We start from the raw sequence: 72,089 nt of genomic DNA on the forward strand, positions 1-72,089 counted from the left end.
ACGCTTGTCACATGAGTCATTTGTGTAGAATTCCAATGTCGAAAATATTAGATTTTTGTATTTTAACAAACGACTTAGAAAATAAATGTACATATATAATACAGGAGGATACACTTTTGCATTTACCCAGTTAGAACCATTGGAACAACCTTGGCCCCACATATCCATGTTTTACCGGGGTATGATGTGCGTACATACATATATATATACAGCACGTGTATCTCAAAGTAAATAATTTCTGCTTCATCAATTATATACGCTGCCTGTAATGCACAGGGCTGTCTACAAAGGTATCGTCGTCATCCACTATTAAATATTCATCATTCCGCGGCAGTTTGAGCGAAGACAATTCAATTATACACACATACAAGATCCCTCCCGATAGTCTCACCAGACTGTTGGGGCAAGTGCTGTTAGCGAGTACACACGCGGCAACAACAACCGCCCTTCAGCACGAAGCGGAGGCGGTGCCGTGACCAAGGTGCCAGGCCAGGTACACTTTGAAGCCACGTGAAGTGTCGGAAGGCCCGCTGACAGGAGGTCACGGGACAGACCCAGGTGCCATGGGTTGACTGACTGAGATGAGTGGCACATTCATAAACCGTGCTCCCCCACTGTGCTTACTCTCTGTGTTTAAGTCCCCCCCCCCAAAGGCGCTCCGCTCGTTGCTGTGAGGGTCGCTCCTCTGCCCTCCGTTGTTGCTGGAGGGCGACTGCCTCTCACTGCCCAGTAGCGTCCTTCACGAGCCTCCTCCACAGAGGCCGATCTTGACACCGTTGGTACCAGTCATAGGCAAGTCCACTCAACTCCACTCACGCAACCCCACTCAGACACGCACGTATTTGGTGGTGTGAAGATTTTGTTTTTTTATATATAGAACGAGTTTCATTTGTCTAAACCAGGGGTTGGCAACCTTTAAAAGAAGAAGAGCCATTTTTTTTTTGTCTTTGACGGATCACACGCAGAGCGACCTGGACTCGCACACAGACACACAAGGTATGCAGCGGATGACAACACACATTCTCACTTAAATAAACAAGATAGGTTATGGAATCAACAGCGTCTATTCCATCCCACCCCCCTCAGTTATTGTTTAACAATGCAGTTTGACTGTTCATTTCGTTGTCACCAACACGGCAACCTTGCGTCTATGAGAAAAGATGGTTCGATTTACGAAGGGGGCTTCAGCAACGCGTTGTAGCGTCGTAAAAGCGGGGACCGCCTTTTACCATATTTATTTTATGTAAAGAGTCAAATAAGGTCAGGTTGCCCGCAAGGGGCAGCCGAAGAGCCGCATGCGGTTCCAGAGCCGCAGATTGCCAATCCCTGGCCACTCTAAACCTCCACGCGCTCAACTCGGTGACGCACGTCGAATGGAGATGATTTGAGATCGTGCCACCGTGTGTGATCGCCGTCATCGTTTTATGGCGGGCGGTGACGCGGCGTTCACGGCTTGCCCGTTCGTGGATTCGAATCCAGCATGCCACCCTGATTAATACTGCTGGGTGCATGGGCCATGGAAATACGCGGGTCTGTCTGCCTCACCTTGCACGTGAAACAATCCCATAGACGCCATTCGCAAAACAGGTGCGGTTTTTTGTTTTGGTGTGTGCCCGCGTCACGAGATGCTTTTGCCAAATTAGAGAAATGACACCGCAAATGTACTTCATTGGGCTAACGCACGGCTGGAGCAGCCCCCTCGCTGTGAAACTATTGCAGACTGAGTGGTGGCCCTGCGCGTGGACACTGAAAGTACTCTATCGTTATAATCTAGGGTCCCATTATTATTTTGAATAATCCTGTTACGTGCTGTTGAATACCAATCGAGCTTTTGAGTAAAAAAAAAATCTAGTAGTAATGGGGGGAAGCGATGGCAACCTTGCAGTGTCGTTCGTGCACTGGTTGCACTGGACTGGACGAAAGGTGCCATGAACCCTGCGACATGAGTGCCATCGAATATCCAGAACTGGTCCTGGCTCCTAATCAGCGTGGTAAAGTCGAGCTAAAGAGGGCTCCTCGCCCCCCAAGACTGACACAGCATGAAGAGGCCTTCATTCAGCAGTGGATTGACAGAGGATGATAATTATTGTACTCGATCTCCAGTTCGAACTGCCGATTATAATTATTTACGAATGGATGGCACCTGTTTAGACAACCCTGTATATTCTGAAGAAGGCCTGCTGTCATGAATATCAAGTTGCTTGTTGTTGTTGTTGTTATTCCTTTTCCCCATCGCGGCCATAAAAAAAAATCATTGCTGATTTTTTTTTTGGTATTTTATTTTGTATTATAATTTCCTATACAAAAGGCATTCACACGAACAATAAACAACCGGCACGGGGGCCTGCAACGGGACGGTCAATGGCCTACCTGCTCATCGTCTTGGTTCTTTCGGTAAAGTCACGTAGAATGGAAATAATAAAATAATAAAATAAAACATTATAAAATAATTCTCACGACGTTTCGGCCACAACGCAAGCAGCCGTCCTCAGGTGGAGAACAGGTCTGTCGAGAAGACAGAGTCTGTCTTCAGGTGGAGAACAGGTATGTCGAGAAGACAGAGTCTGTCTTCTCGACAGACCTGTTCTCCACCTGAGTACGGCTGCTTGCGTTGTGGCCGAAACGTCGTGAGAACGTCGTGAGAATTATTTTATCATGTTTTATTTGTATTATTTTATTATTTCCATTCTACGTGATGACTTTACCGAAAGAACCAAGAAGATGAATCCCTGCAGTCACGAAAGTTTTAAATCGAGACCTACCTGCTCTGGGGTAGGTCATTAATCCCAGGTGCGTGTGAGCGTCCCAGCGATGGGAATGGTTTTTTTCTTTTCTTCAGACGATGAACACTGCAGCTCTGCGTCGTGACGAGGAGTCGGTGGGGGGAACGCAGCGGTGCTCCTTGTAAGGGGAGCCCGATTTGGTAACGGTGTGGGGGGGGGGGGTGTCTCGTGAGAGAGAGTGTAGGCCTCGCCAGCTATCGCGTCTGTCTCTCTCTTTCTCTATAGGGTGCATCATAAAAATGGTTTAAACACTTCTGAGCATTTGCAACGATACCACAAGAAATGTGCCTCCGGGCTCTGGAGACCACCTGGAGAAGATGCCAGGCAATGTGTTGACAATGATGGTGAACAAAGTGGGAGACTCTTTGACTTTTCGCAGCTATTAACATACATTTGTTATCACGTTACAGTGTATTATCCTTTCTTTTCCATGAAAAACGATAGTCCCATATGAGTATTAACATTTTTGAAAGCACTCTGTATGTAGCGGAGTGCTCTGTGATGATGTGCAATCTTCTGTTGTTATTATTATTCATCTCCTAGTGGGGTTTTGTTTTTGAATTCCTGGCTCAGTCAGCGCGCAGGCACGGCCTGTTTGACCACCGTGGATGGATTAAAGTCGTTAATCCAGACAACAACAACAACAAAACCATCGATGGTTCAATTCCACGGCCACTTCAAAAGCACGCGGGGTGGCGTGGAGGGGGAGACAAAAAAGCTCTCACTCTCAGCAGCCCTTGAAAGTTGTCCGCGAATCAGCGTCCTGTCATTCTCTCCACGACGGGCGACTTTACGCAAATCTAAGTGAGCGCGACCTCCCGTCTGACTGTGCTTCGCGGCTCCCTTGCATCGCGCGCGGGCCGCTATTTCAGCTGCGCTGCAGCCAGCTGTGGCTCCTCGACGTGTCCACAGAGACGGCGGCGTCCTCGCGCGAACGCCGCCTCTCGCTCTCCCCGTCGCCGCTTTCGGCGTCCATGAGGGGCAGCCGCGTGTCCCAGAGCGGGGTCGGCCTCGGCGCTCTCAGGCGGTGGTGAACGCTGGGCCACGCCTTCACGTCCATGCGCCTCTCGGCGTGCGTCTTCCTCACCTTCAGAGCGCCGCACGTCAACAGGCCCAGCAGGCACATGGACGCCAGCGCGCCGCCCACGGCGAGGGCGAGCGCTCGGTGCCGCTTGACCGGAGCGGGCGCTTTGGCCGCCGGAACCTCGGCCAGCGCCGTCGTCAGGTTCACGCAGCGACGCAGCGTTTGCCGGTGAGCGCCCAGCGCGGACAGGCACGCCTCGTACGCCGTGGAGGGCCACAGGTGCGTGAGGTTGTACTCGCGAACGCCGACGGGGACCCGCGCGGAGAACGATACGCGGGGTCCTTCCGGCCTCGCGGAGGAACCCGGCTGAGGTGGCGACGGCGGCGGCGGCGCCGACCACCAGCGGAGGTCGCAGGACGACCCCGCGACGCCGTGGCCCGCTCTCCACGTCAGCCGGGCCGAGCGCGACCCCACCGCCGTCACGTCCAGCGTCAAGTCCGCGCCGCCACTTGCCTGGGCGGGGCGCGAGCCGTCCACCTTCACCATGACGGCCTTGGTGTCGAGGCCCTCGGAGTTGCGCGCCACGCACGTGTAGAGCCCGGCCTCCTCGAAGCGCGCGTCCAGGATCTCGAGGGTGCCCTCGTCGGAGAGCCGGTAGCGCCTCCACGCGCCGCCGCCCCCGCCGCCGCCCCCGCCGTCCTCGTCGTCCTCCCTCGCCACTCGCTCGCCGCCCGGCGTCACCCAGTAGACCGACGCCTCGGGCTCCGCGAGCGCGCGGCAGTGGAGCGCCACGGCGGAGCCGGCGCCCACGAGGACGTCGGCGGGGAGGACGCCGCCGGGGATGGCCGGCAGGCAGCTGTCGGCGAACTCGGTGGGGCCCACGTCGCGCACGCGTCGCCCCGCGTGCTCGGCGGGCGAGGCGCAGCGCATCCCCCACGGCTCGACGAAGCGCGCCGGGGGACGCTCGCCGCTCATCCAGCGCGTGATGCAGTCGCAGCGCAGCGGGTTGCCGTGCAGGCCCACCTCGCGCAGGCCACGCAGCCGCTCGAGCGCGCGCCGGTGCAGCGCGCTCAGCCCGTTGTCGTTGAGCATGAGCGTCTCGAGGGCGGGCAGCACGCCGAACGCCTCCGGGTGGACGAACGACAGCCGCGGGTTGTTGGTCACCTCCAGCCGCGCGAGCTCCGGCAGGTTCTCGAAAGCGCCGCCGTCGATGGACACGAGCTCCAGCATGCTGTTGATGCACAGCTCCTTTATGTGAGACATGTCCCTGAAGTCGCCCGCGCGGATCACCTGGATCGGGTTCTTGTTGAGGTCCAGGAATTTGAGGTTGGGCACCTTCTGCAGTGCCCGGCTGGGCACCCAGGCCAGGCTGTTGTTATAAAAGGACAAGCTCTCCAGGTTGTCGAGGCCCATCAGTGCGTTCTCGGGTATCGACCGCAGCCCCATGCCGGCCAGAACGAGGCTCAGCAGCCTCGACAGGGGCATGAAGTTCATGTCGCTGAGGCCGGCGACCGGGTTTTCCCCGATCATCAGTATCTCCAGGTTGGGCGTCGCCTCGAACCACCTGCTGTCGACGCTGCGCAGCTCGTTGGCATTGAGGTGGAGGCGCATAAGGTTGGCGAGGCCGGCGAACGCGCCGGGCGCTACGCTGCCGATGCGGTTGTGGTTGACGTAGAGCTCCTGCAGGCCGGCGAGCTCGCGCAGGCAGCCGTCCGCCAACTCCGTCAGGGCGTTCTCCTCGAGGTGGAGCGACACCAGGTGGCTGTGGTTGGCGAGGCCCGCGTCGTGCACGCTGCCCAGCTCGTTCTGCGAGAGGTCGAGCTCGCTGAGGTCGAGCAGCGGGCGCAGCTCGGCGCCCAGCGACGCGAGCCCGTTGCTCTGCAGCAGCAGGACCTGGGTCGCCGCGGGGAGGCCGCGGGGAGCGCGCAAGAGGCGCGCGTCGTTGCAGTCGACCGTCAGCGCCTCGCGGCACGCAGAGCGCGGCGTGAACCAGGGCCGCGGCTCGCAGGCGCAGGCGCGCGGGCACTCCTCGGCGCGCAGCACCGCCGCCCGCAGCGCCGCCGCCGCCGCCAGCGCCAGCACGACGTGGGCGCGCGAGACCGAGTTCGGTGCCGAAGCCGCCATGGTTTCAATGGGGGGGGTGGATGGGGCGGGGAGAATGCGAGATGGCTGGCCGCGTTGAGCGTTGCGTGTTTAGCGCTCGGCAACGGAACGCTTTTCAACGACTTCTCCGTCTAAATGGACCCGCTGTGGCGGAGGACCGACACGAATTCGTTCTGCTCGGCAGCTCTTTGGCGGCATTCGAGAGGAGAGAAGCGGCAGCGCGTTGAGAACGTCGTGGGGCTTCTCCCCGTGCCTGCGCCGTCCGGCAGCCCGACGTTCTCTGCCGGGAGGGCGGCAGCCCGAACAGCGCCCACGGTGCACGCAGCATGCCCCACGTGAGTGGGGGAGCACCTGCCAACACACACGCACACAGCGTCAGCGTCTCGTCGCTCGGGCCATGCTTCAGGCGTTCAACGCCTGCACCGTCAAACTCCACTCCCGACCGCTGTCATAGGTCAGCCCCGGGTCAACTGTGGCGTCGGGCAGCTGCAGCGACTCCACTCGTCGTGATCCTGTGCAATAAGTGGGAGCTCTTCACATGCAACCTCTCAACACACGTTATCGCAGTCAACATAGAACATTGGGCCAACGTTGGCCCAACGGCCCCAATAACATGGCAACCTTGGCCCAACGTTGCACGTTTGCTCGCCCGGCTATGGGGGAAAACATAATTCGTTTCGCCGGCGAGTTTCTCCGGACTTCAAAATGCACATCTGTCCATCGACGCAGACCGCGCCCATTGATGATCCGATCTGAGAGTCAGCGCTACACTCGCAGTGGTGGAAGAGTTGACAATATAAATTGTGCATTTTCTTTGGGTCTTTCGGGAAAGCCACGTTCAAAGAAAACAACGAAAAAAATGTTTCTTTGAACCTATCTACGTGACTTTACCGAAAGACCCAAAGAATATGAATTCCTGCAGTCACGAAAGCTTTGAGTCAAGATTTAAGTTGTGCATTGCTTTACATTTTTCGGCTGAGAAGTCACCTGCCATGATAATACTTGGTTTGGTCAATTTCATAAATAATAAATGATACAATAAAAATGTGATTTCTAGGCAGCAGCAGGAGGGCAGTTTTGTAACCATAGGATACGAACTCCCATCATGCCCTGCATGTCACGTGACATCGCCGTACTGCGTGTATAATGCACGCAGTCTTGTTTTAGACCACCAACTCAACATCGTAAGTGGCCACATTATTTTGGACGGCAGCAAGATAAGGTGACAACAGTTTGCCGGTTTCGTGCCTGTTAGCAATCATCAGTTACATCTTAGCCATCGCTGCCTGCCGCTGCCTTGCATCGCTTTATGCGAACAAGCCGTGGATGCCCAGTGGCGAGATGTTAACTGCCTCGCCTGGTATACAGGGGGTCGTGGAGTTTGCGTGCCTCTCTCCCCGTGGTCGTGTGGATTTTTTTTCGGGTCCTCCGGTTTTACCCTCCACATCTAGAATCATGCGATCAGAATATTTGGCTCCTTTAAATTTCCACGAGATTAGCCACTTTCTTCTTGGTTCTTTCGGTAAAGTCACGTAGAAGGGAAGTAATAAAATAATAAAAATAAAACATAATAAAATAAAATAATTCTCACGACGTTTCGGCTACAATGCAAGCAGCCGTCTTCAGGTCTTCAGGTGAAGACGGCTGCTTGCGTTGTAGCCGAAACGTCGTGAGAATTATTTTATTTTATTATGTTTTATTTTTATTATTTTATTACTTCCCTTCTACGTGACTTTACCGAAAGAACCAAGAAGATGGATCCCTGCAGTCACGAAAGCTTTAAATCGAAAATTAGTCACTTTGTTGAGCTATCATTTATGGTCAGGTCGCTTGTGAAAAAGAGCAATGTAGCTCAGTGGTCCTCACCTGGTAAAATAAAAAATGTAATTAAAAGCCGATGGGGATGCTTTTTCACCGCCAAGGCAGTGAGAAATGAAGCAATCCGAATACTTCCTGTAAATGGTGAGAAAGTGGTCGGACAGAGAGAAAAAACAACCAAGGTGCGAGCGGGCTGGAAACCAGCGAGAGTTTATCATCATTTGCACAGAGAGAGAGAGAGTTGAACTCATTCTGACTCGGAGAAGGCATTGGCCGCCTTTGGGGGGTCTCCGGCAGCAATTATTTATCGAGGCCGCCCCTCTCGGTTTACAAACTCCCATCGATGTGACGGAGGAGACATACACGGGAGATGCAGAAGTGGGTGAGCGAAATGCGGACGGAAAATAAAGATGCAGTGAGACTGGGGGGAATAGGCCTGCAGACACGATCGAGAGATGCATCGGTTACGTTAATTAACTCATCATGCTTGAGATTTGAATGTGAGCTCTTTGATTCACAATGTTGCCTATCGCCTGATGACGCTGGTTGTAATCACCAGCGAAACGTCGTGCTCGAATTGTAGATGTTGTGGGTTTACTCTGTAATACACCGATGTGCTGAATTAGTCAATAATCGGCACGGTTTTTTTTTACATGACAAACCTTACTAATTGAGTGCTGGTGGGTTTAACGCGATTTAACAAAAAAATACCCTTTATTACGAATGATATTAGTCGCAAAAGCCTACGTGTTATATCGATACATCTCTATAATTTTATTTTCATAAATCAAGTGTCCCCTTGCAACAGCTTGGGGTTCTAACATTTTGCTTTGGCCTGCTTACAGCCTCACGCCCGCCACGGCTCATTCATGCCGCACAGCAAAACCAGAGTTTTTTTTGCGCCTGTCTCGTGAATGGCTGCGATGGGATTTGTTGACGTCCGTTACGTGGACACAGAGAAGCAGATGGGGCCAGCCAAGGGAGGCGGAGGAGGCTCCTGCGAGGATGGCTCGCTTATCGACAGGTCGGGGCTCGCGGAAACGCTTATCGGCAGAACCAGCAGCAGAGGCAGATACTGAGAAATATATATATTTTTTTTTAAATAGAAAAGAATGTAAAGCTGCAGCCGGGAGTCTTAATGGTTGCTATTCTCGATGACCTCAGATGCCACGAAACGGCATTACTCCGTATAATTTTCCAGCAGCTTAATTGCACCGAGGCAATTCATATTGTCATGTTTTTTTTCATTGTTATAATACTAATCTACGTGATGGCAAGCCGTGATCTATCCACTGCTGGATGAAGGTCTCCCCAAGCCGCCGCCGCCACCCCCTGCAGATCCTGAAATGCAATACTATAAAACATTTTCGGGGGCACACGGCCCGAGGGTGGAGATTTTTCAGCGTTCTCCGACGATAAACAGACGCCCTCCGATGTGTTGCGCGCTGAATTGCACCGCGAATTCAAATAAATCTGGGTTTGCCGTCCACGATCGACCTCAGTTATTGAGTGCAGCGAGCTGATGGCCTCCACCCGGACACAAACGACTGCACGCTACATTTTGTCGAATCACTTTTTTATTTATTTACGCACGTGACGCCTTTCTGACATAATTCTGCCACTCAACGCGCCATCGTCATTTTTAAAACTCAAGATGAAAGCATGTGAGCTATAAGCTCAGAGACGAGGAATAAGAATACAGCACGTTCATGGGGTCCATCCCTAAACGTGAGCCCAGAATGGTAATGACCTCGCCAACCACCTCCCCCAATGAAAATCCCTTCCCCGCCCCCGACTGCTCCGATGAGTCCGGCGTGCCAGATGCCGTTGACGCAACTGGTAATGCTTTGTCCAGAATGTCAGGGATGTTGCAATGTATGATGTGAGGGAGGATATGGAATAAAACAATATTTTTTGTTATTTAACAAAAATTCTCAACACGTGATTAGAAAGATTCTAAACAATAAAATAGAAATGAACAAACTGTCTGCAGTTTTAAATGTAAAGAGTATTTCGCGTCGGATAAATGTCCACACGATAGGCCACTTCATTGGGCTATCATTTGTGATAGCCAGATCGCTCAGTGGGCCTTACCTGGTAAAACAAAATAAATAGTTGAAAGTGAAAATTAAAGCAAGCTGTGGCTGTGAGTTAGTGCAAAGAGCTGTGTTGTTATTGTTGAGTTGGGAGTGTAAATGTCGTGATGATAGAGTCGAGTGTGCGGATTGCTTCGGGGAGGTTGTTCCAGAGTTCGCGGGTGCTGTAAATGAGAATTTAACTGTCCAACCCCGTGGTTTTTTGCGTGTTTGGTTGTTGGTGGTTGGAGTGGGTTGGGATGTGGAGCGATGTGATCTGTTGTTTTGCTTGATCTGTATGAGGTTCATGATATATATTAGGTAGCCACTGAAGCTATGCACTTTTAAATCATCTGTATTGAACATTCATTTTTTTAGAACTGCTTTTTGTGTTTAGTTTGTTCTCCTTGTCCCTGCACCCCCGATTAGCACGGTTAGCTGCGTACGGTGCAAAAGAAGTTCAACGTACAACGCTCTGCAACGCTCTGTATGTTATATTTGCAGTTTTCAATGAATTTGAGAACCAAAAATTCCGCATCTGATAATTAACAAAACAAACAAACATCGGTTTAATCCGGTTTAATCGGCAAGTGGCGAACGTTTCTCCACGGGGGTAAGGGGGTGTTGTGGTGGTGGTGGGGGGGGGGCGTTGTGAAGTGAGCGCTCGATCACGCGTGGACATGCAGCGGCTCTCATTGCGCGACGTCTCCTCCCGTGGACCTTCGCAACAACGCACCGGGTGATGCACTGCTCACTGCTCTCGCGAGACGATCGATGCGGACATCACAATTTTTATAGAATTGGAGAAAACTATGAAACTAATCATTATTATGATGATTATCTCAACTTGTAACGCATCGTACGGTATTAGCGCACTCTCAAAGGGAGGAAACGACTCGGAGGCGCACGGAGGAACCACAGACAAGCGGGATTGGCAGCAGCCACGCCTGAGCCGGTGCCAAACGGTTGCCCGATCTCTGCGGCCCTCTACATATGAGGGTGTTATTCGCCATTGAATGCGGGTTTTCACGTAGTAGGAAACTGGAGAAATGCGAGGAAACGCACGCATGCGATGGGGGAAAAACTCTACCCCGTACAGATGGAACAGGTGGAGTCAACATCTTTGCTGCTCCTCGACATCCACGTGATGAGAGTTTCACAATTCTTGTGCGGGCAATCCACCAACCTCCACAGTGCTGGATTGCAGGCCAAAATAAGAGGAAAAATATATAAAACTGGCGTATCGGAGGATGTTGGTGAGGTGGGCGGTGAGTGGGGGGGGTTATTTTCATTGTGTGGGGCCAGGCAAGGCACCCCGAGGAGTTGACATTGTATTGCATTTCTATTAAAGGCATGTGGCTCAAGGTTGAGATGCGTGGGCCGGGAGCAGGCATTATAAAGTAGCCTCGCCACCAAACTCGGTGACCCAGAATAAGTGGTTCGGCACCATCTGCGCCGGAGCAGCGATGATGCATTAATGCTCCCCCACATCACATTCCGGCCGCGCGAAAAAACATCGCGCTGAATATTGCAAGCCGCTCCATGCAGCCACCGGAATATGACATTTGCTGCCAGTTCATTGGGTATTGTTTTTATATCTATATATCTCACGAAACATTCTCAAGGTTCGTGTTCCATCATAATAATCGTCGTCGTCCTCGATCAAATATTAAGAGGGAAAGGTGCAGCTCTGCAATTGTCTGCTGTGATGAGATGTTAACTACCTTGCCCGGGAAGCAAGAGGCCATGGGTTCGTTCCCGACCCTGACACCTGCTGTATATTTAAAGTTTGCAATGGATGCGTGGATTTTTTTCCGGGTCCTTCGGTTTTTCCCTCCACATTTAGAATCAACATCACGCGTTTAGAGTATTTGGCCGCTATAAATGTCCACGTGATAAGCCACTTCGTTGAGATATAATTTGTGGCCAGGTCGCTTCTGAAAAAGAGCTATATACCTCAATAAAAAATTGTTGAATAACAGTTTTGTTGTTGTTGTTGTTGTTTCCCGCTTGTGCTGCTTCTGGTGGAGGGCTCTGACACAGACGGAGCGGCTACTTGGCCCCCACTTCCATTCAGTGGTAAAGGTGCAGCCCTGCAATTGCTTGCTCGTGTCACTGCCGGTTGACGGGCTTCCACGAGAGGGAGGTCTCAAGAGTCTCCTGTGAAGGTGTTTCTGCTGTTGTTGTTGCTTACTCTGGCCATGCCGGCCAGACGTCTACAAAGAGGTGGGAGTATCTACACTTGACCCCATCACGTGTGACTTGCCGATCGACTAACGGTTGTGTTCCCCAATTATAATATTGGGTGGATATTGGAGGGGAGGGTGGCTGGTTTAAGGAACTTGCCCCATTGTTTCGACTTCCGCGCCGGGAAATCGAACCCGGCGGTGACCTCTGGATTACAGGCTGTAAAAAACAACTTTCAAATATTATACCAAGTGCAAAAGGTACAAGGAACGTAAAACATCGTGTGCCTGATGGTGATTAGCTTTGGAAACTTGCAGTCCCTTGGGAGTCTTATACTTTTTTCGTGTCTGTAAAGTTGCCAAAAACGTAAGTGAAGATATACGAGTAGAGGCTGTGTAACAACATAATTTGGTTCTGAAATAACGAGTTGTGGCTTTTTTTTTATATTTTAGAGAATGTATTGGAAAAAATGTGCCATTAAACATTAATAGCCTTTTTCCAGTAATGCATTCGCTCTTAACTCGAATTTTTCTTCGCATTCTCAGCGCGTCTCTTTTTTCTTCTTCTGCTATCCACGTTTCCGAGACAATGAGCGGCAAAGCCAGGCTTAACTACTTTCCAGCGGGTGATATGATGCGATCCACCCTCGACGCCAGTGACGTCAGCTACAGACCGCTGCGCGCCACGGCCCACGGCTCAGAAGAGCCCCGGCGCCGGCCTACGCTGAAAGGGGAATGCATCAGCCCCCCTTCCCCCATTGGCACCCCTCCCCCCGCCCTATTTCATTCCTTGCACCAGGGCAGCCAGCCTCCCACACCCCCCCTCCCACCTAATTGTATTCCTTGCACCAGGGTACACCCCCCCCCCATTTCATTCCTTGCACCAGGGTACACCCCCCCCCCCATTTCATTCCTTGCATCAGGCCCCCTCCACCCCCCACTTCATTCTTTACATCAGTGCCCATGCCAACCACACTATGCCGCTGGTATAAGCGCTGCTGATTTGATGATAACGATATATGTTCGCTAAGAAGCCTTGAGAAATTTGTCAGAACCTAATTATAATAATATTTGTTTTATTTCGATTTAAAGCTTTCGTGACTGCAGGGATTCATCTTATTGTTTCTTTCGGTAAAGTCACGTAGAAGGGAAGTAATAAAATAATAAAAATAAAACATAATAAAACAATTCTCACGACGTTTCGGCTACAACGCAAGCAGCCGTCTTCACCTGAAGACGGCTGCTTGCGTTGTAGCCGAAACGTCGTGAGAATTGTTTTATTATGTTTTATTTTTATTATTTTATTACTTCCCTTCTACGTGACTTTACCGAAAGAAACAATAAGATGAATCCCTGCAGTCACGAAAGCTTTAAATCGAAATAAAACAAATATTATTATAATTAGGTTCTGACAAATTTCTCAAGGCTTCTTAGCGAACATATATCGTTATCATCAAATCAGCAGCGCTTATACCAGCGGCATAGTGTGGTTGGCATGGGCACTGATGTAAAGAATGAAGTGGGGGGTGGAGGGGGCCTGATGCAAGGAATGAAATGGGGGGGGGGTGTACCCTGGTGCAAGGAATGAAATGGGGGGGGGTGTACCCTGGTGCAAGGAATGAAGACGGCTGCTTGCGTTGTAGCCGAAACGTCGTGAGAATTGTTTTATTATGTTTTATTTTTATTATTTTATTACTTCCCTTCTACGTGACTTTACCGAAAGAAACAATAAGAATAATATTTGTTTTACAATGCTTCTTTCATATCGAAATATCTCAAAGCGCTGTACTTTTCAAAAATTCAAAGCTGCACTCAAAAGTATCGATAAAATCGAATAGCGATATAGTAAAATCTGATAACAACTACACTCGCAATATCGATGGGATGTAGACAAACTACCTCGCTGCCATTCCTGGATAATTGATGAGTTGTCGCGATTCACGGTCACTGAAGAATCAATTATTTGTTTATTTAGCATTGCATTGAATTGTAGTGCCTCCTGTGGATGCACGATTAACGTGAACTGAATCCACAATATTCAACAATATATTTTTTCAATAATCTGCAGGCCTCTATCAATGGGAGTTGTTTGACCATACTTCACCACGCTGGTAATTTTGGAGCGGTGAAGGGAAAAGCCCAGGACTGGTTAAGATATCACTGGCCACTGATGTTAGCCGGGAATTTAACTCGGCTCGTTGGGTTCATGCATCATAGCGTGTCTGACGTTCTCCCCGTGGTCACGTGGATTTTTCTCTGGGTCCTCCGGTTTTTACCTCCACATTTAGAATCAACATCACGCGTTTAAAGTATTTGGCTGCTTTAAATTCCCACGTGATAAGCCACTTCGTTGAGCTGTCATTTGTGGCCAGGTCGCTTCTGAAAAAAAGCTTCATAGCTTAGCGGGCCTTACCTGGTCAAATAAAATAAATACAAAATAGTCGAGTTTAGAGTGCCACATTGACGAGCTCCTGCTTCCGGGAGAGAAGCGGTGGATAAGGAGCCTTGGTGCGGCTGACATCATTTGGGGGTGGTGGGGATCATAGCGCAAGATCGTGGCAGAGGTACGCTGATCTAGGCGCCACGTGGACAGCAGGAGCGAGGTCAGTAACCTTCAAGATGCTCTGTGGAAAAAAATAAAAACCCCATCCCGATCGCTACTAAACCACGCAGAGTATCCTCGTGAAGGTAATTGTACATCGGTCTACCAAAACCCAGACTATGTGCGGACTTATGAAGCGAAATGTTTGATACACGCACACGAAACTGAATGCACCACCCATCACCGTCCCAGCGTAGATGAACAATTCCATTTGTCTGACAAATGCGGTGCTCTCTAACACACCGGCGTGCTCTACTAGTAACGAATTGGCATGTTCTGTTTACGTGACAAACTGTACTAATTGGCTGTGTCGGGTGGTGGCGGGTTTGACGACACATTTATATATTTACGCGATCTAACCCAAAAAACACTATTATAGGCTTCGAGATTGCTCTGCTATGCTCCGCCCAAACGTCTCCCGAGATCGTGGACGTGCCTGATACGAACGTCATGAAATCGCGGGACTGCCCTTGTGGTTTATTTCGTAGACACATACGCGTGTGTGTGTGTCTGACCGACGCTACCAGTCAGCTAGAGTCAGTCCCCCACCGACAACAACGGAGGGCAGAGGAGAGCGAAGCTCACAACAACGAGCAGCGCGCTGGCGGATGAAATGCAGAAAGTTGGCACAGTGGGGGAGAACGGTTTGGTGCATCTGCCAGTCATCTCAGTCAGTCAACCAATAGCACCGGGGTCTGTCCCGTGACCTCCTGACAGCGAGCCTTCGACACTTCACGTGGCCTTAAAGTGCACTTGGCATGGCACAGACACCGTGGTCACGTCACCGTCACTAAGAGGCGAATGGTGGGTGTGAGTATTGGTATGCGTGCGTGTTTTCCCATCTCGTTGAGCATATTACTTGTGCTTGATGATGTATCGGGATTAAACAACAGCACTTTAATTGTTTCACCATTGACCCGATTTCCATTGTCTGTTCGTTTATTTATTTACACGTCTCTTGCTCGATCTGCCGCCAGACCCCATGTGCCAGTCCCGGTCGCCAGTAGGGAAATCATTCCCATGTAGATGTTGAATAAATGAACGAACGAGCTTATTTTCAATTTGCAGTGTTCGATGGTAATACATCGTAATGCCACATATGTTGAGCCTCAACAAGACTCTTGTTTTCAGAAGGGGCCTTACACTGCGATCTTTGGCCAATTCCGTTAAGCAATTGTTTGGTTTCATATGGGAGGAAACGAGAGGATCCAGAGAAAGCTCACACATTCAAGGGGGTTTATACTAAAATCTCAACACAGATGTCTCGAATAATCCATTGTTGCACTAAAGTAATCTCCTGCTCACCTCGAAAGCCCAAGAAAGGAAGCCCTTCTATCCACAGGCAGTCTCATAATCACGGATTACTAACAGCAGGCATCGCAACTTTATCATCAGCCATGGTCAATCCACTGCTGCATGAAGGCCTCTCCCATGCTCTCGTCACTCCTCACGATCCTGCAACTTGGCAATGGAAATCTCGTTTCATCTCACGCACGAGCGCCTAACCGTTACCAGTGGCGTCAGGAATTCAGTTTATTCCCAGCAAAGTTGTAACCCCCACCTCCCGATAGCCGCCCATTGTGAAATCTCTCCCACGCGCCACTGTGAGTGGCCTGTGCACGTTACGATTTGTACTCTTTTTAACTTTACACGGAGCGAGTGGCCGGCCCTTAGTGGAAGCGTCCCTCCCCTCTCCGTGCTAACTCCACTCCAACCCCGGCCGCGTGAGCAGCCGAGAGGCTTTCGCGGTGCCGGCGGTGGCAGCATTTGCGAAGGCGACACACACTACTGGACCGGACATCCGCGAAAACTATCGGACAACTGTGGAAATATTTTTTAAAAAGCTTTATGGCTCATCGGATTCCTCCGGTATAAATAAACGATTCTGAAACCGGAGGACGTATTGATCGGATCTCACCGGCCTCTCTCGCTCTCATCTCGCCATTGCGTTAAGTGTGCTTCTGGTTGCCTTATTACCAGCAGCCCTTTGGGAGCGCCGCGTAAAGAAAGTCAATATCCCTCCGCGACGCGCCGAATGAGCCTAATTGTCTCGTCCTGGGGTCCTTAACCGCCTCGTGTCCCTTTATCAATTAGTAGAAGTCCCAACAGCGATGCCCCGACGGTCTCCCTTTGTCGCGTAATAATATCTCATTTTAAATTACACGTGCCATAATGGGCTCGTTTCACGCTTGTTGGCACCACGTATACATTATTTGATTGTTGTTGTGGAAGAGGAGGAAAAATGATGGCGAATGCTGCGCGGGCCTTGTAAAGGCAGCAAGCAAGTTGCCTCTCAGCTCCACAGCATTGCCCTCATATGTGCTCGGTGATGAAACAATATTTGTAATCCCCGCATTGATAAACACGGCACATCCACGCGATGAGTAATCTCTAGGCGGTTTGTGATGAGGGTGGGTGCGGGGAAATCATTGGATTTCACAGTCTCTACGCAATTATAGTTTTTGGCCGAAATATATCCGAATTTTTTGTTTCCGTTTGAAGTGCAGTATTTGGCACGGAGAAAAAACCGCACAGGCACCCCGCTGTGGCGAGATGTTAATTATCTCGCCTGTTATACAGGAAGTCGTAGGTTCGATCTTGACACTTACAGTATATATTTGGAGTTTCCATGTTCGCCCCGTAGTTGTGTGGATTTGAGTTTTCTCTCCACATTTAGAATCAACATGCGTTGAGATGATAATATGTTTTCTCCTTTTTTCTGGCAACAAAACAGGTGTTAAGATTTTTATTTAAAACTTTCGTGACTGCAGAGATTCATATTCTTGGGTCTTTCCGTAAAGTCACGTCGAAGGGAAACAATAAAATATAAAAAATATAAAACAATAAAATGCTCACGACGTTTCGACTGCAACACAAGCAACCATCGTCAGGTGCGAAATCCACAGCAAGAAAATAAAAACGGTGGCGGGTTTTTCTTAACGTCAGCACCACGGACAGCGATTTGGCAGTTGTTCAGATGGACGAGTCCATCTATATTCGTTTTGTTGCCAGAAAAAAGGGGAAAAACCTATTATCATATTTTGGTACTGGCAAAGGAGGTCTCATGATGCGTTGAGATAATTTGGCCGATATAAATTTCCACATGATAAGCCATTTCATTGAGCAATCATTTGTGGGCAGATCGCTTCTGAAAAAAAATCTAAATAGCTCTTGTGGGCCTTGCCAAGTAAAATAAAAAAAGTTAATAGTTTTCGTATTACAGAAGCTGAGCGTAATCCAACCCCAGCATGGAGAAAAATAGTCCGAAACTTTATTTCACCCTGTTTTTAGTTCTAAATTGTATTCAATCACATCGGGACTTGACGAGACCCGGCTGGATTCAGCCGTTAATGATAACGGATTAGTCTGCAATTCAAAGGTTTTCCCGGAAAGCAAGAAAGCGATTGCAATATATTTGGCAATTTCTATATATATGGCAATTATCTATTTCACTTTACCTTCATGTTTGCTTCTCTCAAAGATGCATGTGTTACACGAGCAGAAAAAAATAAACGAATAAAGAACCCTTGGGCAAAAAAATTGACCGTGTTCAGACTTAACTGTTCCACGCAACCGCCTTTTGATGAATTATTCTGTCGGCTCCCCGGCAGCCTCGCCGAAACTTTGTAAGCACTTGAAATTGCAGTTCGAAAATACTTCGCTATTGATGTCATCTTTTTTTCCTCCTCCTCCCAATAATGGTGGTCGTAATGGCTTTCTGTGCTGAAATTTATCACAGCGAGCGTGGCAGACAGTCGCGAAGCATAACGCGCCTTCAGTAGTCCCGTGGCGTCCGTGTACAAGATTTCATAGTCCGAGCTTTTGTCCCAGGATTTGGTTTCTGGATTCGAGCCCCCCCCCCCCCCCACCTTCCCAGCACCCTCTCAACCGGACTTAAATTATTTCCCGACGTCAGGGAATGTGGTCCCCAAGAAAACGTGTGCACCCCTGAAACGTGTGTGACCTCCCCCCCCCTATTTTATTTGTGTGACAAAGTAATCTATGATCAAAGTTAATAATTCTACAACGCTGCATAAAAAAAACGAAATGCTTAATTGTAAAACCGCTTTCCAATCTTACTTGTCAAACAATTGGGTTCACTTTGGTTTCAGAATACTTTCACTTCCCCCTATCTCCTTATTTGGCCCAAATATGTACCCTGAGCAATATAGCTTTTGACCCCCTAACAAAATGTGTTTTGCCCTGGAAGTTCAAATAAATCGCTTGTGCCACGACTGCTCCTCTGGCATTGTCAATGACCGCTTGTTTTAATCGCTTAAAAAAATATTCCGTGAATTTGCGAGATAATGTGGCTTCACGCGAGGGTGTCTGTCTGTTGTTGTTAACATGCAAGTTATCGTTTTCCTTAATAGATAAACACTTAAAAACAAACGAAGTCATACATCTTAATGGAAATAAAAACGCCAAAAAGTTGTGCTGTCGCTGAAGCCTTGAAGCGAGCCCATTTCTTTTAAATCTCCCATTACTAAACAACCCAAATGAAACAAAGATGTATGGAATTTCGAATTGACAATTTACTCTCGTTGCGGAAGCGCAGCGCTGTGCACATTTCGGCTGATGTTTTCATTAAACCCGGAGGACAATCTTCACTTTTGTCCCCCCCCCCCCCAATTTGTTTTGTAATTCCGCCTGCCTCCTGTTGACCTGCCGAACCCGGCCGCCGTGTGCGACTCCGCGGGGATCGGCGTCTCAGTGTTCCTCACTGCTCAGTGTTCCTCACTGCTCAGTGTTCTTCACTGTTCAGTGTTCTTCACTGCTCAGTGTTCCTCACTGCTCAGTGTTCTTCACTGTTCAGTGTTCTTCACTGCTCAGTGTTCTTCACTGCTCAGTGTTATTCACTGCCCAGTGTTCTTCATCACTCAGTGTTCTTCACTGCTCAGTGTTCTTCACTGTTCAGTGTTCTTCACTGCTCAGTGTTCCTCACTGCTCAGTGTTCTTCACTGTTCAGTGTTCTTCACTGCTCAGTGTTCTTCACTGCTCAGTGTTCTTCACTGCTCAGTGTTCTTCACTGCTCAGTGTTCTTCACTGCTCAGTGTTCCTCACTGCTCAGTGTTCTTCACTGCTCAATTTTCTTCACTGCTCAGTGTTCTTCACTGCTCAATGTTCTTCACTGCTCAGTGTTCTTCACTGTTCAGTGTTCTTCACTGTTCAGTGTTCTTCACTGCTCAGTGTTCTTCACTGCTCAGTGTTCTTCACTGCTCAGTGTTCTTCACTGTTCAGTGTTCTTCACTGTTCAGTGTTCTTCACTGCTCAGTGTTCTTCACTGCTCAGTGTTCTTCACTGCTCAGTGTTCTTCACTGCTGAGTGTTCTTCACTGTTCAGTGTTCTTCACTGTTCAGTGTTCTTCACTGCTCAGTGTTCTTCACTGTTCAGTGTTCTTCACTGCTCAGTGTTCTTCACTGCTCAGTGTTCTTCACTGTTCAGTGTTCTTCACTGCTCAGTGTTCTTCACTGCTCAGTGTTCTTCACTGTTCAGTGTTCTTCACTGCTCAGTGTTCTTCACTGTTCAGTGTTCTTCACTGCTCAGTGTTCCTCACTGCTCAGTGTTCTTCACTGTTCAGTGTTCTTCACTGCTCAGTGTTCTTCACTGCTCAGTGTTCCTCACTGTTCAGTGTTCTTCACTGTTCAGTGTTCTTCACTGCTCAATGTTCCTCACTGTTCAGTGTTCCTCACTGTTCAGTGTTCTTCACTGTTCAGTGTTCTTCACTGCTCAATGTTCTTCACTGTTCAGTGTTCTTCACTGCTCAGTGTTCTTCACTGCTCAGTATTCTTCACTGTTCAGTGTTCTTCACTGTTCAGTGTTCTTCACTGCTCAGTGTTCTTCACTGCTCAGTGTTATTCACTGTTCAGTGTTCTACACTGTTCAGTGTTCTTCACTGCTCAGTGTTCTTCACTGTTCAGTGTTCTTCACTGTTCAGTGTTCATCACTGTTCAGTGTTCGTCACTGCTCAGTGTTCTTCACCGCTCAGTGTTCTTCACCGTTCAGTGTTCTTCACTGTTCAGTGTTCTTCACTGCTCAGTGTTCTTCACTGTTCAGTGTTCTTCACTGCTCAGTGTTCTTCACTGTTCAGTGTTCTTCACTGCTCAGTGTTCTTCACTGTTCAGTGTTCTTCACTGTTCAGTGTTCGTCACTGCTCAGTGTTCTTCACTGTTCAGTGTTCTTCACTGCTCAGTGTTCGTCACTGCTCAGTGTTCTTCACTGCTCAGTGTTCTTCATCACTCAGTATTCTTCATCACTCAGTGTTCTTCACTGCTCAGTATTCTTCATCACTCAGTGTTCTTCACTGTTCAGTGTTCTTCACTGCTCAGTGTTCTTCATTGCAAGGCTCGTGGGCCACTGGCGGCAGCTAGGTGGCCTTTTTAGAGCAGTCCCTGACGTGCGCCCCCCCCCCCCCCCCCCGCCATCATCATCGTGCTTTCACAAATCCCCAATGGTTTGCAAATGTGTGGTGGCCCTCACACTGATGATCTCTTTTTGGCGAAAGTGCCCCCCCCCCGCCTCCACCTCTGAAAATGAGTGAAGAATAATTGGTGTAGTGCATAAAGTAGCCTTGCTGCAAAGACGACGATTGCACCTTGTGAGTTCTCGCCGCGTCATACCTCGCACGCGTCTTACCTCGTGGGCGAACGTCCAGACGACTACGTCGTTTAGAAAAATCGTTGCTTCATTACGCAAAACGGTCAATTGGCTTCTCAGCTCTTTATTAATGTCGCATGCGGGCTTAGAGATTTGTCTCGGGGGGGGGGGGGGGGCTGTGACGGCCACTGCTGACCGCGCAGCCTCTCTGATTAATTGGGCGGTGGAGTGCAGCTTTTGGGGGGGGCGTACGCGGCGTCGTCCGTTTGTACGGCCGGTGAGAGCAGCGGTGGCGAAGCTGCCGAGTGTGCAGGCGGTGCAACTGCAAAAGAGCCAACGGACTCGAGGGGGGGGGGGAGGGGGTGAGCTTAATTGCTCACATCGGGGCCCCGGACACCGTCGCTACTAACGCGGCGAGAGTTGCATGTGTGTCTGTTTGTTGAACGATCGTGCTGATCGGAGGTGCGGGGGAAGCACAAAATACTAAACACAAAAAAGCAATACCAAAGAAATTAGTTTGCAATCTTGATTTGAAGCTTTCGTGACTGCAGGAATCCATACTCGTTGGTTCTTTCGGTAAAGTCACGTTGGTAGAAATGAAATAAATTAGTTTACCATCTAGATTTGAAAGTGCACAGCACAAGTGGCTTCATCATATCAGAAGGAGGAGTTTCGTGGGGTGAGTCTTATTAACGTTCTTCCACACGAGAACAATTGTACAAAGTTACCGACGCGGCTCGTTGATCTGCGCACGCACGCACGCGCGCGCGTATGCCTTCACTGCGGCAGAGCGACTCTGCACGCGGATAGCAATTTGGCAACGGCGGTCGCGCGCAATCGCCGAGTCGGAGCGCGCGCTCCGCAAGCTCATCCGAGCGAAGCGCCCGAGCTGCCGCTTGGCTCGCGAGCGTCTCCCCAGGGATGCGATGGCGCTCGCACGCGGTTTGGCCTCAAACGCGGCAGTGGACGGCGGCGACTTTTAGCCCCGGCAACAACAACAACAAACACACCGCCCCCTCGCTCACCGTGAAACCGTTGCCCCCGGACGCATAACAACTCTCGCCAGGGGCTCGGGCGAATGCCGAGTCGGCAGATGACGCCTTTCGTGGGTGAACGCACCCAGCCCCCCCCCCCCGCCCGCATTCCCCCACCAACCTCTCCTGCAGCTACACGCCGCGCTCAATGGTAAAGGTGCAGCCCTGCAATTGCTTGCTCGTGGCACTGCCGGTTGAAGGGCTTTCACGAGAGAGAGAGGTTTAAAGAGCCTCATTAGAAGGTGTTTCTGTTGTTCTTGCTGGCTCTGGCCATGCCGGCCAGACGTCTACGAAGAGGTGTAAGTGCCTCCACTTTACTCCACCACGCGCGGCACTGCCGATCGGCAAACTACGGGGAATCCTCTTCTTGGTTCTTTCGGTAAAGTCACGTAGAAGGGAAGTAATAATTCTCACGACGTTTCGGCCGCAACGCAAGCAGCCGTCCTCAGGTGCTTGTTGAAGGATCTCAAAGTGATGTGGAATCCCTCCCCGTAGAGGCGGTTAAATTTCGAATTAAAGCTTTCGTGACGGGGAATCCGTTAACCCTCATGGGTGGACAAAGGCGGTGGGAGGTGATTAAACGAATCTGCCACCGTTTCTTTAAACGTGCCCCTCCATGAGATCAATTCCAACCGGCGGACTCTGGATTGCAAGTCCACCGAGTTGGCCCGTGTTAGTGAGTCTTTAGTAGTTTGCTGTCTTTCCCCCGCACCTCTGATGAGCCCGGATGGCTTCGTACGGTGCGAAAGCGGTTCAACATGCATGCATGAAAACCGTGGCAGCATCCAAATTATTAATATGACATTACCCATTAATTACGTTTCGTCAAGTTTCCTATGCATGTTGACATCCTCAACATAATAATTACGGTTCTGCGATGGAGCTATCGATCAGGTGCCGGCATACGCGAACTGAATATTGACGCGCCTTCTGTAAACACGTTGGAAATAAAACCCAAGCATGGGGTCGCTCGCTCAAAAACATCCACGCTTCTTAGATAGCACCCTGCAGTGTGAAGTCCACATTTCTGTAGCGAGCGGAAGAATATTCCCGCCATGAAAAAAGATAAATACTCACGTGACAAGAGAAGGCTCAGCCTTTGTTATGCAGTCTATTCTTAGTCTTAAGCCTCACCTTACCATATTAATAATAAGTATGCGGCCCTTGCCCTTACCATCTTCTCCAACCATTATATAAACGGAGTGGTAGCTCCTGCAATCTCTCATTTACTTGATACAGCTGTCGTGGCTGTGACGGTACCACCTGAAGACGGAAGCTTGTGTTGCCTCCGAAACGTCGTGATTTATATTTTATTTTACTTTTTAATGTTTTTACCTACGTGACTTTACCGAAAAAACCTAAGAATATGAATCATTGCAGTCACGAAAGCTTCAAATCTAGAAGTGACAAGAGGTGTCGCGGCTCAGTCCGGTGCAACTGTCAACTCCCCTGTCGGTCTGTGTTTCGCCGTCACGCTTTCGTTTTTATTAGGAGCCCACGTCCCATTGGGAATTCACCACCTCCGCTGTTGCCTGAGACGAGCCCCGGGCTGGTGACGGAGCTGTTGACAGCTCCTTGTGAGGACCCATCTCCGAATCTTCCCTCAAGAATGATTGTCAGACGGGAAGTGTTGTCCTTTCCCCCCGAAAGTATTTATATTTTCTTCATGTAATTATAATTATTATTGTTGTGCCTATGCTTGATTAACCAGGATAGCGAGTCTCACTGAGTCTCGTGGCTTTGTTTCAGGAGGGTCTTGTCAATTTTTTGGAGTAAGCGAGGGGGGTGGGGGTGCGATTATTGCTGTGTTTTCCGGATGTAGTTATTTGTGGGTAATGTTTCAAATTTAGAAGAAGAAAAAAACTGGGACCGTGACCCTGGCAGTCAATGGCCTACTCTTGAAAATTACGTCACGGGATCTTTAACATTCACTGCTGATCGGACGGTGCGCATTTTTTTACGTTTAATTTCTGACAACACGCGAACACGTGCATAAAAACAGCACTCAGAGTTTGTGTATTATGCGAAGCGAAATCCAACGACAGTAGTTCCTGAAGGAGTGCATTGTGGTCCCCTTGTCTTTTGTCGCCGTCAAAATAAATGTGAGCCGATGTGACCGACTAGCAGGTGGCAGTTACAGAGTCAGACAACCGTGGACCGCTGTCAATCCTAATTATTTGGACGTACATTTAAACAAAAACAAAAATATTTATTCGGCGAATTGGTCCGTAGCTCGTGAGTAAGGCTGAAAAGTGCGCAAAGAAGGATGTTTGGAATTACACGCAGAGGCGGTAAAGAGAAGCACGTGGATGAGAGCACGCTGGCAGGCGAGCGACATCATCGTGAGTGTTATGGGCGGCAGGTGCTCTTGGGAAGGACCCAGTGGCGTACTCGTCACGACATTATCAGTTCAGGGGGGTGCGCCAATCGGTCAGACGGGAGCCCCCCAAATATTTGACTTGCGCAATTAGCGAAAGCCAAACGTTCCCGCTCTGATGAAAATAAAAAATTAAACGAAATGGAGCGTAAAAAAGGCATTTTCATTAATGTACATTTAAACCGCGTTTTAAATACATTAAAACCTTGGATTGTGAGTAACTTGGTTTGCGAATGTTTTGCAAGACGAGCAATTTTTTCAATTAATTTTAATTTGATAAACGAGCGAGGTCTTGCAATACGAGTAGTACGTGTATACGCTTTGTCTGCCGAGCGTCACGTGACCACAACTGATATACGAGTGCTTTGATATACGAGTGCTTGGGATTACAAACACGTTTCCGGAACGAATTATGCTCGCAATCCAAGGTTTTACTGTACGTTTATTTTTGTTGTTTGACACTCTTGTTGAAAACATATCACACGGTGGTTGTCAAGGGGGGCATCTTCTAGTAGCTTCGGCCACCAGCTGGGGCGAGGGAGGTGGGGGCAAGGTACCCCCTGAATGGAGGGGGAGAGGGGGTAGGGGCAAGGCAACCCTTGCCCCCCACTCTCGTTACGCTACTTGGGGGCAGGACGCGGTCGCGATCAGAGATGACGTCCGGTTGGCGAAGACTTAACGACGGAAGGGGGAACGCGCTCAGAGGGGCCGTCCACTGCTGAGACGGAGCGGTGTAATCGAGGGCTCGCGTGTACCCAGGAGCTTCATCCAGCAGTGAATAACCCATGGCTGAATATTAGGACGTTTTTGATGAGATGTTGCGAATGAAGCGGCAGCTTGTGAGAACGGAGAGGAGGCAATCTGCATTGCTCAAGAAGCAATGATAATAACATTGAAAAAATAATAATTTAGGAATCTAAATTAAACACATGTGCGCGGCGTAATTAAAGCGGGAAAACACCGCGGGCAAATGTAACGCAGATGAGTTACAGAATTACGAGACCTGAACGCTGTGCAAATGGGCCAAAGCACGGCTCCGTCCTTGTTGTGTGTTCAGTTTGTTGTCCATCCCACCCCGCAACTCCGATTCGCAACGGTGAGTTACGTACGGTGCGAAAGAAGTTCAGCGTACAGCTATATACGTACAGAGAAGGGGTTAATCCTGCGAGAGAGAAGGGACACGCAGGGGGACGACCGATTTGTCCACGAGTTATCTAGCCGCGTTAACACCGCGCCTCCTCTGTCTTCTCCTGCACGCATGCGCAGCCATCGTCTACGCTAAGTGCACAAAGCACAAATAGCAACAACAACAACAACACAAACACTACGCATTCGTCAATAATTGTGTGTGGCCTTAAAAGGGGAAAAAATATGTATCATGGGGGCGATATCTGGGCAGTAAGAGTTGGAGACCATACTTAACACCATGGGGCCTGGCAACAATCTTTTGTATTTTAAATGATTACCAGTTTTAAAATTGCCATGTGAATAGATACCTAATAGTAGCTATTGAGTAACAAGCAAACGCCTCAATAAGTACAAAGTATTCCTACTCGGAAATACATTCATTTGTGTTCAAAGTAGAATTATAACATGTTGCTGACGCACTGCATTGTGGGAATATTTGCTCTTGTGAACACACGGTACAATCCTATGAAATGAATGTGTGTCCAATGTTACGTATGTATAGGGTATATACACAACGAGTCTGTCTATGCAGATATTGTTACGTGTGTATGTGCTTATGGGTGTATTAGGATGCAGTGGCGAAGTATTTAGCACACTGCAACTACGAACTCGGCGACCCGAGTTCGATTCACGCACACGACCAATAACAGCCTGGTGCTGTGTGTAAACATCAGCAAACATCAGCACCGGTGAGAGCACGGCGGCCAAGGGTGGTGTTGGCCACCCCCATCACTGTCGTGCCCTGTGTTGGCCTTCATAGGTGCTACTCGCTAAATAGCCCTTGCCTCAACAGTCTGTTAAAGGATACGAAGAGGGTCTTTGAATCAGGATGACCAAAACATGTTTTGAGAGAAAAAAAAAAACAGTGACTACTTAAGAATGAGTCCCATTTTGACTTAAAACTTTCGTGACTGCAGGAATTCGTATTCTATGGTTCTTTCGGTAAAGTCACGTAGATAGAAAAAATAATAGCAATTAAATAATATAATTAAAAATGAAAATTAAGTGAATAAAATATATCATGACGTTTCGATCGCAACACAAGCAACACAAGCAATCGACAAGCAATCGACGATTGCTTGTGTTGCGATCGAAACGTAGATAATTGCTTGTGTTGCGATCGAAACGTCGTGATACATTTATTATTTTTTATTCACTTTATTTTCATTTGTATTATTGTATTGTTATTATTTTTTCTATCTATGTGACTTTACCGAAAGAACCATAGAATATAAAAATGAGTCCCATTATTTTGTACAATACAAAAACATTGATAAAATGTCGATGATGGAGAGATGGACGCTTGAAACGGCTACATACAAAATAGAGATCAGACGCAGGCTAAATACGCGATTCCTACTGTTGAGAAAAGTACGTGGGCCGGGCAGGACGTGGCTGATGGGTCAAGAATAACGTTGGAGTGGAACCGTGATAATCGGTTGGCTACGTACGGTGCAAAAGAAGCTCAACGTCGGGTACATACAAAGGATGGCTGCCATAGAAAAGCCAAAGGATCTCTGCCATCAAGGAGACGGAGCGATGAAATCAGCTCGTGTGCAAGTGCATCGCGTGTTCGTGAGAGATGGCAACGGATTTTGAAGTCCTTCATCCAGCAGTGGATCGATCCGATGACGATGATGATGCGGCTGGTAAAAGAGGTGCCTAACATCAAAATACTACGCAAACACGCATTTACGAGCACTGCAGGAGGAATTATAGTTACATCAGTCGTGCATAAATTGGTTAAATAAAGGCGCTAAAATATAGGAATGGAAATTTCCCCAAAAATTCCAGTTCATAAATTGTTTTATTGTTTAGCGGCCGACCACGCAAGATTGTGGATTGACGGCATCACGGTGGACTTGGGAGAGAGAAACGTAGGCCCTTGGGATGCGATCCGCCCGTGGCAAGCGAGAGGAACGAGTGGGAGAAATCTATTCCAGTCTCATCGTGAGCTGCAGTGTGACGACCACCGGAAGAGGCAAGAGAGAGAGATTAGAAACAGAAAATGTTTTGCTTAATCGGACGATCACAGTTTGAGTTTACACGCAAGTGTGGATAGGCATACACGTATTGCATCGACACACCATCTGGCTTATGGTGCTCAAATTCCACGGGGGGTCTTTGATCATATCCACTAGAAGGCAAAGAGCCCCAAGCCAGGTAGGTGTCCCCGCCCTGCTCCTCCTCATCACCTGCCTCGATCTGCGGCCACTCAACTCACCGAGGAGACCCACCCTTACGCGTAATGCGAGAACTCGGGGTGGCAGCAATTCGCGGTGAGCACGTTCAGCAAAAGTGTATCGCGCCCCGAGTGGGTTCAAGGACGCTCGGATTTTAATGATGTGAAGAAACTAAATCGGGCCACACTAAATACTACACATGCGCTAACTCAGAACTCGACACACGTAACGATTGCATCGCTCTAATAACGCTCCTAAAATGTATCTTGACTATTAGAGAACCAGTTGCTCTGCAACAAATTCATAAATCAGCTGTAGTTTTCATACTCTTCTCACAATCCTGTACTCGGAGCAGTTAAAATAAAGTTTTTCGTGAGGTTTTGTTTTACGTTCTTTTCGATTTAAAGACTATTTTGGCAAATATAATTGCATTCGTAAGAGCACAAATCGAAAAGTTAGAGCAATTTAACATGAGCCTGCGCCATCGCTATCTTTCGCCATTTCAACTCCATTCAATGTTTATTTTTTACTCGGAAAATGCCACGTAGCCAATTACACAGCTAGTTTTTTTTCGATTTAAGGACGGCTGTTTGCGTTGTGGCCGAAACGTCGTGAGAATTATTTTATTATGTTTTATTTTTATTATTTTATTACTTCCCTTCTACATGACTTTACCGAAAGAACCAATAAGATACACAGCTAGTTTTAGTGGTAACGGCCCGCAGCCACGAACAGTCATTGTTGGGGAGGAGAAGAGCCCAGACAGCAGCCAGCCAGGAAACTCGATTTTCGATCATTTTGTATCTATGAACCTACTTTTTCTGCTAACCAAATTATTAGTCTATTAACCAAATGTATTCACGCTACAGTGATGTAATTCAGTTATGAAGCTTGTTCAACAGGTACCGTGTTCTCCAGACTTCATTTCCCCTGCATTTTAACGTGAACACGGGGAGGGTGTGCGTCTCAATGCGGTAGCTGTGCGTGGGTGTGCGTGGGTGTGCGTGGGTGTGCGTGGGAACAGATGTGGGGAGAGGTCGCGTAGCGGTTAGCACGCTGCGCTACGAAGCCAGGGACCAGAGTTCGATTCCGCTCACGATCAACACCAGTGACGATTATCTGAACCGGAACTGGGCTTCTCCTAGGTCGACTAAGACTAAAATAAGTACCTAGTGTGGTGCGTCAACATTGCCCACGGCGGAGACAAAGGCGTGGTTCTGGCCACCCACCCCCTCGTGTGCCGTGCCGGCCTTCATAGGTGCTCGCTAACAGCACTTGCCCCAACAGTCGCTTAAGGCTTTTCGGAGGGTCTTTGCCTTTGGGAACAGATGTGTATAACTGCATTGATACTGGGCACAGGTTCGGGCTGCATCTCACTATCTGGAGCACCTCATAGTCAGTTTGCAGATCGCTCTTTGTAAACACGTGACGTGCCCAAAGAAAACGTTCTGTTTGTATCCTCCAATCCGGCATGCACCACCACTGGTGGACTTCACGAGCTGGGCCGTGAAGCCGCACAACCACAGCCCACGAGTCAATAATGAGATTGGTCGGTACCACCTCTGGTGGTAAATGCTCATCGCGTTCACCATGGTCATTGTCCATCATGGGTAAAAAGCTTTGAATAGACGCTCAACATTCATGCTCATATTCTGTCAATGTTTGATATGACAATATTTTTTTTTTCAAAAATGATATTCCCCATCAAACATGCTACTTTACCCTTTCCCGTTTTTTTTCTCATAGCCAGCTACCATATTGACATTGCTATCATATAAATTTGTTATTGAGAGTTAAAATCCTTGAAGAAATGTTTTGATAGCATTTGCCACCCTCCTTGGAACCTTTACAACATGTGTCGAGGTAGCATCGGCCAGGGGACTCACAGAGACTGTGAAATGAACAACGCTACGCAGTTGAACGAAGAACTTCATTTGCCCCTGGGCAGAACAGCGTGCGTCTGCTACATCCATCAATCAGCCGAGGTCGTTACGAGCCAGACAGGCCCTGACAAAACGATGATAATAATATAAAAACTTCAACTTATGCAAATGCACAGTTTGCAATTCCGGTTGAACAAAAGCGGATGACGGCAGAGAGGCAGATGGCAAATCTGAGGCTATTTTAGCGGCAATGGAAACTATCTTACCCAGCGGAATTCCGAAAATTGCGCGTGATTCGGTGTAATTCGGTAACGTAGCCTAAATGGGGATTTAAATGAATTTGAATCAATTATCAGGGAAGAAGACATTCCCGAGACCTTGCCTTTCGCCATGCGTCAAGTTCATTGTGGAGTGAAAAATGTACACGGGACTGTAAATGTGCTGCTTAAACAAAGATTCTTCGAATATGTGGAGGAGAGTGGAAACATTTATGCGCTGCAAGTACGAAAAGAGATATATATATACATATTTTAACAATGGCATCCAACATCGTTTAAAAGCCATGCTCGTAAAATGATGTGACGGCTCCATACCAAATCTCTAATTATTTTAATAAAATAGATTAGTAGTCTCGGGATGGCGAGTGCATTAGTCTGCTTGCCACGGGCAGTCTTTTGTAATCCGTTTCCATTTAGTGCATTCCTTTTTGCTGCATTATGATCATTATTTGTTTATTTCTGATACAATACAATCTCGGTGTCCATCAGTCTTTGTGTGAACAGAGACCGTGCCCGCGTTGGGCTCTCTCACGGCGCCAGCAGAACTAAACTCACTTTACTCGACGATTTTTGGACCGAATTTGGTGAAGCATGGTCATGCAACCCCCCCCCCATCCGCTAATACCTCCACCCATGACCAACAACAGCGTGGAGAGGAGGCTTTCATCCAGCAGTGGATTGACAGCGAGCGCTAAGTTATTTTTGTTATATTTTGTATCGACAGGAAAGGACGTTCTAAAAAAAAACGAAACGTGATATGATTATAACTCAACTATTAAACTATTTTTTTTACCAAGTCATGCCCACTAAGCTATATAGCTCTTTTTCATAAGCGCCCTGGCCACAACTGCTAGCTCAACCAGGTGGCTTATCGCCTGGAAATATATAGCAGCAGAAAAATACTCGAAACACATGATGCTGTTTCTAAATGTGTGGCGGGGGGGACCCGGATGACCCGGAGAAGAATCCACGCCACCGTGGGGAGAGAGAGAGGCACGCAAACTCCAAATATACAGCAGCAGGCGTCAGGGTTGGGATCGAACCCACGACCTCCTGCGTACCAGGCGAGATAGTTAACATATTCTAGCCACCGTGATCATCATGAGAGAGAGAGAGAGAGACACGCAAACTCCAAATATACAGCAGGCGTCATGGTCGGGATCGAACCCACGACCTCCTGTATACCAGGCGAGATAGTTAACATGTCCAAGCCACCGTGATCATGATGAGAGAGAGACATGCAAACTCAAAATATACAGCAGGCGTCAGGGTCGGGATCGAACCCACGACCTCCTGTATACCAAGCGAAGGGACTTAACATCTCCTAGCCACCGTGATGATGATGATGAGAGAGACACGCAAACTCCAAATATACAGCAAGCGTCAAGGGTCGGGATCGAACCCACGACCTCCTGTATACCAGGCGAGGTAGTTAACATGTCCTAGCCACCGTGATGATGATGAGAGAGAGACACGCAAACTCCAAACATACAGCAGGCGTCAGGGTCGGGATCGAACCCACGACCTCCTGTATACAAGGCGAGGGAGTTAACATCTCCTAGCCACCGCCGCTTTACCCACTCTGGACTGAGCCGAGCACTCAAGATTTCTCGTCAAATGAGAATCAGAATTTTTACACACGGATGAATCCGATGAGCGATAAAGCTCTTTTTGCACAGACGGCCAGTAAATGCCGGAGGTCTCTCCCTGCTCCACGCAAACAGTGCGGGTCGGTGCTCATCTTTCACGCGCTTTGTTCACGACTGCTGCTGCTGCTGCTGAGCACAGTTGGCCAAAAGGCTCAAAATGCCAAGGGCCCAACAACAAACGGCATTGTCGAGACAAGTGCGCGTGACACGCGTCTCGAATAGAGAAATGTTCTTGTTGTCGTTGTTATGAGAGCTGGGGGGGGGAGACGACCGGGGAAGGGAAATCCAAAGTGGAGCAATGCGTGGGAAGCCCCAGCAATAGAAGTGTTGTTGTGACCGGCAGAGTGGTGGCGGTTGAATATAGTGTGGTGGATGAGATGTAAGCGTCAGTCTGCTAGATCAAGTTCTCAACATGGGCGGACGAATCGATGAGCGAAGCTCACGGCAACAGCGTGGATGTATTTATGTTGAACTTCTTTCACACCGTACCTAGCCGACCTTGCGAGTCAAAGATGCAGGGAGAAGGACATCAAACTGAACACAGTAACCACGGTAGTAGCGATACAAGAGTGATAAGGAGGCAACTGACCACCCCGGCGCAGGGACAAATGCTCATGAAGTCCGACCTTTCTCCCGACGTGAGTTCTTGAAGACGCTCCCAGCACATGGAGCGAAACGTCGGGCAACATCCCGAACAACATTCAAGTGCACCAACGAACTCGTCGGAGAGCCGTGGAGCGCAACCCGCGAGAAGCGACGCAAGCAGCAAGGCACGTGGTGCCGAGCGGCATCAGAGGAACAAGCGAAGGGGGAGCCGATCAAGGGTAGTGTTGATTTAACACGTAGGGCTTTCACGACCAATAATATTCATAATAAACGTTTTTGGGTTTATATCGCGTTATTTATGAATGTGTCATAACCCTCCACCACCCGATACGGCCAATCAGTAAAAAAGTGTCAACGTGACACTTTTTTGTTTACTGATTGTCAACGTCACAGGTTTTTTTCCTGATCGGCCGTGTCGGATGGTGGAAAGTTACGACACATTTATAAATAACGCGATTTAACCCATCAACTTTATTATGAGTAGTGTTGATTGTTGAGCAGAGCTTGGGTCCTTCTGCTCTCCCCCTCTCTCCCCCTCCCCCCCTGCCTCTCACCCCCCCCCCCCCCACCGCAAGGCAAAGATCACCCGTATAGCCTAAACAGACTGTTGGGGCAAGTGCTGTTAGCGAGCACCTATGGAGGCTGGAAGAGTACGTATGGAGGTGGATGGCCAGCACCACGCCCCGACCGCCTTGGCGTCCACCAGCGGCGATGTTTACTACACACCGCACAAAGGTACTCATTTGAGGCTGAGTCGACCTAGGGGAGGCTCGTCACCGATGTTGGCCGTGAGCGGGAATAGAACTCGGGTCGCCGGTGTCATTGCGCAGTGCGCGAGCCGTTACGCGACCGTTCCCACCACCCCCACTCTTCATCTCTTTGGGTCAAGGCCGTAATTACAATAAATATTGGAGGGGACACATCTCCCCCCCAATATTCAAATATGCTCAAAATGTCCCCCCCAATATATTGATATAGAATAGATTTCTGTTTATATGATTGTGGTTATGGTTGCACTTTATTAATCCCTAATCTCTGCCATTACACACAATGAAAACAAGAAAAGGTAAAAAAGAAAAAACAGAACAATGTAATACAATACACTATTAGACATTATTGTAAAAAATAAATAAAAATTTCATCCTATGTGTTAGTGATTTTATTAATATTTTAAGCAAAAAATTCGTTTTCAAATTTAGATTTTTTTCTGGGGGGGGTGACCCCCACACCCCCTGGAATATTTGGTCCCCCCAATCTTGACTCAATGGCTATGGCCTTGCTCTGAGTATCCAGCGCGGAGACTTTGGTGTGTGGAGGAGGAGGAGGAGGAGAGGAGGAGGGGGGGGATTCGAAAGCTCTCGCGAAGGCTCTGTCAGCAGACTCCGCTCCCAGTCCGCGCAGCGGCGGCGGCGGCGACAATTAACGCGGCCGCTACCGCAACACCAAACAAGGACAGCCATCCATCATGAGAGGCGCACGCTCGAGCAACTTCGGACCGCTTCGTTTCGGGCTCAGTGACCACGATCTGTAGGGATGTGGGAGGGGGGCTGCGGGTGATCGGGCGGTGGTGGTGATGGTGGTGGTGATGATGGAGAGTTGACGGACAGGTAGGCAATTGGGGGGGGGGGGGGTAGTGGAGCTGGAGTGAGCGGTTTGTTGTTGTTGTTATTGTTGTTGTTACTTTGAAGCCGACGTGGCTCGCGCGTAACTAAATCAATCGGAAGTGGAATCGCACGGCCACATCGGCCTTGGTTTGCGGACCCTGCTGCGATGTTGACTGATGTCGGTGCAGAGCAACGAATGTAATTGTACGTCGAGGTGGATGATGATCCAGACGACAATCGCGTCAAGAGTAACGGAATGGTAAATCATCGCTGTCACGATGGCCTCCTCCTTCTTCGTATTCGTGAGTCGCGATGCGTGGCATGGCTCTGTCATTTTCCAATTGTGCATCGTCACCAGGCATCTACTGCTGCTACTCCTGCTGCTGCAACCTTGGGCTGTGCAGTGGATGCGGCTTTAGGGAATGTGGCCCCGTCAGCCTCGCGGAAGATGGAGGCCATGGATCTTCTGCGTCGTCGGAGCTCTCACGAGGAGGTGTTTGTTCGTGATCTCTCGTGAACTCCATTCCGTTTCTTCCCGTTTTTTTTTCGTTCCCTCAAGCAGCGTGTGGGCGGATCGCCATCACCCTGACGCCACTGCATCGTTCATTTCACCGTGGCGTTACGCACACCGATGTGATGCTGGGGATTTGCACAAATAAAGACACGTGCTCACGGACGTTCGTTCGAATCCTCATCAGCCGCAGCAGCACCAGCGTCCATGGTCAATCCACTGCTGCATGAATGCCATCCCCATCGCCACCGCCGCCAAGCAATTATCCACCGCACGAGCTGATGTCATCGTTCCATCTCCTCGGTGGACGTCTCCCACGGACGCGTTGCGTTCCTCGGCCGCCACTCTCTCGTTGCTCTTGAAACAGCTGTCGGTAATCCTTCTCGCACGAAGCGTCCTGCCTGAGCGCCACTCGACGCCTCCGAACAATGCGAGTGATGTCTTTCACCTGTCTCTCTATGTCTCTTCGCGAACACGCGCTAGCTCTTTCTACTCTCTCTCAATGTAATTCCAAGCGTGCATTCTTTGGGTGCAATAGTTGTTGCGTTATTAGCTACAGTGGCCGATCTCGCTGGGATGAGGAGGGGGATAATGGGGGCACATCCCCCCCTCCCCCCCCCCTCTCCCCCCTTCCCTATAGAACATGAAGATGTAGATTTGTATTGTTATTTAGCTGAACAAAAGACATCGAATGTTTGTAGATATATTTTAACAAGGACGTAACCTTCCCTCCCCTCCTCTCCCCGCCAGACAGCCAGCCAGCCAGCAAAACTTTATTTGATCGAATAGAATATGATGTAGAACCCCCCCCCCCGCTCCCCCCTTCCCGACCCACTCTTGGTAAGGTTACCTGCCTGTGATTAGCTAAAGCTTCGTCGGTGCAGTGGGGGTACGCACCTCATCCTCAACGATCATTGCTGATGGCCCGGTCGCTTCTGGGAGAAACTAAAAAAGCCGTAAGGCTCAGCGGGACCTTAACTGGTTAAAATAAAAATGATGTTTTATTAACTCGAACGCGGGGAGGGGAAAGGCGCGCGGCACGACAAACAAACAAACAAAGTCGAGGCGCGTGCACGCGCGCGCACGCACGCGCGCGACACCTCGGCGGGACTCTGCCGACAGCTGCCCCGGTCGCGACGGAGTGAGTTGGCACTCTCCGGAGCCGTCGTCACCTTCGCTGTTCATCCCCGCGAGGCGGCACACGGCAGGTGTAGCGGCAGCCTTCATTTCCCAATCAACATCACCCCTCGGCTCGGCCACTTTGGCTGCGCTAATGTCCTTTGGCAAACTTTCTCCGCCACGCTAATTAGCTTTGGCTACATCTTTTCACAGTGGTGGTGGTGGTGCTTTGGGAGGTTTTTTTTCGCTGTTGTATCCCTGTGAAGGCTCTTTCGTTCCTTCAAAGCAACAGTGGGAGGTTTGTTTTTCAGACCAATTTGAAGCCGGCGATATTTACGCAATCTTCAAAGCACTGCTCGTGGCGCGCACATTTCACACAGAGTAAAGACACAACAAATGCATTATTTGATGTCGAGATCTCTAAAATTACCAAGTGTGTATATATTTCCGAGCAAGTAGAGATGGGACCCCACCACCGCCGAAAAATATCGTAGCCAAAGTTCATCTTGATGTTGTTCTGCTGCCTTCCCCAAGCTTTGGGAATTGTTGTACTTATGCAATTTTAATGTATATTCATAATCTATTTACGTATTTACTTTATTGATATTTTCCCTTTCCTTTTCACTCCAATCGCTGTTTGTAGCGATGGTTGTTGTAACTTTCTGACCCGCCCCTGCTGAAGATCTGTGAAAAATATCATCATAGCTCACCGTAATTCTCCAGGATAAATACAGGTTATCATTGCTCGCTCACGCCACTGCTGGCTGGAAGGCTTTCCACTGGAGGGAGCTCTACAAAGAGAAAGAACCCCTCCAGACTGGTATTTGGCCTACTCTTCCGCATTCGCCAGACGTCCGGGAAGTGATGGGGGGTGTAACCCACACTCGTACTCTGTAGCACGCTGCTGAGTGGACAGAGGCTGGGTTATATTTAAGGAACGCACCCATTGTTTCAACATACCACGCCGGGAAATCGCATCGACGCTGCGACCTCTAAATTACTTTAGTCTCAGTGTGCTCTGCTGTAAGCAATCTCCCGAACAATCTCTCTCGTAGTACAGCTTTGATGATGGTAATACCCCCCTCCCCAACCACACACACACAACACCGTTGAGAATTTAAATTGCATTTAAGAGCGCAGTTACAAAATCCATACCCTGCAACTCGAATGTGAAGCATCGGTTCAAATGCTTAACAATGAACGCCTAATGTGTGAGCCCCCCCCTCCTACCCCACTGATTTGCCAGCATTGTTGCCTCCGATGTGAACCCGCGTGGGCGCACGTGGTGATGGTGCTGGTGATGGCATTGTCCCCCGAGAACAGCGGCAGGAGCTCACTCGTCCTCTTTACTCGTGCCGCGCCGCCGTAGCCAAAGAGCAAATTGCAAACAAATTGCAATTTTGATTAAAAGCCCTATATCTGATTAGCATCTCTCGCTCTCTCTCTCTCGCTGTCTCTCTTGCTCACGCTCTCTCTCACTCTCACTCATCCCTCGCCCACTCTCTACTCTCTCTCTCTTTTTTTTACGATCAGTGGCAACAAGGAGATGCTCGGTGTAGTCGGCACTTTGCTTCGTTCATCATTTCGTAATTTTTTTTATTAACTTTGCTTTATGTAAACCCCCACCTCTCGCTCACTCTCTCGCTCTCTCGCGTTCTGCACGCAGCCCTTCTCGCAGTCCAACGGCCTCCGACGGGTAGCTCATAACTGCATGCAGAGCTCCCCGTCATCTGCCACCGAGCACACGGCCTCCTCCATCGCCCACTGCTCCTTGAAGGCCGGCACGGCGTGGGTCAGCCGCGCATGGCGGAACTCTAGCCACAGCCTGGCTCCGACCAGAGCGCGGAAGATGCCCATGCTGCTGGCCGGACGTTTCCCCTCCAGGGCCACCTTCCTCGCCCAGTAAATGGCGAGCTTGGCATAGCCGACGTGCACGTTGACCAGCCCCTGAAGATGTTGGGGTCCTGTCGCCCTTTTGGTATCCAAAGATGAGGACCGTCGGGAAAAGTACTCTCTCTCTCTCGCTCACTCTGACCCAACTTCTACTGGACATCTGTGAAAATATTGTTTCAAATCTCATCAGATTTCTCCAGTACAATAACTATTCTGATGCACGCTCCCTTTTGGGCACTCGCTCACTCACTCTCTCGCCCCACATGCTCTCCCTTTCTCCCTCTCGCTCGCTCATTCTCTCACCACTCTCCCTCTCACCCACTCTCCCCCTCACTCACTCTCTCTCCCGGGCTCTCGCCCCTCTCAGTCTCGACCCTCTCGAACTCTCGCTCACCCTCTCACCCACTCTCCCTCTCACCCACTCACCCTCTCACCCACGCTCTTACTTCTCACCCACGCCGCTGTCCCTCTCAGGCCCTCGCTCACTCTACTCTCACAGTAGCGCGCGCGGCCGAGATGAATGGAATCGCACCTGTGGCGAGGGTGGTGTGGGGGAGGGGTGTGTGTGTGTGTGGATAGGGGTGTGTGAGTGTACCTGTGTGTGGGGGGGGGAGCCATGGGCGTAGCGGTTAGCGCGCTGCGCTACGAACCCGGCGACGCGAATTCGATTCCCGCTCACGGCCAACACCAGTGACGATTGTCCGAACTGGTCCTGGGCCTCCCCTAGGTCGACTCCGCCTCAAATGAGTACCTGGTGCGGTGTGCAAACATCGCCACGAGTGAGACAAAGGCATTCAGGCGTGGTGCTGGCCACCCACCCCCTCGTGTGCCGTTCCGGCATTCATAGGTGCTACTCGCTAACAGCACTTGCCACAAAAGTCTATTGCGGCTATACGGAGGGGCGGGGGTCTTGTTTGTGGGAGAAGCGGTACAGACGCACGTGGACACTGAGCGACCCCTGATATTCAGCATGGAAAGCCGCGACCGGGCGGGGGGGGGGGGGTGCCACGCGTCCCAATTAGGGAATTGTTCACTCCCCGTGCCACTAGCCGGTTAATCGGATAGCCGCTGACGGTGCCTCCTTCATCGGCGCGGGTCCATGAATAATGCATCGCAATTAGCTCTCGGGCTGGCTTTGCTAATGAAGAAGGGACACTTTAGTTGAACCGTGGAGCCGTGGGGGGGGGGGGAGGTGCTGGTGAGAGGGCTTCCCCGGGACCACGCCATCGCAGTGGGGAGGGTCACGCGCCGTGACCGGGCCACTCGCGCGAGACGCTCATCGTTGAAAATCGGCCTCGGGTCGTTCGTGCGTTTGCGTGTGCGCGTGCGTGCGTGTGTGTAAAACGGGTCGTCTCAGCCTCAAAGGAGTGCCTTCTGCGATGCGTTAAACATCGCCACTGGGGAGACAAAGGCGGTCGGGCATGGAGCTGCCCCCCCCCCCCCCCGTGTGCCGTGCCGGCTTTCGTTGGTGCTCGCTGACAGAGCTTGCCCCGACAGTCCGTTAAGGCTCTACGGGGGGGGGGGGATCTTTGTATGTTCGGTAAAAAAAAAATTCTTTAGAAAAAACATCAAACGCTACCGCCTCTGCCGACCCAGCAGCATGAACGGGTTCATCGCAGTCGATCGGCAAGGTCACGTGCAGTGAGGGTAAATTGTGGCTCATTCCACCTCTTCCCACACGTCTAGCCCGTACCGGAAGAGTAGGCCAAACAACAATGGATAGTGGAGTGGAAGCGGTGATGCAGTACTCAGAGGAAACGGTTAACATGATATTACAACAGATCCCTTATTAATTAATGTGTTGGTATATCATGTGTATCCTTGTCTCCATGTCCTCTGTCATCTCCCTACATCTCCGTCTCGTGCCTATATTATCTTGTGTCATCTCACGAGGAGTTTATCAACTCAAAAGAGAATTTCCCCAGAAATGCCAGGACCCCGAATGGGCGAGCATCGCCGCTGCTTACCGGGGACGCAGCTATGTGCAGTGTCAGCACATTTGTGGATGCATATTTAGATTCCTGGCAGCGATGCAATGTTTTAATAATCGCAGAGAGTGCTAGTCAGAGGCGTAACATGAGCGGGGTTTCTTTGCACCGTACCGCGCTAATCGGAGGTGCAAGTGCTGTTAGCGAGCACCGATGCTTCATTTGACTTTTCTTTAGTGTCTCAGTCGCAAAACCGCCGTGCGTATTTGTCCTGCAGCACCGATGCGTTGGTTAAAGATAAAGGCGCGGCCCTGCAATTGCTTGGCTCGCGCCCCTGCTGGCGGAAGACGCTCTCCGCTGGAGAGAGCTCTGTAGGGAATTGTATCACTCGTCGTCGTTGACCGCACGTGTTGCGAGAAGGGAGTGTACCAACACTCTACACGACCGCACGCAACCTGCCGAATCTACTAACCCGTGGCGAACACATTCACTGCTGGGTGGGACAGAGACATCGTGGGCGATTTAAGAAACTTGCGCTCCATTGTTTCAGCCGCCACATCGGGAGATGGAATCGAACCGGCAACCTCTGGATCGCATGGTCTCGTGCGATGGCAAACACACGGCAGTGGCAGCTCCCAATGTGTAGACACGTGGGTTCGGATATGTGTGTGTATGTTGAACTTGTTTCACACCGTACGTAGCCAAGCGTGCTAATGGGGGTGCGGGGGAAGGACAACCAGGGTTGTACTGTACTAAGCCCTTCCCCCATCCTCCCTATGTCAATCCGTTATACCTTCACCAACTCGCACAAAGCATATCGGTGACGTGTAGGAAAAAAAACTGTCAATTGGCAAAAGGGCTTCATGGAAATGAACCGATCGGCCGCTCGGGTATCTTGTTGTTCGACAGAGCATCAATCATGAGGGTGCAAGTTAAATTAATGTCTGACGTCACAGCTTCATTGGTCCTATCGTCATCATCATCGTGATTCTATGATCAATAATATGAGTACCACCTGATAATTCGAATTTTTTCACCATTTAGTTGGGTGTCAGCAGTGGTTGTTTAATGATGATATTAGTCCCTGTCATGGGAATATGGAATTTCCAGTGCTGGCTCAAATATGCTCATTGAACCTTGGCGTCACTGATCGTTTTGCTGCAATGTACAGCGTATGAGTCAATGTATTTAAAGTTATATCTTCCAATTCTTACTCACAAGCGAATGTTTCACGTGTAAGTCAAATAAATTGTGTGCGACTTATTGTCCCCTGTCTCATCAGCAATGTGTTGGTAGCCAAATCATCTCTCCGCCAGCCAAGCAATTCAGTACATGTTGCTTTAAATAAATTCAGAGGGGAAAAAGTGGCTCAATTATAAAACTATCAACATTATATAATCACAAAAAAATCGTTAATAAAAATCATGGTTAAACCTCAGACGAAGATGTCCACGGCTGAGCCCCGGAATATATTTCCCTAGTGCCTCCATCGCCTGCCCCGGTTTGAAGGATGGTGGGTCACGTGGCGGGGAAGGGTGTCAAGGGTTTTGGACGGAAGGTCTGGGAGCATGCGCGCTGGCGGGCAGCAGAGAGTGGGCATCAAATATTCGACGGGAAGGAACCTGGGCAACTTGGATAAATGTTACATTTTTCCCCATGAATATGTACGGGATTGGCGACGGCCACGTCTTGCATCCTCTCTTTTTTTTTCTATTTCCTCTTTGAAAATCCTCGCACGTTCACGGGCACGAAACGCGAGGTGGGTGCCACGCGCTGCCTGCACGTGCACATCTCGCTTTCACACCGGCGCCGAGCTGAGTGCTTGTCCGAGCCCCCACTACCTGTGTCGCGTGACACTTCAATGACGCGCAGCGCGCTCGCGCCTGTCACGCCCACTGTGCTAAGGCCACTTGGGTGAGTTCCACCCATCAAAGGGTTGTACATTCAGACTGCGCAAATACACAGAGCCCGCTTGCACGCGTGTAGCCTTTAACAGCACCATCTTTGTCTCTCCCAAGGCTGATCTAGTTTAAAGGTACTCGTTTAAGGCTGCGCGGACCTAGGGGAGGCCGAAACCCAATTCACGTAATTGCCGACGACGATCGCGAATCGACATCGGGTCACTAGGTTCATCCCGCCGTGCGCTAACCACTGCGCCACCGCTCCACAACAACAACAACAACCGCCATTGGCCACTAAAGTGACTGTGAAGTCATCGCAGTGTCAGACTTTGATGTATTTTGAGACCATGTCAAGTTTCGAAGGCTCGCTGGCAGGAGGCCACACAAAGGCATAAACAAAAATACCCCGCAAAAACCGTTAACAAACTGTTGGAGTAAGTTGATGTGAACGAACACGCTGTGGGGAGCTGTAGCGTCGTGGTCACGAACCGGGCCAACCTGAGTTAGATTCCCGATCACTGCTCATGTCCGTGGTGATTATCTGAACCAGCCTTTGGTCGTGCCCCTTTAGGTCGACTCAACTTTCAATGAGTAGCCGAGTGTGGCAGGTAAACATCAACACTGTGGAGAGAGACAAAGGCGGACGAGGCCTCACACACGTACACAGACTAAAAGATCCCCCGGTAAAGCCTTAACAGAGTAGGTTAGCGGGCATATATGAAGGCCGGCACGGCACACGAGGTCGGGTGGGTGGCCAGCACCACACCCGGCCGCCTTTGTCTCTCTAAGTGGCGATGTTTACTACACACCGCCCAAAGTACTCATTTGAGGCTGATTTGACCTAGGGGAGGCCCATGACCGATTCAAATAATCGTCACTGGTGTTGGCCGTGAGCGGGAGCTAAACTCGGGTGGCCGGGTTCGCAGCGCAGTGCGCTACCTACTAGAAAGACAAAAAAACAAACCCCTCGTGTATCCTTAACATAATGTTGGGGCCGGTGCTGTGTGCGAGCACCTATGAAGGCCGGCACGGCACAAGAGGAATGGTGGCTACTCGCCCACACACACACACGCGCGCCCATGGAAACACGCGTAGATCATCGATTGCTAACGTTGTGAAATGCCGCTCGAATTCACTGCCCGTGGGATCGTGGCGTCGCGTTAACTGGCGGTGCGGCTCGCGTGGGCTCCCCCGGGGTAGAACGTTCTTGATTTGAAGCTTTCGTGACTGCAAGGATTCATGCTCTTAGGTGCTTTCGGTAAAGTCACGTAGGTAAAAAAATTGTAATAGAATAAAATAATAATAAATGAAAATAACTCAATTAAATCACGACGTTTCGGAGGCAAGACGGAGACTTGTGTTGCCTCCGAAACATCGTGATTTAATTGAGTTATTTTCATGTTTTATTATTTTATTATTATTATTTTACCTACGTGACTTTACCTGAAAAAACCTAAGAGTATGGAACGTTTTAACCCGCTACTGCTGGACATCTGTGGAAAAAAAAGCTTTGTAGCTCATAGGATTCCTCCAGGATACAATCAGAACAAATCTGATTCTGGAATATCGGCTGCCGAATGCCCTCGCATCTTCATGTCTGACCGTGCCTCGCGTGGTGCTGCGCTGAAATGGACCGGTAAATTCAGCCAAAAAAATGCATCCAGTTTTCAAAGCCGTAATCATTATTGTTATATTAAACAAGTGTGGGGGTTTTTTGTGTGTTGTTTATTAGGAAATGAAGGTTGAGAAGTCTTGGGCGTGTATTTTTTTGTTAAACAAGTTGGAAAAAAATCACGCGTGAACATGGCATTGCCGTACTTAACGCTTCCCAACGTGAGCGTTTGTCTTCGGAAGTAATTTAATTAGCCGCGTGCTAACCCGCTAGGCAGCTCCCGGTACACAACTAATTTGCACACTGTATCCGTAAGTAGACATTCCTTTGGCTAGATTCGAAGCTTTCGTGACTCCAGGAATTACTCTTTGGTTATTTCGGTAAAGTCACGTAAGAAAGAAATTAAATTGAAGAGTAATTCCTTCGGCTCTTGCTTTGTGTCTCCGGCTTGTCGGCCACGCTATGAGTCACGCGCCCGCTTGGTGAATCGGCCGAGTCCACTTATTACGAGAGCTATGGTGACCCGACAGTTATAGCAGGACATAAGGGACGCAAGTGCTAAAAAGAAATGGCACAGCAGCAGCAGCAGGAGTTAATTAATGCAGAGTTTGCTTTTTCTAGAGTTGGGGAGACGATTAACTTCGGTTGCCTTACCTCTGGAGACCAATCCAATGGGCAAGGTGCAGTTTGCAATCTGGCCTCATTTCCCATTCATGACTCACAGCTTTGTCATCTTTTGCCTTGAGCAAGCACATACACCACTGACGTGTGCTGACATAATCAGCCAAAGGCACATGCTGTGTCTATGTTCGCGCATCAGCTGATCGTGTTCACGCGCATGCATATACGTGTAGTCAATTCATCATTGAATTTTCGGTCTACTGCTGGGAGAAAAAAACACATTTCTCATCTATTGCGTGTGGGTCATGGTGGGTTGTTTAGCCAAACTTCACCACTCTGGCCAGTGCGAGCTGGTGATGGGGAAGGGGGGGGGGAGCAGCCCATATCCGATTCAGATATCGATCGCCGCTGATGTTATGAGCCTCGACAGGGAATCGAACTCAGGTCGCCACGTTCGTAGCGCGTGCCACTAACCACCGCTGCCCATCGCGTCGCCCTTGATGCGCACGTGAGTGCTGGGTGCGTTTGTGTGTAGGTGCGCGCGCGTGTGTTTGTAACCACCCTGCCTGCCATTCTTTACACTGAATAAATTACCTTCTTGCACTGCAGATTAAATGCCCGGAGAGCACTATATTTAATCAACCGTGCGCAAAACAATAAAAAGCCCTGCCGCTAACTGCAAATAAAATCAAATGCAATTGCAGGCTGATTTGCTAAATTAAACTCATTTTTGCTGGAGGGCAGCACTGGTGGGAATACACAGCAGCCAATCTGTTACAAATAATGCTTCCCGATGTAATTGCTCGAGAGAAGAGAGAGTGTGCGGCAAAAGAAGGAGTAGTCGCCTCGACGCGTGCGGAATAAACGCCGAGACCTGCCTCGCTCCTCCAACAGGACGCGCGGCGAGTCGCGGCGTGACTGACGCAGGCAAAGCACACACACACACGGTCACACGAGCACACGACCACTTTAAAGCCCCCGGGGGGAGATTGCAGTGCCGTAACAACGCTGCTTGTTCACGTTGATTTGACGAGACCGCCTCGGTGTTGTGTCAACCTCCGCTGTGTCGAATCTCTTAAAGTGCAGCCTCACTCCGGCACAATTACCCCAACTATCGGCTGCATGCATCCATTGTGTGTCAATCTAAAAGCATCTGTTTGGGCTGTTATGCACCTGAAACAGCAATCCCACCTCCTCCCTCCACCCCCTCCTCCCACCCATCCAGCTCTAATTCAACCTCTCCCTGTTGTGAATGCGGTTCCGATTAAGGCTGTCGCTCACTTAAGGGGACGACGCAGCAATAAAGGACAGCTCGCAGTCGCATCGGAGTCGGGCAGCTGTAACTCGCAGAAAGATTTAGAGACGATTTGTTAACCGTACGGTTGATCGGATTTTGTGGAATTTTTGTGTCGTTGTTTTTTTGGATGCGGGAACCACCGGCATTTTGAGAAAAAAAACATCGCTGAGTTAACGCGAGAGACGTTAACTCCGCGAGGAAGACAATCTGATTTGTGTTGGAGTCGAGGCGCTTTCATTTCGTGTCAATCACCTGTGCAATGAATGTTGGAGCAGCCTAAGCGCGTTTGGATCGACTTTTTAGAGACATTTCATCACGTTATGAATCCGAGGATCAATATAAGCGGCTGGGCTGGCCCAATAGCTCATTCAATTAGGCTATGGTTGATGGGAATAGCAACCCGTTATTGAACCCGTTTCTGATGTGCCGAATGCTTATTAAAGTACGCATGTAAACTCACAGCAAAAGTGGGACAACTCTCAACATTGTAGACCGGGTCTCTCCAATGCCGCCCTCGCTACTCCTGTCAACCAAGACTACTTGGGTGTCTGCTTAAAATTTGTGAAAAAGATGCCACGGCCAACTTTGACTCTCGTACTCGGACGAATATGGCTCAGACTCGCCCCCAAAAAGCTGCCGCACCACCGCTCGCCGCACTTGCCACTCATCAGCCAGGAAGCTATCTCCCACACCGAGTCAGCACTCATTCAGCCATTCAGGAGGCATCGCCAACGCTTTCCTGTAAATGCCATTTCAAAATACAGTACAGACACGCGCGCACCGAATATGGCACGCTGGCGAATTGGACGCACTTCAAACTCGGGCGTTGTAAAATTGGAGACGTCTAATCAGCGTCGAACTCCGTCCGATGTTTACAAATGAATGTATTGTTTCCATTACTTACTTTTTGTACGGGCTGGCTGGTGGGGTGCGGTGGGGCGGTGTTCAGTTGGCAGCTCCGGATGGTGGAGTGGGGATGCTCTATTCCGTTTCGTGAACAGGAATCAAGAGCGCCGGCAACAATTCCTCGCAATACACAGTTTCAGCTGCATATTGCTGGTCTTCCTATCTCTCTCTCCTGATTCCTCCTTCCCTCCTCCTTCTCTCTCTCTCCTCTTTTGCTGCTCTCCCTCGCTCGCACCTTCTGCTTGGCAGTCAGAGCACAGAGGCTTCCAAGTCCCTCTCTAAGACGCGAACTGGGCAGCAAATGCATCTACCGCATCAGAAGGTTGAGAGGCCGGGAGAGAGGGGGGGGGTGGGTGTTGCATGGCACCACCTCGAGATGCCGGCGAGGTGACATCCGTCCGTCCGTTTCGCGTGCGTCTCGGATTGACAACGACGACAAAACAAAAACGACAACCAGAGCGAAATGTACACCTATGCTCTCAGATACATTTGAACAAAAAATGGCAACACTGTATCACGAGGACACCTCGATGATGGAAAAGCACGTCTCGCACGAGAAGAGGGTGAGATAGATAAATACAATAGCCGTCACAGTCGTCGCCTGTTGTGTTTTCCTATCCGAACGTCAGCTTTGGTAATATATATACACAGCCAAGCCCATCTGGCCCCGCGTGTGGTTAAAGGGGTTGGGATATCGGCAGCCCGAGAGAGGGAGAGAGCGAAAAAGGAGAGAGAGAGGGAGGGAGAGAGACCGGGCACCCAATGAAATATTTTCAGTCAGAACCACTGCCCCCACCACCCGGAGCCCGTGCCGAGCCGCGATTGGTGGGATGGTGCCGTCTGTCAGGCATCGTTAATTTTCTGCGGGGGGGGGGGGTTCGTTGAAAAGGAACCGTGGTGGGCTTGAGGTGCTGGGGGGCGTTAAGGAAAGGGGGGCGGGGAGGGGGGCTGGGAAGGGGGGGGGGCTGGGATGGGTGGGAGTTGCCGGCATTGCGAGCTGCAGAGGTGATGCCTAGCAACGAATTACCAAGCAACGGCACGAGGCTTTCACTCTTACGGTTCGCAGTGTGTATGTATTTATCACGGATGTATAGTGTGTTTGTGTACGTGTCAACACATACATACACACACACACCGTAGCCCGTGCCGGGCCGCGATTGGTGGGATGTGTGTATACACACACACACACACGCGCGCTCACACCGCATTTCTTGTTACACAACAAAAAAGACAAAGATCCCCCGTATGGCCTTTACCAGCCTGTTGGAGCAAGCTGCTGGGAGAGAACATCTGTCTAAGACGCGCCGGCGTGGTAACAGGACGAGTAGTGGCTGTCCGTGGGGGTCACCACCGCGCTCGGCCGTCTTTGTCTTCCGTCGGTGCCGATGTTTAAGCACCACCGCAGGAGATGCTCATTGTTCAGGCTGAGTCGACCTAAGGGAGGCTCAGGAACGGTTCGGATAACACTATGTAACACAATTTTTGTTCCTGGGTAATAAGTGTTATTTCGTAATTGCTTTTGCTTAAAAAGTGTAGAAAATGGCTCTGATACCGCACAAACTTTCTTTCGTGACCAGAACTGTTATTTTGAAATGTACTTATTTTTACTGAGATAACGGGCGAATCTGTGTCTTTTCGTTCACATAAAATGAGAAAAAAGAACATATGAAACATAATTAACATGTATTTATTCTAAAATAATACAAAAATTGCTACAAAAGATTTAGAAGTTAGTACTTTTTCGAGTTTTACGATTATACTGTAAATAACTTTCACGAATCAGCCCACAAATGTAGTCTCCCATCATGTTCTCGTCATACTGTCCTTGGTAGCGGCGTTTAAAGTCTAGTATATCCTGGTGGAAGCGCTCGCCTTGCTGCTCCGAGTACACTCCCATGTTCTCCTTGAACTTATCAAGATGAGCATTAAGGATATGGACTTTGAGGGACATCCTACAGCCCATTGTGCCGTAGTTCTTCACCAGAGTCTCGACCAGCTCCACATAGTTTTCGACCTTGTGATTGAGCAGGAAGCCACGAACCACTGCGACAAAGTTGTTCCAAGCCGCTTTCTCCTTACTAGTGAGCTTCTTGGGGAATTCATTGCACTCCAGGATCTTCTTTATCTGTGATCCGACGAAGACGTCAGCTTTGACCTTTGCCTCAGACAGCTTAGGGTAGAAGTTTGGAAGGTACTTGAAAACTGCCGACTCCTTATCTACAGCTCTGACAAATTGTTTTATCAGGCCCAATTTGATGTGCAGTGGTGGCATTAGCACCTTCCAGGGGTCCACCAGTGGCTCCCACTTGACGTTGTTCCTTCCCACAGAGAACTCGGTCCACTGTGGCCAGTCCCGCCTGTGGTAGTGCGCCTTGGTGTCCCTGCTGTCCCAAAGGCAAAAATAGCAGGTACACTTGGTAAAACCACCTTGGAGACCAATCAGGAATGCCACCATTTTGAAGTCTCCGATGACCTCCCAGCCGTACTCATCATACTTCAAGGCGTCCAGCAAGGTATTGATGCTGTTGTAATCCTCTTTGAGGTGTACCGAGTGAGCCAAGGGTAAGAGACTTGTTACCATTATGAAGCAGCATGGCTTTGGGGCTCCTGGATAAGCTGTCAATGAAGAGGCGCCACTCATTCTGGTTACAGGTGATTCCGATTGCCTCGAACAAGACTTGTCACATTGTGGCAGAAGCAGAGCCCATCTTGACGGATGAAGAAGCTGCAAAAAGGTTGATGACGCTTCCTCTGATCTGCGACTTTCACACCTTCATCCAACAAGTTCCACTGCTTGAGCCTAGACGCCAAAAGCTCGGCATTGGACTTGGTGAGACCAAGATCTCTGATCAAGTCGTTGAGGTCTTTTTGGTTGGGGTAGTATGGGTTTCTCTCCTCAGCTCCACCTCTGAAATTGTCATCTGGATCTACGTCTTCCTCGCTCTCTGACTTTCTGCTCTCTTCTAAAGGCGGCTACTCTCTCTCCAGAGGAACTCATGGCAGTGTGGCACCGGGGTGATGGATGAAGGAAGGTCCGGATACGTGATAGCAGGTGCATTCTTGCCAGTAGCAGTTGCTTGAGTGTTCATTGGGTTCCCGCCAAATGCTTGGGAAAGCGAACCTCATGGCTCTCTTTTCCCCTCTGTACCATCCTACAAAAATACATTTATTTCACCCATGACTAATGTGTAAGATATTCTCGCAACATTTTTCATATATGATATTTTTTTTCAATAACATTTAAAATTGTAACACATTTTTTAATTAAAAACTTTTACAATTAAATTTTTCTAAACAAATTTTATAACAAAATTCCGAGCAACAATTGCCCATCTTACCTTCCAGAGTTTTTTTGCATTGCTCGCAGGTGCAATGAGATGCCCAGGGTTTGTCTTGATCCCCAACAGGCATGCCGAAATATGCCTTGTAGGCCTCACACATATTAGCAGATGCTTCCACAGAGTACTTTCTCGCTCTTGTCTTGATACATTGGCCGCAGACATAGCAAAATGCGTCTGCCGGATGCTTGCAGCCTCTTGATGCCATCTCAGAAAAATGCAGATATGTATTCACTTAGGCAGCTGGAACTAAACTGAACAGGTGGGCTTAAGGCCCCTATATTTATTCTATTATTTATATTACTAGAAAGTTCTAGAATGTTCCAGAAGTTACTCCAAATTTACTGAGCACTGAATCTATCTGGAATGTTCTGGAAAATAGGTCGATTTCAAAATATCACTTTCCTGGTCACAAAAGCAAAGTTTGTGGGGACTGTACTTTTGAAGCATAAGAAATTAGGAAATAACACTTAGTACCCAGAAACAAAAAAAATGTTACACAGTGTATAATCAATCTCCACTGTTGTCGGTCGTGAGCGGGAATCAAATTGTATTGCAGACACACACGCATAGGCACTTGGATAGTGTACGTCCATATTAACAGACACGTGGGGACATTATGGGGGTGCCGCGGTGGCGAGATGTTAACTACCTCGCCTGGTATACAGTAGGTCATGAGTACGATCAAAACCCTGATGCCTGCTGTATATTTGTAGTTTGCATATCTCTCTCTCTGTGGTCGGGTGGAATTTTTCTCCGGGTTCTCCAATTTTTCCTCCAAATGTAGAATCAACATCGCGCGTTAATAGAATATTTAGCTGCTATAAATGTCCACGTGATAAGCCACTTTCGTTGAGCTATCATTTGTGGTCACATCGCTTCTTAAAAGAGCCACATACTGTAGCTCTGTGGGCCTTATCTGGTCAAATAAAAAAATAGTTTAAATCATACCACGTTTCGTTTTTTTTTTAAAGGGTCTTTTCTGGACATACAAAATAGAACAAAAATAATTGAGAGCTGCCTGTCAATCCACTGCTGGATGAAAGCCTCCTCCCCACGCTGTTCTTGGTCTTGGATGGAGATACGGGGGGGGGGGGGTTCCTTGACCATACTCACCACATTGGTCCAATATTGACTGGAGGAATCCGATGAGCTATGAAGCGCTTTGTCACAAATGTCCAGCAGTGTCAGCCGTGGGCCCAGAAATCGAGCGCCGGTTCAGTGTGCTAATTAGTGCATCGCCGTTCCACGCAAACCAATTTCTTTTACAAACACAAGTGAGACATTAGCTAAATTGACATTAAAAGCCAGCGGTGAAAATCTAATACTGCTACCCTTTTAATTAACATTTCATATGGTCCTTAATTAAGAATTGTGTTTTAAGGACACAGTAAATCTGTACGTTAGATTTACTGCGCGTTAATTAATGCCAGCAGCGACATTCTCACGTTTAATCTGAAGTATATTGCACAGCAGATGCATTTGTGCTTGTTTGCAACAGCCACTTGGAATAATTAATGAACCCCCACCCATGCTGTGGTGCTTTGCAATCAAATAGAAAACATCTTCCAGCAGAGCAACTATAATAGGGCATTGTAAGAACACAGTGTCATGAGCCAATCTGACTTTACTGAGAGCCACTGTGGAACATACGCTTATTTTGAGAATAGGTTTTTCCCCTTTTATCTGGCAACAAAACAGGTGTTAAGTTGTTAAAACCCCAAACTGAAGCCTTTTACAAGGAATCATGTCTGCATTAACCACAATACTTGGGGTCAAAATGCAATCAAAAACATACTCTGATAATTCTAGATTTGAAGCTTTGATTATATATGCATTGTCTTTGAAACTGATTGGTCCACACCAGAGACAGCTTTCTTTTGAGCCTTGTCTCAAATGGTGTTAGACCAGAGGACGCCAAAAGGCGTACGGCACAAAGACAAGAGAATGTTTTTTGTTTGCATTTTGACCACATGTATTGTGGTTAATGCAGACATGATTCCTTGTAAAAGGTTTCAGTTTGGTGTTTCCACAACTTAACTCCTGTTTTGTTGCCAGATAAAAGGGAAAAAAAACCTATTCTCATATTTTGTTACTGACAAAAGAGGTCTCATGAAGATAAGCTTATTTTACTGAGAATCTCAGACGTTTTGGGGTCGATGTTTTCCTCCTGCCGTATACGCCTCTGAGACGAAAGCAGGATGTCACTTCGCGCTGACAAGAAGACACGCGCTCTCTTCATGTGGTGAGATGTTAACTCCCTCGCCCGGTATACAGAAGGTCGTGGGTTCGATCCTGACGCCTGTATATTTAGAGTTTGCATCTTGATTTGAAGCTTTCGTGACTGCTGTAGGGAGGAGAGAGAAGGTGGTGGGGGGGGGGGGTAGAAGGGGGTGTTGAAGGGGGGGGGGGGTAGAAAGTGGGACTCTGCAGCAGCACTTGAGTCACTGGGGGAGAGATCAAAGAGAGAGGCACAGAGAGAGACACACACACAGAGAGTCGGAGGAACTTGTGAGCATGAGAGTGCAATCCAAAGGACCATTGAGCACGAGAGTGCAATCCAAAAGATCGGCTGTAGGAGCAGTCTGATTCTTTCACCTGAAGACGGTCGCTTGTTGTTACGATCGAAACGTCGTGGTCTATTCTTTTTTTACCTACGTGACTTTACCGAAAGAACCAAAGAGTATAGAGATTGCATGTCACTCTCCCCATGGTCGCGTGCATTTTTCTCCGTACACTTAGAACAATGCGTTTAGAGTGTTTGGCTGATATAAATTCCCACGTGATAGGCCACTTCATTGAGCTATCATTTGTGGCCAGGTCGCTTCTGAAAAATAGCTATATAGATCAGTGTGTCTCACCTGGTTAAAATAAACAAATATTTAGTATTCCCAAAACCTTAAGCAAAGGAACCTTCCTCCTTTCCTCCTCCGCCGCCGCGTCCCTCCTCAAAAAACACCAACAACAACAACCGCCACTCGCCACTAAGTAGCGGTGACGTCACCACGACGCTTGTGCCAGGCCATGTGCACCTTGAGGCCACGTGAAGTGTCGAACGCCCGCTGGCAGGAGGTCACGGAACAGACCCAGCAGGTGCCACGGGTCGACTGACTGAAATGAAAAAAACACACACACACGTCTCGAGAGTAACCTCCAGTGCAACAAATTACAATGTTTCTGAGTCTAATGCAACAACGAGGTTTCTAATAATATGTTTGGGGGTGTTTTTTTTTTCTTCCAAAGTGACAGTGTTAAATCTACAACAGTAATCCAATTTCGGCTGCAAATGACTCTTTCACCTCTTCCGAGGCGGTTAATTAACCTTCGTCCATCGCAAAAAATAAATACGGGCGAAGGCCGTTTTGCCTACAGAAGCCAACGGAGGCAATTCACGGGGGCCTGTCACCGTTATTAAAAGAAACCGGATTATAAATTATGAATGGCCAACGCTCGGTCACTCTGGGGACCCCCTCCCCTCTCCCCACCTGGCCTGGCCTGTTTTGACAAGCTCCTCGCCGGGGTCAGCGGTGCTGCACTCTGCGTTGACCTCGCTCACGACCTCTCTCGACCTCCACGGACCCGTGACTCGCTCGCTCACTCCCTTTCTCTCTCGCTCTCTCACTTGCTCTCTCTCTCTCTCGCTCTCTTTTTTTTTACGATCAGTGGAAACAAGAAGATGCTCGGTGTAGTCGGCACTTTGCTTCGTTCATCATTTCGTAATTTATTTTTTTTATAACTTTGCTTTATGTAAACCCCCACCTCTCGCTCACTCTCTCGCTCGCTCACTCTCTCGCTCACTCTCTCGTTCTGCACGCAGCCCTTCTCGCAGTCTGACGGCCTCCGACGGGTAGCTCATAACTGCATGCAGAGCTCCCCGTCATCTGCCACCGAGCACACGGCCTCCTCCATCGCCCACTGCTCCTTGAAGGCCGGCACGGCGTGGGTCAGCCGCGCCGCATGGCGGAACTCCAGCCCACACACCCTGGCTCCGACCAGAGCGCGGAAGATGCCCATGCTGCTGGCCGGACGTTTCCCCTCCAGGGCCACCTTCCTCGCCCTGTAAATGGCGAGCTTGGCGTAGCCGACGTGCACGTTGACCAGCCCCTGAAGATGTTGGGGTCCGTCTCTCTCGCTTGCTCTCTCTCTCGCTCTCTCGCTCGCTCGTCGTCTGCTTCGAACTCTGAGGAGCCGGAAAAGCCCTCTGTACCAGCGTGGACGGCACCCTCACGTTCACCTTCTGAAGCGCTCGCTCGTCACCGTGGCGTGTGCGATGAACAGCACCACCACGTGACTTTTCTTTCGTGTTGTGCGCGGTGCATTTAGCGCCACAGCGCGTGGATTTATAGCGTTTGTTAATTTGTTTGCTGGTGACTGTATTTCATATCGGAATTGCCTCCAGTGCTGTTGCTGCTGACGGCAATAAAAGTTGTTTAAAAGTCAAAAGTCTCTCACACTCTTTCTCGCGCTCTCTCTCGCTCTCTAATAATCATACTATTTTTACATTTACAGTATTAATTGATTCAAACTGTATTATATGAATTTATCCTCATGGCTTTACTCATGGGCGATCTATTTCCAAGACCTGACGTCTCTGCAGGGGCCACAATGGCACCATTGGCAATAAACAGGCACGTGCAGTGTCCTGCTCGCAAGTTAACATTCAAGCCGTAGATACATTTCAACGTGAGAAATTAGACGAACGTAAGCCACCACCCGCACTGGAGTTAGAGAAGCTCCATTAAAAGAGTGGTTCCGTGGGTCAGGGCGCGGAGTAGAAACCGCTGACATCCCGGGTTAAAAACGTTCATCTCACGTGCACTCGATCTATCGCTCGCTTGGCAGATGAATTGAGTAACAAAGATCAAAGCCTTTAACAGGCTGTCAGAGCGAGTGCTGCTATAGAGGACCTTAAGGCCGTCATTGCACACAATGGCGTGATGCGACCAGCGCCATTCGCGGCCGCCTTTGTCTCCCAAGTGCTGATGATTGTTTTTATACACACAACACACCAGCTAATCCTTTAAGGCTTAATCGACTTAGGGGAGGCCCAGCACCGGTTCAGATATTCGTCACCGGGTCGCCGTGTTTAGTCGCGCAGTGCACACCAATCACTCTCTGCACGACCGCTCCCTACTGCACACGCAAGACGAAAATGCGCAGCGCGCACGTGAGCGGGGGGGGGGGGTGTGGGAGGGGGGGTCGTCAATGTTGCTCGAGGCTGAGAACTTCTCGTGCAGAGAAATTATTTTCCTGGCCCCCTCGCTTCCCGTGATTCGCTCCTTCGATTGCCATTATCAGCGCGCGTGCGTCTGCTCTCGGCCATTAGAGATCCAATTACTGCACGGCGAAGATCCCATCTCGTCGGGAGAGCGCGGGACCGCGCCGCTTGACGTCGTAAGTGGGCACATTAGGCCACCGCTCCCACGTAGAGGGTGGGACCGCCAGTCAGGCTCCGTTGCCGGCTAAGTTGAATTTAGTTTTTTTTTTCTCTGAGAGAATGCTTTCGACGTGTCACCTCTCCCCCCGCCAGCGTGCGACGAGGTTCGCGGTTCGGTTAATCGAACCGTGAAAGCAAAGGTGAGCGATACAAGTGGGCTGCATTGACGATCCGACTGGTGGTATATGTGTGTGTGTATAGATATCTAGCATGTGCCCTTCGTTTTGCGATTCGTCAACTCGTGGCGTACGATTGGCTCCTCGCGCGCCCGACGTTTTGGCTTTCGCACGAGCGCGCCTGCACCGGGACGTCGCGCCGTTCATAAACAAACGCCACCGCCGATTAGGGTGGCATTGCTTTTAATTATTACACACTTTTATTTAACTCACTCTGTCTGTTGTTGTCGTTGTCGTCGTATCCTCAAATCGTGTAACTCAATTTTAACCCACTTCCCAATGTGGTATCGACCGCAAACTTGGTATACTTATGTCATATACTGATGACAATACTATACTCTATCATTAAAATATACATTTGTAACCATCTTTTTTACATGTTATGTTTCGCCTTGGCTATAATTGTCCACGCTCAACTCACGTTGGCTGTAATTGGCCACGGTCCCTTATGCTATGTCAAGCTTCGGGGCCACTTCCTGGAGTCGTGGAGTTCTGCCATTATGCGTACGGTACATTTCATTAAAGCGTGTTTTTAAAAAAGTATTTTTAAATATTATGTATTGTATTTATTCCGTCACGGAATGGCGACTTCGTGACGGAGCCTCGAACGTGACCCCGTGGGTGAATCGTAAATTGTGTTGCGTTCTTTTGTAATTGGTGGCGGGGTTGGTGATCTTTCTTTTTAAATCATTTATATTAAGTTTGCTTGCTTGTTTGCGTGCTTGCTTGCGTGCTTGCTTGCGTGCTTGCTTGCTTGCTTACGACCGTGCAAATCTTTCGGTCGTTTTTTAACCCACTTCCCGTGATCCAATCGAGCTGACATTTTTCACACAGACTCGTTGTGACAGACAATTAATGTTCGTGAAAAAAAATTTTTTTTTTTTACACTTTTTAGACAAAATAATGTATTTTACATTTATTCAAATAGAACTCATTCATGGCTTTGGCTGAACGTCACAGTATAGGAGCCCAGAGCGTAACCCCTCCACAGGCCGTGGCGGAGTCGCGCAGTTGGTAGCGCCCTCGCTTCCCATGCCAAAGGTCGCGGGATCGATCCCCGCGTCCTACACAGGCGAATATATTTTAAATCCTTTATATTAAGTTCGCTTGCTTGCTTAGGAGCGTGCAAATCTTTCGCTCGTTTTTTAACCCACTTCCCGTGATCCAATCGAGCTGACATTTTCCACACAGACTTGTTGTGTGTGACAATTAATTTTCGTGAAATTTTTTTTCCAAAATTTTACACTGTTTAGGGAAAACAAATTAAATATTTAATTACCAATTGCTTAATACTGGCAGACAATCATCTGACCCATAGATTGCAGCCATCTCAAGCCAGAGGACGAGAGGACTCTAGCCGCCACGCATATAAAGGATTTAGAGTGAAAAACTTTGTTTTTACGGGTTTACTTGTTTCTTTGTGGTCTTTTCCCCGCACAATTGTGAACCCATTGTGCGTCACGGGACGTTAGAACCCATTGCGGATCTCTGACAAGGCGATGCAACTCTTCGTTGCGCAGAATAGCCGGTATATGTGGATATCATAGCACTCTCTTTCTGAGATGCCTTCAAGTTAACTTTCACCGAAGTACTATTATTATTTTTATTATTAGAGCTGGGATTTTTCTTTTTCTTCCAGAGCTGGACTAATCCAATTTAAATACAAAACGAAAATTAACGTGAATGTTTTTTTTTGTTCAGTCGTTGATAATCAGGTTAAGACTACGCTGCACTTGGAAAAGCCAGATTATTCACGGCTGACTGAAACGCAGATTCAAAAACCCGCGCCTGGGATGTCAGTGGTGCCGGCTCAGCGTTCGGACATCTGAACCCATCGATCGCCTCTCTGCAATGTAAGCTTTCAACAAAATACCAAGAACTATTTTCTACGTCCTGGCATCGCACCAGCGAATCCTGAACTGAAGTTCATTTCGGGGAGAATCCATGAATAAGACACCCAAACATTTTCCGGAACACTGCTAGGATGTATTAATAGGGGTTTTCCTCTTTTTTCTGGCAACAAAACTGAAACCTTTTTACAAGGATTCATGTCTGCATTAACCACAATAATTGCAGTCAAAATGCAAATAAAAAAATACACTCTGATAATATATGCATTGTCCGTGAAACTGATTGGCCCACATCAGAGACAGCTTTCTTTTGAGCCTCGTCTCAAAAACTGCTCGGGTTGGCTTATAGGACGGATTATCGGTGTGAGACACCGCCACCACTGGAGTACAGGCTTCCAGAATCCCATAATAATCCTACCTTAGTATATACCCCATATTCCCATAATCCCATAGAACAGGTTTTATAATCATTTAATGAAAAATAAGGCGGGAAGGAAACGTGCCATTCGAAAATAATAGGGATCGCGTTGCTTTCTGGAATGTTCCGGCTGAATAGAGGCCACTGCCTCCTAGAGGTGATGGAGGAGCCAAATTTATAGCTGTCTGCTGCACCATCATCTTAAACAGACTGCTGCCCTATCATCTTAAACAAACTGCTGCCCTATCATCTTAAACAGACTGCTGCCCTATCATCTTAAACAGACTGCTGCACTATCATCTTAAACAGGCTGCGTGCGAGTGAGGTTATTGGAAGGGGGAGGCGGAGGATGCCTGAACGCAATTCCGATCAGCACGGTTGGCTCCGTGCGGTGCGACGGATTCTTCCACGTACGGCACATACCCAAAGACTCCACCGATAAGGCGACGGCTACGGCCCTGCCCGCGATCATCAACGTATTCATTCGAGGCAGAAGGGACATGTGGAGCCCTGCAATTGCCTGCTCACGCCCGCTGTTGGCAGAAGGCGCCTCCACTACAGACGGAGATCGAATTAGTCTTCCTGGGGGTGCGAGATGCCCTTTCTGGGGGGTGCGAGACATGGACAGATCTTCTTTTTAAATCCTTTATATTAAGTTCGCTTGTTTGCTTGCTTGCGTGCTTGCTTGCTTACGACTGTGCAAATCTTTCGGTCGTGTTTTAACCCACTTCCAGTGATCCAATCGAGCTGACATTTTGCACACAGACTCGTTGTGCGAGACAATGAATGTTCGTTTTTTCCAAAATTTTACACTTTTTAGGGAAAACAAATTAAATATTTAATTACCAATTGCTTAATACCGGCAGGCAATCATCTGACCCATAGGTGGCAGCCATCTCAAGCCAGAGGACGAGAGGACTCTAGCCGCCACGCATATAAAGGATTTAGAGTGAAAAACTTTGTTTTTACGGGTTATACTTATTTAGAAGATAAATCATACTCGTTGGTTATTTCGGTAAAGTCACGTAGGTATATAATATAAAATAAATTAAATCACGACGTTTCGGGCGCAACACAAGCGTCCGTCATCAATCCTGTGCCTACTTCAGCAGTTGTTTCTTGCTGCGGTTGTCCCACCTGATGACGGACGCATGTGTTGCGCCCGAAGCGTCGTGATTTGATTTGTTTTTTTTATTTTCTACCTACGTGCCTTTACCGAAAGAACAAAAGAGTATGGATCCTTGCAGTCGCGAAAACTTCTAATCTAGAAGGTAAATCATCGAAACACAAATTGAGCACGGGCGCGTCAGTACAACTTCTTTGTTCCATCGAACGTCTGTGTGTTTATTAACAGCAAATTAAATGTTAGATTGAGAACCAAAGAGGCGCAAGGCTGCAGTAAAGTGTGTTTGGCCTACTCTTCCAAGCCGGCCCGAGGTGGGGCTATGGTTTTCTATCCCATAACACGCGACCCACCGATCGACTGGCCGATGTACCCAATCGAATTGCTGCATTGACACAGACGAGGGGATTAGGACGCTTTAACTGCCGTCCCCGGAGATCGATATTTTCTAAGTAGATATTGTTCACCCACGGATGAGTGTGCTGTGTTGCATTGCGTGTATGCCGAACTTCTTTCGCACCGTACGTAGCCAACCGTGCAAATGGGCGGTGCGCGGGAAGGGCTACAAACTAAACACTACAAATTGTGTGTTTGCGAGCGTGAATATTGTGGGTTACATCATGGTTAATGCTTATTGTTGCTTGTTATTTGCTTGTTATTTTTATTATTTTATTATTTCCCTTCTACGTGACTTTATCGAAAGAACCAAGAATATGAATCCCTGCAGTCACGAAAGTTTTAAAGCGAAAATTATTGTTATTTGTTAATTGATGGGAGAATGTGTTTCAAATGGATATAAAATAGCGACATTAACCTGAATAAACGAAGTCGATACGAACAAGCTGCTAAATAAGCCTGAATGTAAACACGTCTCTGTGTGTAACGGCCGATTCGGTACAGAGACATTGAGAATATTTATCATTTCATTGCGGCTGGACTTGGACTGCTGGAGGAGTGGAATTCCAGATTATGGGGCAGCAGAGGATCTTGGTTGCTGGAGCAGAGTGTTGTGGAGGGGAGCAGAGCGAGGTGTTAGCCGTGGGGGAGAGGTAGCCAAGGGGGGGGAGTGAATCCATAGGGGGGGTCTTGAAAATGGTGAGTGCTGTGATCTTGCGATTGATCCAGGAATGGACTGGGAGCCGATGGAGTGAGTGGAGTATTGGGGTGGAAGTAATGAGAATGTGCACATTGGTTGGCCCAGTGGTGTCTGTCCAACCATGGTGGAAAGGCCGTCGGGAGAAGCCTCTTTTTTGAAAGGACGCCCTGGGATGCAAAGAAGGATCAATAACAAAGCAGCACAGCGCAACACATTTTTGATAAGTAAAAAAAAACAATGCAGGAAACCGTGCGTACAAAATGAACATCATCAACGACGAGGGGTAAATCTGGACATCTCTATATGTGCACGGAGGGCTTCCGTTCAAGTGTAAATTCTGGTTTTAATTTCTGTTCAATTTCGCGGCCCCGAGTGGCTGTTGCAGTGGGTCACGTGAACCGATTACGAACAACTTCCGAATCGCTCCATACACGTGCGTGTCATCGCCAGCATGACAATCAATATTCGAGGAACCCTCGCACCGATTACACTTCTGCTTACACGACATCTTAGCAGGGGGCACGCCGGCTTACAAAACCAAAAAAAATGTTAAACATATACAGCGGCGCTTTAAAAAATGTGGAATTAAACCATTAGGGAATTCAATCTTAATTTTGGAAGCTTTCGTGACTGCAGGAATTATTCTTTGTTTTTTTCGGTAAAGTCACGTATAAAAATAAAATAATAAATTAAATAATAGCATACGACGTTTCGATTGCAACACAAGCAATCATCATCAGGTATAATGAAATAGCGACATAGAATATAACCAGAAAACTATAGACAGACATATAAGCAGACAGATATCACCAAGATACATAGAGAGAGCAACCCAGGTACAGAGAGAGGTGATCGTCTCTGTGGGGTGGCCTTAAATAGACAGAGGGGGGCGGAGGCAGAGAGAGGGAGGGGGTAGGGAAAACATTTACATGTCAATGAGTACGAAGGGAGGGGAGTAAGGTAAGCAGGCTTAGACGGAGACAGAACACACTAAATTAAATAACCTAGCAAAGTATCGAAATGTTATGTAAAACGACACAGAGTCGGTCAACACACAATTAACGCATTGCCTGGTCGATTACGTATTTCAAAGATTGCTAAGTTAGAATTTAAGTTTTAAAATTCCAAAGAAAGACAGGGGAAGTTCCAAGTTTACCTTTTTCTCTCTCTCTGGGTTTCTTGTTCTCTCTCTCTGCCTGTATATTTAGTGTAATTTTCTCTGTCTACACTCGTTTTGTATCGTTCTTAGGTTCTGCTCTGTCTGTGTGTCTCCGTTCCTCTTTTTTTTATGTTTTGTCTTTCTTTGGAATTTTCACACTTAAATTCTAACTTAGCAATCTTTGAAATACGTAATCGACCAGGCAATGCGTTAATTGTGTGTTGACCGACTCTCTGTGTCGTTTTACATAACATTTCGATACTTTGCTAGGTTATTTAATTTAGTGTGTTCTGTCTCCCTCTAAGCCTGCTTACCTTACTCCCCTCCCTTCGTACTCATTGACATGTAAATGTTTTCCCTACCCCCTCCCTCTCTCTGCCTCCGCCCCCCTCTGTCTATTTAAGGCCACCCCACAGAGACGATCACCTCTCTCTGTACCTGGGTTGCTCTCTCTATGTATCTTGGTGATATCTGTCTGCTTATATGTCTGTCTATAGTTTTCTGGTTATATTCTATGTCGCTATTTCATTATACCTGATGATGATTGCTTGTGTTGCAATCGAAACGTCGTATGCTATTATTTAATTTATTATTTTATTTTTATACGTGACTTTACCGAAAAAACCAAAGAAACATTAGGGAATTGTCGCCATTTGAGTGGGAATATCCCCCATGCATCGCCATGGATTGTTTGCGTTGCACAACATTTGCATTCACCACCGCTGATGTTTTGAACGCAGCAAACTGCAACGTGGTCATTTGTTTTGCATTTGCACCCCCCCCCCCCCACTACTCCCCACCCCCTCCCCCCGTCCCCCGGCTCTCCTCACGCCTCAAATGCCATTCCTCACCCCCCTCATTTTACGCATCAGCCCATTGTCTTGTCAAATTGCCCAAAATAACAAAACGCTTATCTCACACAGCCCCCCTACTCACCCCCCCCCCCGGAAGCGTGGCGACGGTCACTAAATAAAACATAGCCAGCCGACGCGCAATCGGTCCGGTCACTTTTAATTCTGACTGAACATCGCTGCTGCTGCTACCGCCGCTATCATGAGTATGACGAGGACCTGAATGAGCGGTGTCCGATTGAATTCTCCCAATTACGGGCGAGCGTCGGGAACAGACGAGAGGCGAATGGAAGAATTAGATTTTTTAAATTAAACACATTTTTTTAAACAACTTCTCGTGCTCTGATCATCAATCAATCATCAGCCATGGTCTGACCGCTGCTTAATGAGTGGCTCCTCCAAGTCGTCGCCAACTGCTCACGGACTCTACGATGTGATAATGCACCGTGAGATTGTGGGTTTGATGCTGACCCTGACGCCTGCTGCTGTATATTTGTAGTTTGCGTGTCTCTCTCTCCCGGTGGTCGCGTGGATTTTTCTCCAGGTCCTCTGGGTTTTTCCCTGCACATTTAGAATCGACATGCGTTCGAATGATTTCGCTGCTATAAATGCCCATGCGATAAGGCGCTTCGTTGAGTTATCATTTGTGGCCAGGTCGCTTCTTAAAAAGAGCAAAATAGATGAGTGGACTTCGCCTGGTGGACGTCCTCTCGGGCGAGTTCCATCTGTTGTGGAGCACGGTGCGTGCACGTTACTTACCATGTTCTGATTGATGTGTTGCGTACAGAAGGAGAATTTGCATAGAATATGTTTTGCGCTCAAACGGCACGTGGCAAAATCACCTGCAATTCGCCGGATATCGTCAGATCTCGGATGGTACGCGGAGTTGAGCCTGGACAGTGGTTATCTTATTTTATATTTTCGAGCGCCTCAACTCAAGGCACTTTACGTAGTTTAAAAGCGGTAACAAAGATAGAGAGATTTAAATGGCAGGGGCGTGCTAGTACCGAGGAATGAGTGAGACCGTAACTGGAGGGCAAAAAGTGGTCACGTTAGGGCAGAGAAGGATGGGACGCAGTGGAGGGGCCAGGGGAGAGAAGATGAAGGGAACGTTCAATGGAGAAGAGGTAAACCGACCTTTAAACAGGTGTTGCAGGCTGCTGTGTGGTAATATTATCAGCACGGGGGAAGTGCAGCAGCAGCAGCATTCATTGTTGTGTTGTACTACGCTCTGTCGCCCATGCTGCCCGCCTTCACCGACCCGCACTGACCAGCATGGGTGAACGACGGTCAAATAACACCATGGATCTCACACTGCGTGGCGGGGCGTGGGATTCTCATCCAGCAATATATTGACTCCACCTGAACCATCTGTATGGGATAGAGCGTTGCCCCCTTGCACGCCTAGGTTTTCTCTGGGTGCTCCAGTTTGTTTTTCCTACCATCTGGCTTCCCCATTTCCCGCTCGTCTGTGGTTCATTGCGCCTCTGAGCCGTTCGGTCTCGTCGAGAGTCAGCAAATACTATGCAGGTTGTTCATATTTCTCGGAGGGCTGTACAGGCAAGGCGCACAAATGCAGCGTGGGCTGCCTGAACCCATCAGTGGAGCTAATGCACAGTGACGGCTCGCGGCCTCGGTTTGAGAGAGCAGCATACTACGGTGTCAGATCTCCTCCACTTCACAGTGTCGCGTGTACTGGGTGTGATAATTGGGATGCAAAGGCAATGTGGCAGTGCTGGGGCCCATGCCAGGGCTGTTCTCTGCTGCCTGGATCCCATTGCCAGTGTCACACTGGCTCAGTGTCAATAGTTACACACAATACAATATCAAACCGTCCACTCGAGTTTGATTTCTGGCCATGGCTAGCATCAGTGGAGAGTGATATATGAACTAGTCCTGGTTGCAATAAAGCTTTCGAGGTTGTGCGGCGAACACAACCAGCATTATTATCATAATCAGAATATGTATTATACTGGAGGAAGCCAATCCAATGAGCGATACAGCTCTTTTCCAAACATATTCAGTAGTCCAAGCCCCCCCCCCCCCAATATTCAAATATGCTCAAAATGTCCCCCCCCCCCCAATATATTGCTATCTATATATATAAAATCGCGAATCTGTCTGTCTGTCTGTGTGTGTGTGTGTGTCGCCGGACCATACGCACTTTCATTGGACGGCGGTTGCCCTTGGCAATGGGTAGCGACGCCTTCGCCGCTTTCATTGGACTGCGGTTGCCCCTGGCAACGGGTAGCGACGCCTTCGCCGCGGGCTGCAGTTTCATTGGACGGCGGTTGCCCCTGGCAACGGGTAGCCACGCCTTCGCCGCGGGCTGCAGTTTCATTGGACGGCGGTTGCCGCTGGCAACGGGTAGCCACGCCTTCGCCGCGGGGTGGACGCCATTTTTAATTCCCCTTAAAAATAGGCGCACGCATTAACACGCGACTCTGACGTAAATTCATCAAAGTTTCACGTCCTCTTCACTCCCCCCCCCACCACAATGTGTGCAATTACTATTATAGGGTCGGTAGATTATAAAATTATAGCGATTAGACAGTATTATTGTAGCGCGGGGGGGGGGGGGGGGGGAACGGCACCCGTACCCAGCGTCAGCCGGGTGGCAAAATCAGGCGAGGCTGGAGGCTCTGCACGGTGCTAGGCCTCGACACCCACCACGCGACTCTGAGGTAAATTCATCAAAGTTTCACGTCCTCTACAGAGTCGTGAGGGAGGGAGAGCGGTGAGGGAGGGAGAGCGGTGAGGGAGGGAGAGCGGTGAGGGAGGGAGAGCGGTGAGGGAGGGAGAGCGGTGAGGGAGGGAGAGCGGTGAGGGAGGGAGAGCGGTGAGGGAGGGAGAGCGGTGAGGGAGGGAGAGCGGTGAGGGAGGGAGAGCGGTGAGGGAGGGAGAGCGGTGAGGGAGGGAGAGCGGTGAGGGAGAGCGGTGAGGGAGGGAGAGCGGTGAGGGAGGGAGAGCGGTGAGGGGGGGAGAGCGGTGAGGGAGGGAGAGCGGTGAGGGAGGGAGAGCGGTGAGGGAGGGAGAGCGGTGAGGGAGGGAGAGCGGTGAGGGAGGGAGAGCGGTGAGGGAGGGAGAGCGGTGAGGGAGGGAGAGCGGTGAGGGAGGGAGAGCGGTGAGGGAGGGACTCAGCCTCAAAACGAGTAACTTGGTGTGGCGTATTAACATCGCCACTGGGGAGACAAAGGCGGCCGGGCATGGTGGATACAAGTCCCGGGCGAAACCGGGTAGTACAGCTAGTAAACAATATATATTTTTTAAATTGCTATGATATGTAAATGAAAACAACAATTTGTTAAACCTTGGCCACAATATCTGGACTTGTCTTCATATAACAATGCATAGATTTCTGTTTATATGATTGTGGTTACGGTTGTACTTTATTAATCCCTAATCTGTGCCATTACATACAATGAAACAAGAAAAGGTAAAAAAGAAAAAACAGCAATGTAATACAATACACTATTGGACATTATTTTAAAAAGTAAATAAAAAGTCCATGCCAATGTGGAAGATTTGGTCCACCCCAATGTTGACTCCTTGGCTCCAGCCTTAGTCACAGATGTCCAGTGTCATCATTATCATTTTAAAAATGTTGCATGCCACTGTGTGGACCAGAGCTGACTTGAAGGGATTTCAGAAGTAGTTCCTTGGTGTCTGCTTCCGTTGCAGATTCTCCAACACGAAAGACGGCACTGCCCTCTGAGCGGATCCCAATTTTATGCTTCATCTCGTACAGTGAGGGAAAAAAGTATTTGATCCTCTGCTGATTTTGTACGTTTGCAAATCAATTTATAACATTTTTGAAATGCGTTTTTCTGGATTTTGTTGTTGTTATTCTGACTCTCACTGTTCAAATAAACCTACCATTAAAATTATAGACTGCTCATTTATTTATCAGTGGGCAAACGTACAAAATCAGCAGGGGATCAAATACTTTGTTCCCTCACTGTAACACGAATAGCACAATCGGGGGAAAAAAAACTTGGCGAAGGCAAACTATGGAAACACAGTCACCAAAGGGAACTCGGCATGGTGCCCCCACAAAAGCCGTTTATGTAATGGTCAGCGTTTGGCCGACCTTAGTGTGCAGTCTAAATAATACACTCCTTTAAAAATATTTTTTTAAACAACGTTTTGATTAACAACTTCGTATAACTCACGGTCGAGAAGTTAGTCAATGGCGCCTGAGACACGTGGCGCCTGCTTTTTGTGCGAGCCGATTCCACAGTTGAGGGACTGCGGCGTTTTTGACCTACGCAAATATATATAAATAATAAGGCGTCCATACAAAATGTAAATTGCTTTAAAGTAGCGAATTTATGTAATAATTGATGCCGATTTTGATACAGGTGTAATGCGGTTGTAAACGGCCCTTCTGAGGTGCCGTCAGGGGGGGAGGAGTTAGGTCACGTGGGGGGAGAGGGGTTGAGTATAGAAGGAGGGGAACCAGAAGAGCAGGGAGAGTGACTGGGAGCCAGGAACAGAGGAAGGCCACGTAGGGCGAAGCGGGGTGTGGCGAGATCGCCACGAACACGGGGGAAGCGAGGATCGGCACCGTTGGCCAGCGGTGACCGACCCGAAGCAGCAAGGAGGCTGCAGTCGGCAGCGGGGCTGCACAGAGAGAGAGTGGGCAGCGGGTCTGCATACAGTGACAGCCAGAGGGTCTGCACATAGGGGTAGCAGCGAGTCTGCAGGGAGGAGGTTACAGTAGATGAAGCAGAGAGTCAGAGGGGTGAGGAAGCTATAATAGCAGTGAATAGCCGGGGGCTACAAATACAGGAGTTATAACAGAGTGCCGTGTGGGTAAAGACGTGAACCTGAATAAAGACACGAAGACAGAAAGAAGTGTTCGAGTCCTTTTATTACACTGGAGTCAGAAGTGAAACGGCATGGCGAAACAACTGAGGAAGAAGAATATCCCATCTCCGGCGTCGGCTTCATTATCGGACGACGACGATCTTCCTCCTGAGGTCGGCTTCACTTCGGCGGAGGGAGAGATCCGTGAGGGCCCGGGTGTGGAGGAGGTTGCCGCTGCGCCCGACCCATCTGCGTTGAAGGACGAAGATTTAAGATGGACCCGGATGGCGGAGCAACTGGCGACCCTAAAAACCGTCATCACGGAGTTGTGTGACCTTGTCACGCCAAGGGCGGCGTTGGAAGGTGATGGTGGTGATCGGCAGGAGCCCGGGTCGTCTTCGATGGCGCCGCCATCGACCACGCGGCGTGAAGACGCCATCTTGGGCGTGGCGCACCACGGAAGGCGGGAAGCCGCCATCTTGGGGCCGCCACGAAGATCGTCCGCCATCTTGGCGACACCGCGTTGCGACGCCTTGCTGAACTTGCCGCCGGAAGAGTCGGTGACGGACGGAAGCAGGCCAAGGAGCCGCAGTCGTCACCTTACAACTGTTAAGGAGTTCTCCATCGGGGGCGATTGGAGTGCGTTCGCTTGTCGATTTTTGGCGGCGGTACGAACGGCAAGGTGGACGGACGCCGAGGCGCTGGAGGTGCTTCCGACTCTCCTTGACGATGAGTCTGTTCGTTTTTTTCGCTCTATAAAAGCTGCGAAGAAGAAAACATTGCGTGGAGTGTTCGACGAAATGGCGGACGCGTACGAGCCACCGGATGACGCCCATCGCCGCTTCGTGCAGCGGCAACGCGCACCGGAGGAGTCGCCTGTAGCGTACAGGGGCGCCGTGCTGGAACTCGCGATGGCCGCTTACCCGGAGACGGAGCCTGACCTGCTGGAACCTCTCATCTTGGGGAAGATGTTGGAGTTATCCCGGGATCTGGGCATTCCTATGCCGGCTTGCGGTCACGAGAAACTCACGTCCCGGACCGCGGCTAAGTGTTTGGACGCCCAGTTCAATCTCCGCCGCTGGAAACAAGTCACGGCGTGGACGGGCGGTCCTGTCGTCGATGGGGGGGCCGTAGGGTGGGACCCTACAAAGGCCGTGTACGTGCCGGATGCGACCAGCCCAAAGGAGCTGTCGGCCGCCTCCACTCCGTGGCCGGCTCGAAGCGAGCCGGGGCCGCGGGCTCCGCCGCCGGCGCGGCCACGTCGGGACGGGGTGCCTGCTGCGCGCCGACCCGACGTCGACTGTTTCCGCTGCGGCCGTCGGGGCCACTATGCCAGGGACTGCTGGGCCCGGGTTCCGGGGCCGCCCCAGCAGGAGGCCTCGATCGCGGACGTCCCAAAGAAAGACCCTCCGGCACAGGCAAGTCGGTGCGCACCAGACACCCGGCAAGGCCTGACACCTCACTCATCGCCGTTGTTGTGCGACGCGGATGTTCTAAAATATGGGAGGCCAGTATTTGCGCCTTGTCGCTCGATAACGCAGTGGCGTAAGTTGGCTCGGCGGGTTGTCGCGGCCGCTACAGGTTCGTCCACTGTACCGGGGTCGATCCAAGGGGTGGACGTGCGTATTTTGGTGGATTCCGGGGCGTCCGCGACCATTATTTCGGATGTCATATTCCATCTTTTGAACATCCCACCGGGGGCCGTGAGGCCGGCTTACGCTTCCTGCATCGCTGCGAACGGGGGGTAGTATGGGCATCGTGGGACAGGTGGACGCTAATATTTCTATCGGGGGGGTCTCGGCCTCGGGCGTTGTGTTAATTTCGAGGTCCCTGGCGGTTCCTTGCTTGTTGGGCACGGATTTTTTGGCTAAGATGCCCATTTTAATTAGAATCAATGAAAATTGCATTGAACTGCCAGGGGGCCGCAAATTGGCGTTTTTTACAGTCCACCTGGGGGCGACCGGCTCCGGTTGCCCAGGTGCAGGCGTTATCGGAAGTTTCAGTTGATATTCCACCTGGCTCGCAGATGCTCATTCCCCTACGATACCGGAAGCCGGTTCCGGGTCGGCAGAGTGCTTGTGGAATTTTGCTGTCGCCGTCCGCCGCTGTTACGGGCGGATTGGCACTGGTGGGGGCGCAAACCATTGTCCGTCCGGATCAGCGCCCGTTTTTGCAGGTGTTAAATGCGACTTCTGAAAGCGTGTGTGTGCCGGCTGGTACCGTTGTGGCACACGCCACTACGGCGTTTACGGCTCAGAGTGACATTCCGGACGGGGGGCTGGTGGGTGGTGTTTCACACGACGGAGGGGTGGACGATCGTTGGATCGCCGAATTATGTGCGGAAAATTCGGCCCTTTCCGCTGAGCAGCATTGTGCGATTCATAAATTATTAGCGAGCTATTCCGATGTGTTTAGCTCGGACGATTTGGACTTGGGACGCACCTCGCTGCTCTCTCATCACATCGAAACGGGGGACGCGGCCCCTATCCGCTTGAACTCGCGTCGGATGAGTCCGGCTGAGCGTGAGCACGTTCGAGGGGCAGTGGAAGACATGTTGAAAGCGGATATTATATCTCCGTCTAATAGCCCGTGGGGTGCGCCTGTCGTGTTGGTTAAAAAGAAAGATGGTAAATTACGATTTTGTGTGGATTTTCGGAAGTTAAATAAAGTGTCGGTGGCAGATGCGTATCCCCTGCCGCGTATGGACGATTCTCTCGACGCCTTGTCAGGGGCTAAGTTTTTTTCAACGCTAGATCTCTCTTCGGGCTTCTGGCAGCTTCCCCTTGACGAGCCCTCGCGGGAAAAGACAGCGTTCCGTACGCCGCAGGGGTTGTTCCAATTTAACTGTCTGCCGATGGGGTTGAATGCAGCCCCTGCCACCTTTCAGAGATTGATGGAGTTGGTATTGACGGGGTTGCAGTGGGAGACATGTCTCATTTATTTAGATGATATTATTGTCTTCAGCCGCACATTTGATGAGCATTTATTGCGGTTGGAGGCCGTTTTTGCCAGAATGCGTTCTGCTAATTTGAAATTCAAGCCTAAGAAATGTCATCTACTGCAACGTTCCGTTCGATACTTGGGACATATTGTTAGTGCGGACGGGGTGGCCACGGATCCAGAGAAAACTGCGTGTGTCCGGGATTGGGCAACCCCCGCCACGGTGGGTGATGTGCGTCGGTTTTTGGGGTTCGCCTCATATTACCGGAGGTTTGTTCCGAATTTCGCTACTATCGCCAGGCCTTTGCATCTCCTTACTGGGAAGGGGCACAAATTTGTGTGGGGACCGCCGGAGGAGGCGGCGTTTCGGAGCCTGCGCGACCTACTGGCTACTGCGCCGACGTTGGATTATCCGGATTTTGAACATCCCTTCATTCTGGATACTGATGCGAGTGACACCGGGATTGGGGCGGTGTTGTCCCAGTCAAAAGGTGGTGTTGAGCGTGTGGTGGCGTACGGGAGTCGGGTTTTGTCTCCCGCGGAAACTCGTTACTGCGTCACTCGCAGGGAACTTTTGGCTATTGTGTATTTTCTCCGCCAATTTCGACCGTATCTGTACGGTCGGTCGTTTATTGTCCGAACGGACCATGCGGCCTTGCAGTACGCTCTTAAGATGGACCAGCCATCCGGACAATTGGCGAGATGGCTGGACACGTTGCAAGAATTCTCCTTCCAAATTCACCATCGGAAGGGTGTGCGTCACGCTAACGCGGACGCACTGTCCAGGTTGCCGCAACAATCCCCTTGTGCGTGTGCGTCGGGGACGCATAGGTGTGGACCGGCTCAGCCCCCCCCTCAGCCTGTCGCGCGGGCAGTGGATGTTCTCGAACCTCCGCTTACACCGGGACCGGTTGAAGGGGGACCGGCTGACGGGATTTTGCGTCTTCCAAGGTCTGTGTGGATTCGGGAGCAAATGTTGGACGATTCTTTGGTGTCGTTACGGAAACGAACGGAGAAGGCGGGTAAGGAAGTCGGTGCGGGTGGTAATTCGGAAACTGCTCTCCGAGATGGGTTACTGATGTGGAGGGAAGGGATACAGGAACACTGGCGTCTCGTTGTGCCTGCGTCATTGCGCTATGAGTTGATTAGATCTTTGCACTGTGACACACTTTTACACCTGGGGGTGCAGAAAACCCTATTGACGCTGCAACGAGACTATTATTGGCACGGCATGACGACGGATGTCGTCGGTCACGTTCGCGCGTGTCCCGATTGTGCCCGCCGTAAGCCGCCTAAACATCCATATGTTCCGCCGATACAATCGATTAAAGTATCTCGGGTTAATGAGTTGGTGGCGTTAGATATTTTGGGACCCTTTCCGCCATCAGCTAAAGGAAATAAGTATTTACTGGTGGGGGTGGAGTACCTCTCTCGCTGGCCGATGGCCTGGCCCTTGCCTGACCAGTCAGCGGCGTCTATCACGGACGCCTTTCTATTTGGGTATGTAATGGACAAAGGGGCTCCGGAGAGGCTCCTTACGGATCAGGGACGTAACTTTTCGTCTAAATTGTTGGGGGAGGTGTGTGCGGCTCTTGGAACTAAAAAGATACGGACGTCCCCCTACCACCCGCAAACGGATGGTATGGTGGAACGGTTGAATCGGACTCTGTCCGCCATGCTGTGCCATACAGTCGGGGAAAACCAATCTGATTGGGATTTGCATATCCCTGGGGTGCTTTCGGCGTATCGCATGACGCCGCACGCGGCTACTGGATACTCGCCGTTTTTCCTTATGTACGGCCGTGAGAACGTGCCGCCGATTCATGACCAGTTGGGAACCGGTGCGAGGGGGCCTGTTAAGCCTCTTCCTGAGTATATTAAGGACAACGTTCGGCGTGTCGCTGAGGCGAGGGAAAATGCCCGCATGGCTACTGCCAAGGCTCAGGCCAGGAATGAGCGGTGTGCCCGACGTTCAAAGGGGGAGTGTCCCTGGAAAAAGGGGGACCTGGCCTGGCTTCATTGCCCACAGGTGCGGCCAGGTACATCTCCTAAATTACATCGACCTTGGCAGGGTCCGGTCCGCCTCATTGAGGTTCCCAACCCACAGTCGGCGCGTGTTCAGGTTGGTGCACGGCGTTGGTTCGTGCACACGTCCCGGTTGAAGCCATACATTGCCCCACGGCCGGATGCGTCATCTCCCCAAGTTGCCTTGCCGGGGTCTGTTGCTGCCGACTCGCCCTTGCCTGTGTCTGCTGACCTTGCGAGAGCGCCTGTCGTACCCTTCACAGACAAGCCGGCCGTGACAGCGCAGGGAGGAGGACCTTCCGCTTGTGGGACGCCGACCGGAGCCGCAGAACCCACGGGACCTGCAGCTCTTCCTATCCCTCCGCGGACGCGAGTACGGGATGTTTCTGGACGCGAGCGGGACAGTGGCGGGCCTCCAATGGCGACGGAAGAACTTGCGCCCGTCGCCCCTAAAACCCTTCCACGTTCCCGCTCGGCGGGTGGGCCGCCGACCGTCCGGGACGGCCCGGCTACCCGTACTCGCTCGAAATCCCTCACGTTTCGTTAGATTGTGTTGTGTTGTGTTATTGTTATAATGTTCTTCAATGCTTCGTGTCTTTTTGCGTGTTGGCCCTTTACACCCGCATTGCTTTTCAGGTTGCAATTCAGCCGAGGTCGGCTGGATTTTCTTTAGGGGGGAGGGTGATGTAATGCGGTTGTAAACGGCCCTTCTGAGGTGCCGTCAGGGGGGGAGGAGTTAGGTCACGTGGGGGGAGAGGGGTTGAGTATAGAAGGAGGGGAACCGGAAGAGCAGGGAGAGTGACTGGGAGCCAGGAACAGAGGAAGGCCACGTAGGGCGAAGCGGGGTGTGGCGAGATCGCCACGAACACGGGGGAAGCGAGGATCGGCACCGTTGGCCAGCGGTGACCGACCCGAAGCAGCAAGGAGGCTGCAGTCGGCAGCGGGGCTGCACAGAGAGAGAGTGGGCAGCGGGTCTGCATACAGTGACAGCCAGAGGGTCTGCACATAGGGGTAGCAGCGAGTCTGCAGGGAGGAGGTTACAGTAGATGAAGCAGAGAGTCAGAGGGGTGAGGAAGCTATAATAGCAGT

The 72,089-nt window shown here is 49.6% G+C and overlaps 1 protein-coding gene across 3 annotated transcripts; it reads right to left on the reverse strand.

The window, feature by feature from the left end:
• Positions 1 to 2,644: 2,644 nt before the first annotated feature.
• LOC133342673 (leucine-rich repeat neuronal protein 1-like) lies at positions 2,645 to 49,787 on the reverse strand. 3 transcript variants are annotated; one of them, XM_061551988.1, is made up of 4 exons: positions 49,117 to 49,787; positions 47,035 to 48,930; positions 45,777 to 46,195; positions 2,645 to 6,261 (listed from the first exon to the last, which is right to left on the reverse strand). In XM_061551988.1, the coding sequence occupies exon 4, from the start codon at positions 5,929 to 5,931 to the stop codon at positions 3,652 to 3,654; it is 2,280 nt and encodes a 759-aa protein (XP_061407972.1). In that variant the 5' UTR covers positions 5,932 to 6,261; positions 45,777 to 46,195; positions 47,035 to 48,930; positions 49,117 to 49,787; the 3' UTR covers positions 2,645 to 3,651. The 3 variants fall into 3 exon arrangements, with proteins under 3 accessions (XP_061407972.1, XP_061407974.1, XP_061407975.1); XM_061551990.1 differs by lacking the exons at positions 47,035 to 48,930; positions 49,117 to 49,787 and having other exon boundaries at positions 45,777 to 46,753; XM_061551991.1 differs by lacking the exons at positions 45,777 to 46,195; positions 47,035 to 48,930; positions 49,117 to 49,787 and adding an exon at positions 21,228 to 21,334.
• Between the last annotated feature and the right edge of the window lie 22,302 nt (positions 49,788 to 72,089).

The sequence above is a fragment of the Lethenteron reissneri genome, chromosome 15 (assembly GCF_015708825.2).
Source record: "Lethenteron reissneri isolate LAM-NWPU_2019-01 chromosome 15, ASM1570882v1, whole genome shotgun sequence".
NCBI classification, from domain to species: domain Eukaryota; kingdom Metazoa; phylum Chordata; class Hyperoartia; order Petromyzontiformes; family Petromyzontidae; genus Lethenteron; species Lethenteron reissneri.

Bases quoted from the DNA above. Each gene is read 5' to 3' on its own strand.
- LOC133342673 (XM_061551988.1), bottom strand. From the start codon at position 5,931: ATGGCGGCTTCGGCACCGAACTCGGTCTCGCGCGCCCACGTCGTGCTG.